This window comes from Hermetia illucens, chromosome 1 (assembly GCF_905115235.1).
Source record: "Hermetia illucens chromosome 1, iHerIll2.2.curated.20191125, whole genome shotgun sequence".
NCBI lineage: Eukaryota > Metazoa > Arthropoda > Insecta > Diptera > Stratiomyidae > Hermetia > Hermetia illucens.
The window spans coordinates 95,417,325-95,477,205 of NC_051849.1; the positions used below are offsets into that span (position 1 = coordinate 95,417,325).

The following is a 59,881-nucleotide window of genomic DNA, read 5'->3' on the forward strand; positions in this document are numbered from 1 at the left end:
GTTGTTAAAAATGTCTGATTTACCATGGCATGAATATTAATGTTAAGCAAAGTAAATTGTTATTAACTTTATATACAAATATTAACGTTTACTTCACCTATTGCAAGATTTTGTATATTATCTATATATGAATTTGGAGTCCATTCCAAACAACTGAAAATGTTCACTAACTATTATATATTGCAAGAGGAATAAGAATTCTGAATCTCCTTGGGAAATCCAAATAGAGTGAAAGTTGCTTTTGTTTCACAAAATAGTCCACGGGTGAAATCTTTGCAGGAATCAGCAACACTTTAAGTCCAACTTCAGAATCTAGATATTTAAACAGTGGTGCGCCTTCTAGGTACTTAGTTCTTTCTGAATTTCCAATAAACTCCCAAAGCACATGTTCAGAGCCGTTATTTTGTATCTAGTAACACTGATAAGATATTCTCCTTTGAAGACCTTCGCTGAATGCGAGTGCTGAATAGGTGCACAATATGTCAACTGACGTTTAAAGCGACAATCAGCTGTTCGAAGCCGTGTCAAAAGCGGAAGACATCGAATCGGCGGATTTGCTGTGGCATTTACGGGATACGCGTTTACAGCGAAAAGTTAATCGGAATCTAATTTAAGATGATTGCTAATAGAGCTGCAGCGGGACTCCGCGTCCTGGTAAGATTTCTCTGAATATTTCGCTGGATTAACGCATTGTATCAATGTTGTTTATTACATAACCATGAAGGATTGCGCAGCGAGTTCTGCAATTTAGTGAAAATTTGCTATTAAAGGGTACTTTCGTCTACGAAAAACCATGAATATTGGGTGCATATGTCTAGAGCCATGAATTAGATTCTCAATTGAAAGGGGATAAAACTTAATACATGAAATCCTGTACAATATTACTGCAGAGCTGAACAGCTCCGGTCCGCAGCGAATGTGTACCATAAATTTTGTAAGTTGAGGCGGTTTTAAAAGCTTCAGGAATCAAGGCTATACGGGCCTTTTCCACAGTTTTATGTTCAATCTCCAATTTAGCTTCGGATCCGGGATTACACCCAGAAACTTTACATTGGAGGAAACAACCAATCTTTGTGCATTCATCTTCGAAAAATGTAACTCGGGTACCCTTGTCTTGGTGGTGAATAACATTAATTTCGTTTTTCGTTGATGTTATGCGCAGTCCGCGTCTTGCAGCCCACAGTCACACCTTTCCCAAAACTCTCTCAATGATATCACTTATAACGGAGAAAAAACCATGCATGTCTCCATGTGTATGGTATCCATCCCACACCCTTCTTGCTACCTTTGTAGCATAACTGGCATTATGCCATCTGGGCCAGGAGATTTACATACGGAGAAGCTGTTTGTAGCCCAGCCGATTTGAACCTCGGTAATTATCGATTTAATAGTCTCACACCTTCAAACAAGAGTGAGTCACAATCCTTCCCTGATGAGGAAGTGCGTCTGAACCAGTAGCTCCAAGGTTTCATCAGAAGGTTCCGTCTACGAGGCTTCCAAATTTTTAAGAAAAGATGGGTTCCTATGTTTATTGGACAGAATTTTACTGAGTCTCGTAAATACCTTGGTGCTTTCAATGTTCTGAAAATAGCTCAACCAGGAGCTCCTCTTGGCCGTCGTGATATCAGACTTGTATTTCTTGGGGCAGTTATTGCATGACTGCCAATAATTGTGCCTGTAGCAGATATTGAAGACTTACATGGTCAATTTCTTGGGGCTGAACAGATCGTCATTTTATATTTAGGGAAGAACGAGACTTCGAAGGCGGTTTTGAATGCTTTTTCCGTCTTCTGTTGTGCCATTCTTTCCAGTTTGCACATTGGAGAGTTTGTTCTTTATACCTTGACCAAATTTGCTCCCGTCGATCCTACGGGGTCTCCGAAAGGATTAGAGACCTCTATAGCAAGGTAGGCTCCAAATGTGATGTCAAAAGGATCTCTGGTCAGACACTCTCCATTCCCCCATCCTAAGATCCCATTGTCGGTTGGTGGGGCGATATCAAAGACCTCCTCCCAAACGTTACAGTTCTTCGAACTGGAAATTGTAAGGTTAGTATACTACCGCAATTACACACTGATAGATTTGTGTCAATAATATGATCAAAGAATGACTCACCTTTTTCGTTGTTTTCCGAACCGCCCCCAAGCCCCAAAGGTTGGTCTTTGTTATGATGGTGAACGTTAAATGTTGCAGTTCTTCTGACGGATCTGATCAGTCGTGAGCTATGTAAGCCGAGGAAATATACACGTTTTCCACCCCCGTCCACTCCAGTTTGACCACTGGGACTCAAGTCCGGCAAAAAGCATGTATGTTGGCGAGGATACATGCTCTAAGTCTGTCTCCATCAGTGTCACTTATGGAATAAATTATAATTTATAAACCAGATGCCAGCAATCTCCTGGGGATCTTGTCCTATGGGATGATTCTTTATGTCCTCCCGCACGAACCGCATTATCGTTTTTTTTTTTATTTTTTGTTAAATTGGAATTCATGCGTCGTGGACCGGCCCACACAAGCGCGAATCGCGGTGGCCATGAGATCGAAAAACAATTTTTTACAGCGAAAATTGTGTGATACCCCACATGGCCTTATTCTGTGAAAAAAAAATTCAACACAAAATGGCGTCACTATATGTGAAGGGATTTACAGACAATACGTTCTCACTAAATTTCGTGACAATCGGCTTATCTATTTCCGGATACATCGGGTATGACAGATAGACAGATACCGAATCGATTCTAATAAACCTTAAAAAAAGGAGGATGTAATATCTTGGCCAAACTATTCAACTGAAAGCACATACATAAAAAATTCATTTAAAGTTTTCACAATCGATTTTTTTTTGTTGGAAACTACGATTTGTTTATTGCAGTCAAAGTGTGTCTCTCTAAAAAAGGTGGGTTGGTGCTGGGAAGCACATCTCAAGTTGTAGTAATCTGAAACCAAAACTCGAAATGTTTTCTTATTCTGAATACTTACCTCTATCGTCCAAACAACCACCATTATAATAACATTAAGATGACAGAGTTGTAAGGCAAAATCTCCAAAAATCGGATCTACAGTTCATTGAAAATCCAGATTAAAAATAAGAAATTATTGGAGAAAATACATCAACATCATTCGAACCAGAAGTACTCATCTGTATAATAATTTCAGCTCCATCGGATCAACAGAATTTTAGTTGTGCTTCTCCCAGCAGTTGAAAAAATGTGGTTTCGAGAACAACTCATTTAAAATTTTCGTTGCTGCAGTTCGGGGAATATTTTGAATTTATATCTAAAATGTTTGTAGTATACTCCCATCATATTCTATTTCCAAAATATATATTAAAGAAAAAATCAATTTCTGGAAACCGTCACATAGGAACCCCCCCGTATGCGATTTTTTGCATCAGCATATGTCACTCTGTTCACAGGTAGTTTATCTGGAATGCCGCCCCGGACACATTTGCTATTTTTTTCCATCGATTCTTCTCGAAATCAATAAAGAGCAGATGGATGGAGGAGCTATGTTTCATGTATTGCTCCGTAATAATCCGAAGGGCCCTTGCAGCAGAAGTAGCCCATATCCGTATGTTACTGTGGTTTGCCATATCATCCACGAAAGGTGGAGCTTTACCAACCGTTATATGATTAAGAGTTATGATGAAGTGCTCCTTCGTCTTTTAAAATCACCGTGAATAAGTGGCCTATCGTTGACGTTGTTCATCAGACTATCAGCCAGATCTTTTCGAACGTAGCAGGCGACTTTACTTGCACCTCTGACAACATTCTTCGGCGAACTATTCAGGATTCGTATCGTCGTAACAAAAATAGTTTTAGACATGTTCATCTTATATCTACTACTGATCGTGGTGTTGTCTATCTAATTATATTGTCAATGCTGGCCAGTCTAAAACTAACAGATTCTCAATATTATTATGAGGGGCAAGTTCTTAATCCCTTTGGAAGAATTTAGGTCAAATTTAGTATCTCCAAGAATTATTTTTCGGATTCTGTTTCTTATTTAAAAATGATTAGACTGATTATTTACTTTTGTAGAAGGATGGAATCAGATGTATTAGCACATCTGGCGTAAAAAGGAGCGATAATCTATTCGTACATCGGGACACACCTGAAGACAATCCGGATATCCCTTTCGAATTCACCCCTGAGAATAAGAAGGTAATTTGGGAGTTCAGATAATAGGATACTCATATGCTAACCAATCGTTTGTATTTCGCAGCGCGTTGAAGCAATTCTGAGCATCTACCCCGAAGGACATAAACGTGGTGCCATGATTCCCCTCCTTGATTTGGCCCAAAGGCAATATGGATGGTTGCCGATTTCTGCTATGCATAAAGTAGCTGAAATATTAGATCTTCCAAATATGCGCGTATATGAAGTTGCAACTTTCTATACAATGTTTATGCGTAAGCCAACAGGAACTTATCATATTCAAGTTTGCACGACTACCCCATGTTGGCTTCGCGGCTCAGATGAAGTTTTAAATACATGCAAGGTACGATATGAAAGCAATTGATACCGATTTCAGAGAAAGAACTCATTCGTATTGTTCTACAGAAACAACTTGGCATTGGTGTTGGCGAGACGACGAAGGATCGAAAATTTACCATCTCCGAAGTTGAATGTTTAGGTGCATGCGTTAATGCACCTATGATGGCTATTAATGATGATTATTACGTAAGTAGAAATCACCTATTTGAAACTATGGCTACATGTATGCGCTTATATTTATATTATTAGGAAGATTTGACGGCGAAAGATACTGAGAACATTATCCAACAATTAAAAGATGGGAAAGTACCAAAACCGGGTCCATACAATGGACGCTTTACATCTGAACCTAAAGGCAATCCTACATCATTGACTGAGGAGCCAAAAGGTCCTGGGTTCGGAATTCAACCCGGTTTGTAAAATTTATAAATGAAATGCTTTAGCGTCTAAACAAATAAACCTTACTTTGAAATTAAAAATTGTCTTTTCTTAATTATTTTAAACGTACTTGATGTCCAAATAAAATTTTCTCTCACGATTAGCCAGTACCAAGACGAGGAAGTATTTCTATTCCTTCAATATTTAACTATTCCTCACCCTGGTTTCGGAGGCATCAGAAAAAACTGCAAAAGGTTACATGAGCATTAGAAGAAATTAAAAGTATCTGGAACTCACTTTCAGTCAGTTTCCTATAAAATTTAGTGGAATCCATACCCAAACGATTACTGGCTTTAGTTGATGCAAAAGGGAGTCAATACGTCGTACTAATTGTTTAATTAGTAGATTAATTAGTTTATTTTTTGACTAACAAAATCTACATGTTTTTGATTTTGTTTGTCCTTTACAAGAATTTGTACCAACATATTTTTATTGAAATAATGATGGACAATATTGAAATAATTTTGTTACCAAGTAAAATCGCTAGAGCCCGTAGTCAAGGAAGGTATTTTTATTGTTATTCAAAAATCGGTGCCAGTATTCATCACAATAACATGACAAGAAGCTATTTTCAAAAATATAACGGTGATGAGAACAAATCAGTTTGGTAAATAACATTTGTGGGAAAATTCTCTGAACGTTGCATATATGAAAGGATTTGTTGATTCTTTATGTAAGAATATTTCGCTACACGATGATTCCACTTACATATTGCCCATAGTGCATTTACGTTGAATTCAAATCGACGTGGTACTGACATTTTATCTCTTAGTAGTTATTTGACGTGAAAGGAGCAAGTTTGACCTACTACAACTTTGCCTATAATAATAGGATTTCCTCTAAACTTTCCAATATCATGCTTTCAATTAAAACCTATTTTCCTACAAAAGGTTACTAATCTAGGATGCACTTACGGTGGTTTGCAGTAAATTTTCAAAATATAAAAATATATTATTATTTGAGGAAATATCGTAACGAAGAATATTTTGAGACCTAGATACTATGTGCACGGACCACCATAATTTTTCAACAAAAGCTTAAAAAAGAAGAAAGAAGGCAAATAGAAGATTCTCCTAGAAAGTAGCAAGGAATGGAAAATATCCGATATATATGGAGACGCTAAACTTGAACTGTAAATGAAGTCAACGCGAATAAGCGTCAGCCATTGGCTGGCAGATCAGTATTTACTTCGATTAATTAAGACCAGTTTTATCAGATCAGAAACCCAATAACTGCATAATACATCATACATTTTAAAGTTCAATGTAGGAGATCACAGTTTTAGACGTATTACTGGCGATTTCAATGCGCAGGCCATGGGGTAGTGCAAATTCTATTCGGAACTTTCAGGTGTCTAGATATGGTATTGATCAACACTATACGCGAGTTTAACTTACAAGGTAGAAAGGTAGTCTCGATTTCGTCAGCGCGGAAAAAACCATGTTTTGAAACAAAACGCGAGTAAAGTTGTTGTTCCTTGTAAAGTAAAGATAAAAGCCATTTATAGTTACCCAACCTTCATCTGCGATGCCAGGATCAAAAAGCAAGCCTTCTACTTCGAAAAAATTATTCATTACGGTTGCATTCTTCCTCCAAAAGTAAAATGGAGCAGAATACTCCAAGAAGTAAAGTACAAAACTTATTTGGGTATGAAATTAAAAGGTATAGTCCGTAAAGATCGCGCGCTTGCTTAACCGTCTTTGGTACTTTGAAAGTTCTGGAATTTATCCCCCTTTAGTATTTTCATCAATATTTAGTCAAGAAGAAATTTCGTATCAAGAAAATACAGATTATTTATGAGTTAATTCATAAATAACCATTAATGCTTTACTGTTTGGTGCTGCTCCGCGAAGCACAGGATAATTAACGCTGTAATGTATCGTTTAGATGTCACATATCCTAATAATATAGTCGTTATAGAAGTAGGAATTCTATGGGTTCTGTGTTTTTTATGTTCACGTCTCTATTAAATATCTTTTAGCAGTTTTTAATAACTTTTCCATCTATTTGGGAAGTAGCGAAAATCGTTGCGATCCGTAAAAAAAGCATCCCCAATTTCGAATACTTTCACAGCCATTTCCCTACTTTCTAACCTGGGAAAACTTTCTGTGAGAGCCTGGACAACTGAATTTGGACAACATAAAAAATTCTTGCCTAGCGACGGAAACGGTGTTTATGTTGCATTCAAAAACATCATTCTCAATCATTGGTGGCTAGAGCGCTATGTTGTCAAAATGGAACATCGCGGTTCAAATCTCACTGTTGGAGGAGGGATTTGTATCCTGACTGGATTCCGGATACCAATCGATTCAGCTGTGAATAAGTATCTGATCCAATCAGGCTAATAATCACGAGCGAGGGCTATGCTAACCACATTGCCTAGTAAATATACTGTAGTTTACCATTACTGTGTTGAATAATAATAATAATAATCGTTGGCACAACAATCCAATTGGATCAGGGCCTTGAACTGTGTTCATTCAAGACCGTAACGGTAAACTACAGAATTATAGTACCCTATAGGAGGCAATGTGGTCAGCATTGGGCTCGCCCGAGATTATTATCCTGATTTGACTCAGGTACTCATTCACAGATGAATCAACTGGTATCCGACGTAAAATCACAATATTAAACCCACTGCCACCAGTGAGATTTCAACCGCGACCTTCCGTACGATAGCCTTGTGCTCTAACCACTCAGCTATCAGATGTCTTGAATGAAGTGCTCTAACGCGCGTCAAGGTCCCAATCCAATTGGATTACTACACCAACGATTATTGTTATAGTCATCAGTTCAGGTTCCGTGTTTATAACGGAATTTACCATTATTAATATACTGTCAAGGGAAATCGCACTGCGTTCTAACAGATTTATTGTGACCCTTTACTCTATCCATTAATTATAGTTACGTTCCCTACTTTCAAGTGTTTCAACCCAGCATCTGGTATTAAGTATTCTCCAAGGTGCCACAACCTACAAGTGCCAGAAATTGTCCCAGAATATATGTGGGGGTTACTACCGGCATATGGTCTGCAGACGGGGTCTGTAGATATCCCTAACTTCACCTGGTGATAATTCAGCCTGCAGTTACCAGTGAGTATTATCTATTATGACCCGGCTCTTCTTCATGAGGTTTGAACAACCTTTCGAGCGTTTGAATTCATGACAGTTTGGACTGTTCCATTCCAAGTAGGTTCGCTTAGTACGGCTCCTGCAGTCGTTTTTCTTCGTTTTCCAGCGTCGTAGCCACATGAACCCATTTTCGATTCCACAGAATGGCTCTGGTCTGTGTAGCGGCGTCATTGCTTCCCCTTCCTGGCCAGCTCTTTGTCTTCTAGCCCACACCTTATTGAGCGAGCCTGATATATTCAGTCTGTTGAAGCATTCCCATACAAGTTCAGAATTCACTTGGTTGGATTTAAATGCCTTAATAGCCGCTTGATTGCCGGTTAGAATAGCAATGATCTGCCCCCTACAATTCCTTCGGAGATTGAAGGAGGCGCATCTATCTATGGCGTATACTTCCATTTCGAATATACTACTGTGTTTGCCCATTGGCCATTGGCAAGTACGTCTTCCTATGACCAGTGACTCCAGCACGCACTTTCTCTTATGATCGCCTTCTTTGCCTACATTTGTACGGCCAGATCGAGAGGAGTCAATCCCAGAAGTACCTCTAGGGATGCCGTTGGGCATGTCCTTATTGCCCCACTGATACACACCCAAGGCAGTGTTTGAAGTTTGTGTAACTCCCTGGCTGTTGTGCTGAGTTCAGTTTTGTCTTCCCGGATTACCGCCCCAAAAGTAATCATAGGCCTTACTATTGCAGTGTAGACTTTGTGGCTTTGCGAAATATGTAGGTTTCCAACATGTTTCTTCCAGACTAGTTCCTGGTCTAGTGTGATTCCCAAATATTTGAGCTCTGTTACACGTTTCAACTCAATATCATGTTATCTCTACTTTCAGGTGATAGTGATTGCGCCTTCTAGTGAATTGTACTATAACGAGTTAATGCTCAGCCCCCGCCTCTCTTCAACAGATACATGTGATTCCTAATTCAGTTTGGATTCTATCACATAGGTATTCTCATATTTGCCCCTACAAATTAAATTAATTACGCCCAGTTGAACAGCTTTCGGACATCGGTTCTCACTCTGGCTAGGTTCCTGTTATATCAGGGTACATGCCTTGAAGCCAACTTGCATTGCATTCTTTCCCTCTTTGACACTCCTGACCTCATAGGAGTACATAGAGGATAAGCGCAAGTTACTGTAGGCCGCAATTGCAAATATCTTAAGTTAAAATTAAGCCTGTAAATAGTAGTTTTTAAGTCTTTACAATAAGTAAAATAAAATCCTTCAGGTGCTTTTAGTGCTAACACTTTTTTGTAATAAAATTAGTGTTTAGTAACTAAAAAATGTCAACCCTAAGGGAAATCTGAAATTATGTAGCTATTCTTTTCTATTCGAAAGCAATCTTACCAAGAGCTAGCTGTATATCATTCGGAAGTAATGGAAGTACATGGATCTCTGCGAAACTTACTTATGATTAAGTACATGTACTCGTATATATTTGTTTGTATCTGCAAACAGAAATATAAAATAAAGAATCGGCAGTGAATGGAGAAACCAGCTTACCATAAGCCATTTCTCCTATTTATCGACCAATGGAATACAACAAGTTTTTCCCTAGCGTATCTTTATTAGTTAAGTTTGAGGTTTGAGTTTTCGATATATTTCCGAATTATTACAAGAAGTTATTATTAATTTGAGATCGGAATGAGCGACCCCACGACCGTCTGGTTGTAGATAAAATCCGGCAGACCCTGCCTGAGATGGAGCAATGGCTTAGGTCAGGTTGCTAGAAAGCTAGAAATTGGTGGACTTCGGCGCAAAACCGGGTTGTCTGGAGTTCCTTACTAAAGCAGGCCTAGACCGGATACCGGTGTTTGTGCCGGAACCACAGGTTTTTGAGGCCTTCATATTCGGTATATTTTCTGAAAACCATGAAAATACAGGTTTAGAATATAATTAAGCATCCCCATTCCCCCATTTTTAATCCAAAGTACTAGTGGCGACTATTACTTTAATATTTCTGGAGAAAATTACAAGAACAAGAAGGAATAATTTTATTTATTGTAAAGCTAATTCTCCACGAAATAGTGAAACACTATGTCGGTCCAACCGCTTCTGTTTTAGTCCCATAGATAAACTTATCAGCAGATGAGTGGCCGCCTAGTACACAGTGGATCGATTTTCATGAGATTCAATTTGCTGGGAGGTAATGAGATGCAAACATTTCAATAACTTTGTTTTGATGCTCATAATCATGTGTTATTTGGACTTTCCCCGAACCCGGGTTTACCAACAGACAATAAAAAGATGAGTAAAATATATTCTCCTAGCTCCAAAAAACTACCGTCACTTCCAGACCCTGAAAGTGTGAAACTAATAAAACAAAAGCCCAACTACCGCTGCGAAATCTTTTCTCTCAATGATTCGCCTCATTAATAAGTTTCTGCAGGTATTCGTCACTTAGTGACTAACTTTTCACATGTCTTCACGTTACCTTGCACCCTACCGCCGGTGTAGGCTCTCAAGCTTGAACTTGCGAGCGATGTGGGTCAAATGAAAACGAAAATGACGAACGCCCATAGCTACAACAAAAAGAAATTAGTTATAATGACAAAATCATCAAGTAATGATTTCTCTATTAACGTGGCACGAATTCGGTGGGACACGTCACAGTGAGATCCACTTTTTATAATGCTATGCATCGGATTTCGACTTTCATTGAAAACAAAACATTAGCAATGGAAACAATATTTGTATCTGAATCTATGTGAACTTATATGATGGTCATTTACCCATATCAAATAGCTCTGCGATTGCACATATATGTATCTACTTAGAAGATCTAGATTAGACTCGGTACGACCATTCAGTGGAAGACGATTATATCCAACTTTATATGCAGAAATCGAGAACTTCAAGTTCTTTCCGATTCAAATATGTTCGACAAAGTTTGGTATCTAGCATCATCTAGCAAAGATATGAAAAATAGGTGTCTGGTGACTGTCTTCGTCTCTTTCGTAACATGCAAATTTTGTAAGCGGTGGCTCTTATTAATGACCATATTCGATGATTCAGCATAGATTGTGTGATTCTTTCGACATTTATTCATATGCAAATTGCTTATGTTTTGATGATGTGACTTGTGTTTAGACAATAGACCAAGAATGGTTGATACGCGGTCTGATACCGCTGTTGATGCTGCTTAGTGGGTTCTAGACATGTTGTGGACAACTCATCATCATTTTCGAGTCAGCCTGTATTGTTCTGCCAGCTGTTTTGGGATCGCAGAAAGTTGATCCACTGTCAATTTCCGATTGTAGCAAATCAAATTCTCGATTTTTTCCACAATTAGCAATGAAAATGTTCCGATCCTCTGATCCTTATGCATGGGAATACGGCCATTTTTAAACTCGCCACAACTCTTGTATACATCTGTACGAATCGCAACGCTATCATCATAAACAACTTTTATTTCAATGGGCATCTTAACTAAACAAAAATATCAGGCGATGACGGCTTTACGGTTTCTTACCAGGGCAGAGGCAAATCGTCAGACGCTGCCTCACCTCCGCCCTGGGAGCAGGGTGACCGAAGCTGTTCGCAGATGTTGAATGCTCCTTTATACAATTCGTAAAACACCACATGATTACGAATTATAATATATTGAGCGCAAATCCGCCTTATTGACTAGAGCTTGGCCAGAGCTGAAAATATTTTTTGAGAATTGTGGGGTCCTAAGTCCGCATCGATGCGATTCGATTCCAGCACATCTAAGGAAGCCTAGAGGGATTTGAATACAACACCTATAACTGACAATATTCATCATCATTAACGTCGTAACAACCGGTATTCGGGCTAGGCCTGCCTTAATAAGGAACACCAGACATCTCGGTTTTGTGCCGAGGTCCATCAATTCGATATCCCTAAAAGCTGTCTGATGTCATGTCCTACACTATCGTCCCATCTCAGGCAGGATCTGCCTCGTCTTCTTTTTCTACCATAGATATTGCCCTTATAGACTTTCCGGGCTGGAACATCCTCATCCATACGGATTATCCACAACTTGACGGTGGTGTTATCGCTCACAGATTTCGTCATTATATAGGCTACGGAATAGTCCATCCTCATGTAGGGTGCCAACAATTCTTCGGAGGATTCGTCTCTCGAACGCGGCCAAGAGGTTGCAATTTGCTTTGCTAATAAGCGAAGTCTGCGAGGAATACATACGGACTCGTAAGATCATTGTCTTGTACAGTAAGACCTTTGACCGTTGGTGAGACGTTTCGAGCGGAACAGTTTTTGTAAGCTGAAATAGGCTCTGTTAGCTGCCAACAACCGTGCGCAGATTTCATCGTCGTAGCTGTTATCGGTTGTGATTTTCGACCCTAGATAGATGAAATTATTAACGGTCTCAAAGTTGTAGTCTCCTATCTTTATTCTTCCCGTTTGGCCAGTGCGATTCGATGTTGCTGGTTAATTACTTTTTGGTGCTGAAGTTACCACCATATCTTTTGCTTGTCTTCATTAATATGCAGCCCAAAATCTTGCGCGGCCTACTCGATCTGGATGAAGGCAGTTTGTACGTCTCGGGTCGTTCTTCTGATGATGTCGATATCGTTAGCATAGGCCAGTATTTGGGTGGACTTAAAAAGGATCGTGCCTCTCGCATTTACCTCAGCATTACGGATCACTTTTTTCAGTGCCAGTTTAAAGAAGACGCATGATATGGCATCACCTTGTTTATGTTGAATGGTCTCGAGAGTGATCCTGCTGACTTTGGCCGGTCTCGCACATTGGCCAGGGTCAGCTTATTCAATCTTATTAATTTCGTCGGGATACCGAATTCTCTCATGGCCGTGTACAGTTTCACCATGGCTATGCTATCATAGACGGTTTTAAAATCGATGAATAGATGGTGCAACTGGTGTCCATATTCCAACAGTTTTTCCATCGCTTGAAGCATAGAGAAAATCTGATCTGTTGCTGATTTGCCTCGAGTGAAGTCCAATGATGTTTTGGACGTAGGGGGCTATCCGGCCTAGCAAGATAGCGGAGAATATCTTATAGATGGTACTCAGTAGCGTAATACCTCTATAGTTGCTGAACTGTGTGATATCTCCCTTTTTATGTATGAGACAGATAATGCCTGGTTGCCAGTCATCAGACATTGATTCGTTGTCCCATACCTTGAGCACAAGTTGATGAACCACTTGGTGTGTTTAACTAATTCGACAGTAATTCCATCGGCTCCTGGCGACTTATGATTTTTAAGCCGATGAATTGCACGGACTGTTTCTTCTAAACTTGATGCTGGCAGTATTTGTCCGTCGTCTTCAGTTGGCGGGACTTCCGACTCGCCGATGTTCTGGTTATTTAGTAGCTCATGTTTATATTGAATGGTCTCGAGAGTGATCCTGCTAATTTTATCTCGCCTTGCACATTGGTCAGGGTCAGCTTATTCAGTCTTATCAATTTCGTCGGGATACGGAATTCTCTCATGGCCGTGTACAGTTTTACCCTGACTATGCTATCATAGGCGGCTTTAAAATCGATGAAAAAATGGTGCAATTGATGTCTATCTGATCTGTTGCTGATTTGCCTATGAATACATTCTGGGTGTATGGGGCTATCCGACCAAGCCAGATAGCGGAGAATATCTTACAGATGGTACTCAGCAGCGTAATACATTTATAGTTGCTACACTCTGTGATATCCCCTTTTTATGTATGGGACAGATAATGCCTCGTTACCAATCATCAGGCGTGGATTCGCTTTTCCACACCTTGAGCATAAGTTGATGAACCGCTTGGTATAATTCTCCGACTCCATATTTAACCAATTCGGCTGTAATTTAATCGGCGCTATACTTGATGGTGGTAGTATTTGTCCGTCGATTTCAGTTGGCGATACCTCCAACTCACCGATATTCTGGTTTTTGAGCAGTTCATCAAAATACTCACCCCATCGCTCCAATATGCCCATTTTGTCGGAAATCAGATTTCCCTCTTTGCCTCAGGATTTGCATCGGAGTGTGTAAGGCTTCATCCTGCTTATTTGTTAGTAAAACTTCTGCACCTGATGCGGTTGCTCCCTGTAATTTTCGAGTTCACAGACTTGTTGGTTCTCCCAGGCATCCTTTTTCCGTCTCTGAAGCCGCTTCTCCGCTTGAATGATTTCGTGATCAGTCTCTACACGTGCCCGCGTCCTTTTAGAACCCGCCACAGGAGTGGAGAGCCAGCGGTGAAAAAGTACCGTTGGTTGAAGGCACAGGGACCGCATGGGAAACAAGCAGTCTCTTTTGCTCCAGCCTTCACCGCAGGCAGCCGCGTGGGTTTCTCGTTTCTTATCACACAATTAGACCGAAGTGTAGTTCTTTATATACGATTTAAAATTTTCTTCGTTTCTTTAAACGCAAATGCAAGTTTTGGTGAACAATATATAAGCTTCGAAATAAATTAGTGTATTTTAAATCGTATAAAACAGCGCTGTACTTTCGACGACACCTGACGAAAATATACAATCCAGAATAGGCAGACACACATACATTCTGTATCGTTCGCGGTTCCTATATAAGTGCTTGGAATAAAACGGTTCAGACTCTTTTTGTGGATGGGGCCAAGCATGTTTCATCTCCAGCATCTCTGTTAACTACGGTTATTGTAGCATCCATTTCCCCCTTATAGGTGTTACAGAGGGCTGTGCTTTGGATGGTTTCAGTATTAACTATCACCTGATTGTCAGATGGGATTGTAGGTTGTGTTGTTATTTGAACCCGGAGCACCATGCCAGCGAGATAGTGATAAGAGTCTATATTGGCCTCTCCTATATATTCTGACATTCATCAAGGCTGAGAGGTGGCGGCGTACGATCAACACCTAGTCAATTTGGTTGAAAGTGGTCCCATCTGAAGTCTTGGTTTGTTTGTGGACCCAAACCAGGCACTTCCAATAACCGTTTCGAGTGACACGGCTCCGTCCCTACTTGGTTGTTAAAATCCCCAAGTATATTTTGATATCATACTTGCGACAAGCATCGAGGATTTTTTCTACTGCCTCGTAGAGGGTATCTGTTTCCGACTCTGTAGTCTCCCCTGTAGAGGCGTGAACATTAATGAGGATTATATTTATTTTATTTTGTATATTATCGTTTCGGTTATGATTTCCAAGCCGATATCAACAGGTTTCATTTTTTGACTAACCTACTCCAAGCACACGGTTTACTGAAAGGCCACTATAATACTATATATGGTGTAGTGGCTTTTCTCTAGGAAATCGGTCCCTACTCAACGCATCTCCTGCAACGCTGTTACTTCAGTCCTATATTGGGACAGGGTATTGGCTAGCTGCTTGAGTTATTTATTATTCCATATTCGTATTTCAGTAGTACCTTGTTACCTTCATCAGTGAGTTATGAGGGTAAAGGCCAGTACGTTGTTACGAATTCATTTGAAGAGCGGGGAATGCGGTTTTCCTAGATCAGTATTTAGGCGGGCTTCCTGCGTTTCTCTATCTATGAAGAAACTTTTGTAAGGGTTAAAGTTTGCTTGCTTGACTTCTTTCAGTATTTCGACCTCGTCCATTAAATGCCTTTCTTCTATTATGTGTTTCGCCACGGATGATCTTATGTGCTGCCTATTCTGCGTTTAGCTAATTTTCCCTCCTTTAGGTGCTCTTTGACTCGGGCATGAACCAGTCTTTTTGTCTGGCCAATGTACGTTTTGGGACAGGTATTGTACTTCATCTAGCATATCCCACTATTTTTTTTGTGTTGTTTTTGGTCGTTCTCTTTAGTCAACCGGCACTTAAACATATATTCGTTACTGGAGCCAACTACCTTGATGTCATTTTTAGATGGAATTAAAAAATTCCTTGGAGTAGGTGATACCTATTCTATATAATAATAACAATTATTATATAATAATAACATCCCTGACATTGGAGGTCGGGGCGTGGTTGACTTGGCGGCACAACATCATCGCCAAGTCGACTCGTTGCGCGAGCAGACAAGTCCCTCACACGCGGCAGACTGTGGGCTGAATCCACTTAACTTTAAGGATCGATCTTTCAATCCTCTGAGTGGGGTGAAGTCGGACCAAGTACGGATCAATGAATGGTAGTCGAAGGCAGTGCATGGTGAACACATGAATTCTCTTTGACAGCCATTTGTCGATTTCCATTCATCGAACAGATGGCTGTATGCTGGGGAGCTCTTTGCTGAGACGGAGGGGTTCATGTGTGCCATTCAGGATGGCGTGGTCGCCACCCGAGCTTATAAAAAGCTCATCATGAAAGAACGGGTGGAGAACGACCAGTGCAGAATTTGTGGTTCGGCTTTAGAGACATTGAACCATCTCATTTCTGGCTGTACTGTTATGGCACCAGTGCAATACATCACCAGGTATAATGCTGTATGTAAGGCTATCCATCAAAACCTTGCATACAAGCATGGGCTGATCACGGGAACATGTCCGGTTTACCGATATGAGCCGCAAGCAGTACTTGATAGTTCTGCTTACAGCATGTATTGGGACCGGCAAGTTCTACTCTACATAACAAGCCTGACGTACTGTTAGTCGACAAGACGAGTCGCTCCGCGTATATAATTGATATTGCTATCCCCCATAACAGCAACATAGAACGGAAATACGTGGAGAAGAAGGTGAACTATGAGCCACTGGCTCGGAAAATCAAAGAAATTTGGCATTTCGAGGGGATGGTTGTAGTGCCCATAATATCGTCAGCTACAGGTATTGTACCTAAATCCCTCACGGCTTCTCTTGATGTCCCGGAAGAGTCTGGTTCAAACCACGCAGAAGTACACCATTCTGCATACGTGCTCTTTATGATTTGTAGAACTATCTCCTTTCCGTTTAAAGTTCCGTTCCGTTTCTTTAACTATAGCAAGTATATCATCCATATACCGTATACATACCCTAGGCGCAGGCCTGACGAGAGAGAGTGAAAAGGGGTGATTCCCTCGGGCCCGGAGTTTTCTCGGGGTCCCCAATAGAAATTTCAATTTAAAAAATTCATAGTAGTTGGATCTCCATAATTTTTACCCCAAGCCCGTTTGATTTCTATCGCGGGCTGGGTTTCCACATAATTTTCATCCCGGGCCTGGATTTTCTCTCTACGGTCCTGCCTAAGAATTATGTTGTTGGCTCCCAATTTCTTCTGTAAATTCGCCATAGATATCTCATTTATCAGAGGTAATAGCGGGTTACCCATGGCTGTTCCTTTGGTTGTTTTGTAGAAGCGGCCCCTGAAGGTTAAGTAGTTTTGTGTCATGCATATAGCTGCCAGTTTTTTCAGTAGTTTTGCCTTTTATAAGCCTTCGTGGGTTATGCTCTGTGAGCCTAACTGGTTAATAGCACCGTTACGTTGTTCGAAACTATTACTTCATCGTTCTGTAATTCTATATTCTTAGGTTTATTGACCATTTCGTTGTTTTTTTACTGATGTTTCGCTATAGATTTGATTTTGATATGATTTTTTTGAATGTGCTTAGCTCTCAAAGTGCAGTATTGCAAGTCATTTGGTTAGTCTTTATAATTTTTTCCACTTGGCCGCGTATGTTGTTCTTTGTCATGGTTTCAAAGTGCTTGATTTTAGCTTCTAGCCTTTATTCAGTAGTTTTAATTCATTTATTGCGCACTTACTAATTACATATATTGGTATAGTCGCGATAGGATTGGTATAAGGGTGAACAGACATCGATCTTTGATTGGGGAGAGAGGTTAGTTTCTTATGGTGGATACTTCACTTACGGGCTTTCTCACATTCTTGGCTCTAGCTATTTTAGCAAAGTTATTGATCCCCGTTTTGCTGTCAATTTCTTAGCTAATTCTAAATGTGTGGCATATGCTTGTAGAGTTATTCTGTTAAGTTTAGTGTATAATTTCTTCATATTTTCTTTTATTAAATCGCATTCCCAGTTTTCTGCTTTGGAGTGTATATCAAGGTTTTTATTAAAGGTCTTTATCATATTGCTTTTGGGGGTAATTTTATGATGTAGGCAAAGTTTTAGGAATCCATGGCTCTTACACATGAATCATTCAAGGACAGTCTTGCAACTTTGTCAGCCTCGCTGCCAGCAGAAAATATTAATCATTGGCGCAACAATTCATATTGGATCAAGGCCTTGAAGTGTGTTAGAGCACTTCATTCAAGACCGTAACGGTTTACTACAGGATAACAGTACCCTGTAGGAGGTAATATGGTCAGCATTGCGCTCGCCCGAGGTCATTACCCTGATTTGACCCAGCAAGCCATTCACAGCTGAGTCGACTGGTATCCGACATCAAATCACGGTACAAATCCCTCCTCCAACAGTGAGATTTGAACCGCGCCTTGTGCTCTAACTACTCAGCCAGCCAGCCAGTAGATAGGAGGAAAGAATTCTATGAAAATTTCCATCAGGTTTAAACTTTTAGTCACTTTTATTATCTTTTCTCAGAGCCTTAACGATGGCGAAAGGGCCTTTCACAAATCTCACAATGAATTTTTGATTACTTATAAATCTAATAGCAGCGTATAATCTTTGCCCTGAAGCGTAGAAACTTTCCCGCGTCGAAAAGTGTGCGTCAGAGTGGAACTGCAGAAGGAGTCGCCACACTTTGTGCTGTGACTATTGGCTTTTAAAAGATTGAGACGTTTTCTTGTCGGTAACTTCCGTAGGAATAAAGCTCCACATATCCTTTCTGTAGCCCTCCTTACATCTCTGTTGCATAACTCCTTTCCGACGTCTGCCTACAAGTGTCAAGAACTAATATGGCATCAGATGGCAAGCCCTATATGGCACCGGTAGCTGGTATGTAGTGCCTGATATGTAAGCTAGGTACAAATGGAATAAGTGTTCACTCAAATATTCTTATATAAGAAACCTTCATATGAAGCGTTCAGCTTTTGGTTTCCCGACTTGTTTACTATTTCTTTCGAAAAGTAGTGGTTTCTTTTATTGGACTGTAGACCCTATATACCCATCTGTGGAGAAAATTGTGAATGGTTTGAGAACTACTACTACTACTACTATACCCTTGTTCTCCAAATTCATTTCAATAGATATTACAGTTTTCTTGAAGTTTATTTGTTTATTTAATTCAAATGTACAATTCCAAATTCCAAGAAGATATTATACGTGTACATACTAAAAAAGGAAATTACATTATGGAAGCTACGTTTTTCTTAAAGGTATCAAATAATAAAGGACCAATTTGCAAACGGTTATATTCACGTATGTAGCATGCTTGGCACAGCATAAGAGCTCCGCGAAAGGCACCTTGAAGACGTTGGTAGCGGTGATGTCATACGAAGAAGATGAGAAGAAGGAGCGAATTAGGAAATATATGAAGAAATTTTTAGCTACTTACAAATAGATACTTTATATACCCAAAGTAAGAAAACACAAAATCCTGAATACTATAGTTTTTCATTATTATTATCATCAATTATATACTTACAAAATTACCCTTCATGGTAGATAGTTAACTATCGTAAAGCGCAAAGTAAACGTTAAATAATATCCGACTTAGACAGGCAACCTAACAAAGGAAAAATCTTATTTTTTTTCAAATATGTGTCGTAAGCAGTTTTGATCAAGCTTCCCCCAAATTTTGAATTTCAGTACCCAAATGGTTTAAATTTTTATTTCATTGTTCTCTAGTTATTCTTCGGGAGATTATTTTAATACTTTCAAAGTGCTTGGTGATAACAATCACAGCCAAGGAATTCTCAGAATCCTTTGACGAATTCACAGAATCCTCTGTCAGCAACAAAAGCAGTCTCTACCTTCTGCGCCGGCAAGAGAAACTATTTCTAACATGCACACCTTCAAATTTCCAACAAATGACTCCAATCTGATAGTAAACTGGAGGTTCTAGGAGCGATATCCAAGCTTAATTGTCCCAATGCTATTGCACATGTGAACTAATTACTAGAGATTAGTGAAAACAAGGGAAAGAATTCTATTAATGTCTCCCAAAGAAGACGTGGTCAAGTTATAGTACTTGTGATGCTTGGGGCCATGAGTTTGATTCTGCGGAAAGCTGTTTTGAATATTCGCATTGCGCCTGCTACAGTCTGCGTCGGAGCTCCACGTACATATATTGACTTCCTCTCGCTGATTTCCTTTGGCAAATAAATCATAGATCAATGATTATAATGATAACACGCTGTACTGGATTTACTTAGAAGGCAAACTAAGCAACTGCCTATCGCGAATTCCAAGGGATTTAGGGGCGTTTAGACGATGCAATCTTAAATCTGTTTCTGACGCACATCTCTGGCAGAGCAAAATGTAAATCATGGATCCGAAAATTTTTTTAAACGAATCTCCATAAATTGTTTTTCACGCATTTACTTTGTCATTCTTTTGCGAATTACTTCAATGTTTCGCCTCACAAAAGTAATTCCCTTCACGTATCAACATAAATATCGAATATTTCTTCTTTGTTGGGTCCAGTCCATCTCATAATTTCATTCAAAACAAGCTTAATCCTCTTATTACTGTTCTGTACGAAACGAATATGTACCACTTCCGGTATAATGGAGCTTGCAATGAAGATTTGGTCATTGCACTCAATTGTGTTTATCTGTTCCACAAAAAATGAACCATCGACGTAACCATCCGACTTTTACCTTTACCTTTTCGATGGCAGACACAAGACTCAATACTATACCGTAGCTTTTACCGTAAAGAAGCAAAGGTATCCATCTATGTGCTGCAATGGCTGGATCGATGGTAAGCTTCCTCTTGTGGTCTGCCTTCTTCTCGCGCAACACTTCCATTTACCTTGAGATATATTCGGCTGGCATACCACCAGGTGCTACCTCGCCGGATGGCTAGCTGGTTGGGGTCTTGTTCAAGCAGTCTCAGTCTCAGTTTCATTTGCATCAGTACTAGTTAAGCTGGACGAGTGGTCAGTTCTGGGTGTGAAGTTGTTATCGTACTGAAAGTGCTAGAAAGTGAGTCTTTTGTACTTTGTTGTGGGTGTTCTGGATTAAATATATTCGTAATGCCCTTTATTTTTAATTCTTCTCAATGTCCAAATACGAATATTACGAAACTTCTGAGGAATGCTTTAAGTTGCACATGTAAATTCATTGATGGTACCAAGTACCAAAATATCTGCATGGTGCATTCTATAAAAAAATTATAGTTGTTTTCGATATTATTAACCTCGATTGAAACTCTTTGGGTTGTCCGTTATACAACTGTTTGTCGTGGATCACCTGGAATGAAAGAAAAGCCAAAAGCACGCTTCAGAATAAGACCGCAAGTTTCATTAATAATTTAGTTTATACCATATTTTGGCTTAGCAGTGATTGAATTTTTATGGTGATCTGAGTGGTTGAGTTCCCAAAACCCATTTTCTTCCCGTGGATTTTCGATTCGACGCATATTAAATGGAGATAGTGTGTAGCCTGAAGTGATTTTGAAGAAGATGTGCTAGATTCCCTCCGATGTTGTGAATTATCGCCGTTCAGATCCGAAGTAATTGCAATTAATCAAATTGAAAAAAGTTCGGCTAGTGGCGCATGTTGTTTTATACATTGGAATTAGATATCAGCAACATAATACTTCCGCTCAGATTATTATTGATTGTATTTTCCATTGAAGAAAGTGGACGTTCGAGATTTTATCGAGTCTCTAAATTAAACCGTGAATTTTTTTTCAAAAATAGCTAGTCATGTAGACCGGAACAAATATTTTGTAAGAACAGAGAACAGAGAAACTCCACAATTAATTTACTATTCACAAATCTGCATCTTTGCTTTATTTAAGCATAACCGTGGTCCCATATTAGGCAACTCCATTTCACTTTAAAACGCCACTCCATTCCATAAGAAAAACCCTCACCTCATTTGTATGCTAATATTGTTTGCAATTTCACATTCTGTATTAAGTTGAATATGCAGGTCGGAATTCTTCTTTCAAAAAATGTCTCAGTAGATTAAAAGATACTTCAAACTAACTGACGCAAATCCATATTCATCACTATTATTGAATCGGACGAACATAAACGGAACAGAGTATTAAATGGTGCTGAGCCGAGTGTATATCGCTAGTAGCGTTATCAGCAGAAAATGTCGACTTACTGTATGAAAAAGATGCATAAAGTCACAGGGACATAAAGCATTGCTTAGATGTCTAGATAAAATCTAACTCGTCGTATAAAATGCTGACTCTTTGAATATGAAATGCCAGAATCTAGTGACCGAAACCAAGAGAAGTCGTTAAATGCCGCAAGCAAATGTAATAGGCGATGTATGTCAAAGAATAATTTAAGGCTGTGGCTGCACCATAAATACCTGTATATAAAAGAGACGCTAAATTTTGCTCCCAAGATCACTGCACAAAAGATATACAAGTACGTTAATATACAATCTGTGTTTCAACCATTTATTGTAGATTTTTGAGTTGAAACCATTACCAAGATACTGGTAGCTACCAAGCAGTTTGTAATAGATCAAAGAGTACGACTTACTTGACTTTTCATCATCATCATCCAAATAGTCCCAAAGGATACTGATTGGTATGGGCCTTTAAAACTCGCTAAACGTTTTCATTTTTCCTGAATATCAAATAGAAAGGCGTTGACTCCTTATTTTCTTTGGTGACCATCATTGCCGATTTCTACCAATATGTTTCAGCTCCCTTCAGAACTTCCTTAGAAGTCTACACTTCTCCTCTACTTTTCTGCATCATAACATATTTAGTATATTCCAGCTAGTAATGAAGTTTCCACTAGTTTCTGGTTCATTCGTCTATATATTGCTTCGTTGGCGAATGCTCAAAAATTTCAAGGGATGGGAGTGTTTGTGTGGAATAGCCTCAATTGGTGTTGAGGTATCTAAATAGCCCAATTGATCTACCCCTTCAATATTCCGCCCATCAGTGCAGATTGGAAAAGTGCGACAAGAGGTCAACCTTAACATCTTCATTGGTGTTAAAATTTAATCTAATCCCAATTTCACCAGCTTAGTTCCTATAGAGGAATTTTGAAGAATCATTCGTCTCGTGAATCCGTTAAGATTCATTACTATTAATCTGAAATGAATCTTTATGGAAGCTCTGCCTTTGGTTTCCGTTGGGATGTGGGAAGCCATAAATAGCTGTGCAATGTCTATTGTTATGACAGTGCTCGCAGAAACTCGTAGCCATGTTCTCGCAACCAGGTAGGCGCACACCAATGCATTGCATCATATAACCGGCACAAACACCAGCCCTTATACGAGGAACTCCCATCGCGGTGAAAAATGTGAAATGATTCTCCGTCACCATAAAATTTCAAAGAATGCGCTGGATGTTGAATCTCCTGTATATAGCCTTCTTGCGCCGATCACAAAAACAGATTCAATACGTGACATTTTGGGCTGTCGTAGGTCCCTTAGATAACAATCAGAATGTCACCAAGTAGAGCTTTGTAGATGCAATTCCTATTAACATAGCCAAATTTAAATATGTATACTGCTACTTTCTCTATGATTGGCAAGTTGAGTTCGGAAGAACCCAAATGAAAAAAAGCTGCTCCTTATCGATTAACCTCCTAAGATGTAATTTAATCCTTACCTTCTTCCATTCAATACAAAAAATTTCAAGTCGCCGGCATTTTAAAATGTGTAAAAGTAGTAGTTATGCAGAAACTGCAGCGGCTGCAAGAAATAGTTATAATCGGAAACCGCCCAGACGTACCTACTTGAGTACATTGAGGGAGCAGATAATTTTAGTTTTGTTAGCAATACATCCATGAGAAGTAGAGCTTCAGCAAATATGCAATATAATGTGAATGATTGAGAATCTGTACTCCCACACCTCATGACTTCCTTATTGCCATCGATTTCTGTCGTATGGTCATTTGCTAGTAATTTCATGATAGGGTTTTAGGCACCTTTTTTATTTGCAAAAACTATTCTCTGGCAGCGTAATGGTAAATTTCATTCTGTCGCACACAATGTTGCATTCTAGAAGGATATTACTAAAATGCTTGCTTATATTAGGGGAGGCGAGTATGTATATAATAGCCAAAAGCTGTTGCGGGAAATCTCATCGAAGGCATTCATAACGTTTCTTTAACAAATTAGTCCTAAGTGCCTTTGCGTAAATATTATTAACTGGTACCGGCAGTCTGTCCACTTACTTTCTGAGACACCTCGTCAGGCATCTGTTCTCAGCAAAGTTAGGTTTTTATTGCTTACCCGGGCAGCTAGCGTCATACGATCACTCTGTTGAAGTCGTTCATTATTTATTGATATTTGTTCCTGAAATTGGCTTTAAAACATGGTTTCTACCTCCATATTCAATGCGCAAACTTTCATATCAATACCTTAAAATTCGTCCAAAATCGACAATCGACAAGAGTTTCTATAGTTTCTTCTCATCCATCTCAAATCAACTTCTTATAACCATGTCAGTCCGCATTGTATTCACGTGCTTGCATAACAGTCCTAAATGATTTGGAGAAGTGTGCAGGCTTGACATTGTTGTCCCTCTACATTATTAAAAAAAAGCATGTGTCCAACATGTTACATATGAAATTACCAACAGGATAGGTCTCAAAATCTGAAAATATTGAAAACTGTGACCATGTTCTCAATAGGACTGCAAAGAAAGGAAAGAAAAGAAAATGCATATAAAAGACAAATAACAATATCTAATACGAAATAATGACACCAACGTACAATAAACACACATAGTACACTCAGTTCAATAAAGCAAATACTGCGAATTCCGCAGATTTCTATGTTTAATAATATTGGTCAAGAGTGAAAAAAAAGTTTACCTTAATGCTACCATTATAATTAAAAAAAAAACTATAGTTAGGGACGAGAATTTCTAATGTTCTGCCTCAGTTGCTATAAAAAAGACATCAGCAGGTATAAGTTAAACTGTCCTTAACTCTTACCTCCGTCTTCTATTTCGACGCAATTTCTAAAGAGGCTGATGGGGTTTTTGTGGGTGATTTGATTACACAGTACACACCTCAACATTAATCCCGCTTTGGGAAACTACTCTACCAACCTCTCCCAGCCAGAGTTAACTTACATAAATAGTTAAAAAGCAAGCGCAATAGTACACAGAGTGGCTGAAACAAAGTTAAACCGGATTTTTGTCAATGTTGGCCAAAGCTTACTTCACTGGTATTTTGAATCTATATTACTTTGTATTTTGAATATTACTTAAGGGAAGTTATGGGGTCAATGATGTTGTGCAAATAAATTAGCAAGCTATACTGGCACAGGAAGTCTACACCTATAACGGGAGGGCGGATATCCATGATAAAAAAGCGGTTAATGATTTGGTCTTTCAGTCTCTTGTAGCAGAAATCCACCAGCACGTGGTATATAAATTATATTGTCTCCTCATCTTGCCTAGTAAGTGCATCATTTAATGAGGTGGCGTTCATTGCGATACGGTCTAGAGTAGGCAGGCAGAACCATGCTCTCGGGTTGCTACACTAAAACGGTGGCACCCGTATTGCCTCCATATAGGGAAAGAATTTTTCCCTAGTTTTGCGGAAGAAGCTCCATTGAAAAAGGGAATTGTTGGCCAAAAAAATACCGCATATGCACAATAAAGCAAATTTTAGCCAATAACGGAAAATTCTATTTTTTTTTTGCAGCCATTGATCATTGGCTAACAAAACACTCCTCACTTCAAATATGACCATAGAATTGACTAACAAAGTTATATTTCATTGGACTGTGCAGTAGGTGAATGTAAATATTTATCGGTCCTTTTCTGAGACAGTTTTTCAAGTAGAGCGCCAGTTGTAAGTTAGTTAGTTCCTACTTCCTAAATTGAACCTTAAATTTAACAGGCTAGTTGTTGTAACATTTCAGAATTTTAATCTCAACGCTAAGATTAGAAGATTCAAAATGGTCAATCAATTAATATTGTTAAAACACACAAAACAACTCCCAAATACTTTCAATCGCCTTATAACCAAGACTCGAAAGACTTAAGCGGGAAACTCTGAATTCCATTCAATGAAATTGAATGTTTGCTGAGTTATGGAGATTTACGATTCGATTATTTCAAATCGAATTTCAATCTTATCCCGCTTATTACCTATGTACATTAGGTACTTCTAAGTATTTTGAAAACGACTCGCTTGGGCAAAGCTTTTAATTAAGCTGACTACATTGAATTTGAAGTTGCAAACGAAAAAAATATGAATGAACTTCATTCTTGCGATAGTAAGTACCGTCTACTTCACTTTATAATATGAGAACTTTCATAAAATAAAAACGAATTTAATATTATCCGGATTTCATTTTGCTCACCTCATGGACACATTCATCAAAGTAAGTGGGTTTTTATTTGTTCTCTTCATGAAACTTGTGCTGAAAGTGATGTGGATACTTCATCCGCATTATATTTAGCATCCAACCGCGCTCGTCGAATTCCACTGAAGATGAAAACATACCGATATCGACAATTGTATCTATTTATTTAGCTTACTGGCCTGCTAAAATAGAAAGTAATGAGGATTGCATGTGCTGACAATAAGTACAATATTTGAGATTTGTATTATACAAAACAGATGCCCATCGCACTTACAAATGCCACATTGTTAGCAGGAACTAACAAAGAATTTTTTCAAACGTACTTTTATTGTTTGTGGAAAGCGACGAATATTGCAAATACATGGAAAGTCAGTGAAATGTTTCTTTATTCATCAGATCTTAAGACAACTTATAGCATTCATGGAGCATATATTTATACTTCTTGGACATTTCATTTTGTATTGACGTTAAGTTGAAAATTAATTGGATAACTTAATCACATTAAGAAAGAATGAATTGGCAAAAGATGTACATGCAGAAGTGTAAAAACCTTAAATACATTCTATTATTTAATTATTATTTTTAATATAGTGGAATGAGAACAATGACCTTCATCAAATATCTATACCGTGCATTTTTCTTTGATTATCATAATATCGAAAAATAATTGAATTTATTATTTCATCATCAGTGGCCCAAATCTAACCTAGGATTCTACAATTTGAACAATCTTGTCGGCCTTTCGCTTACGTATTTAAGCAGCAACAGGCTATTGGCACTCGAAATGGAATTCGCCAAAATATTCAGGTCATCATAATGGACCTTTATTTCCGGATATTTAAATGCTCGGAGTAGCATTCCTATCCTGTGTTATTTTTTCAAAGGGATATCCAAACTAGTAAAGCATTACGGGTCGGAGACTTTGAGATCTACAAAGATCTATGTTGAATTCCCAGCACCTTCTTAGTATCAGCTTTATCATGAATATTTAACCTACTGTCAAATGTGTGACTTCAAAACGGCCTTAGGTTTCTCGAATTTTTGTTATGAAATAAAATAATGAAAATGTTTTTAATAATCCTTTCATTTGATACACAAATATAGCCCACGAAGCTATATTCGGTGTAAAAAGTTTTTGACCCCGGTTTTGCATGTATAGGAACCACTTATAAAACTCAACATAGAACGATATCATTCGTTGCATGTGTGTGAGTTCACAATTCTTCCCCACCGAATATAGTCTCAGTAGTGATCAACATTGAAAAGAAGGTGTATGACAGACAGACAGATGGGCAAAAAAACTAGAAAATCCGGCGTGATTGTGTGTATAAAGCTAAACTATTCTACTGAGGCTCGGAATGTCGTAACCAATGAAATTTATTCCTATTGCCTCTGCCGCTGATGAAAGGGGACAAAGCCTTAGAGAGCCCAGACTATATTCATATCTTACCGTCACCATCAAAAGTAATCAATAGTGATAGGCGAAAAATCACTGAAGGACATTTCTTAAAGCTCTCTAGATCAGAAAGTCTCTTACTTTTTTGGGAGTATATTCATATAAAGTAGTTACCAGTTTTATATTGAGCAATTTTCAAAAACCAGAAAAAAAACGAAAGATAATAGAAAGAGACCTTGGGAATAGTGTTTCCCGTTTTGTTGCCAATGATGAACTTAAAAGTTAATGGTTCATATCCTTACGAATATTTATCAGTTTAGGGGATATAGAAATCTAAATAACCAAACACGTTTCAGTGGCATATCAAAACCTGAAAATAGAAGTTGGCTCTGTTTCAAATAGTTAATTTTCCCCTCCCCCAGTAATTTACAGGTAAATCTTCGCACCGATCGTACACTCTTCTCCCTACATATTACATATCTTTTTGTATATGAAGCACAAGGATTTTGAATTTCAATTCACTACACACTAGAGGCTCTTTTCCCCAGCTACTCCACCTCTAAATTGGGGCAAAATTACATAAATTTTGTCTTAAACAAAGTTGATTTAGCACAAGTAAAGATCGACCAAGCTAATCTATACTCATTCATGCTTGCCCAATTCATTCATCAAATTGGTCGTAAATAGATTGTACATTTTTTTAGCCCCAATATTTTAAAAAGAAATTTTTTGCCTTTCTGATTCTGCGAAGTTCCTTAGTGTACTATATTCAATCGGTTGATGTATCACTGTTCTACCTTTCATTATTGTTTTGAGATGCATGAAACGGTATTCCACCATTGATGATTTTCTCTGCAGCCGCCTTGATTGCGTCTTTCACCTAATTCCATTTCACATTAGCCGATTAGGCTTCTCGATATCGGGTCAGTGTCTGCAAGATTTGTTCTTCCAACGTTCCGACATATTTCGAGACCTTAGTGGTCCATTGTACTTGACTCTCTTTTTTAACGGAATATTTCGGATTCATTCCCCTAGTAGATGTGATGTTACCCTCTGTATCTGAAACACATCAGCCCCAGTCGTCCATAGGTGGGGCACTCCCATAGAAAATATTCCGTGGATTCCGCTTTTTCATTACAAGATGGATGCTTACACATCCGAGATTTAATTTCCTTCTAAACGACAGTAACGAGATACCCAGAGGAGTTTCCCCCCACATTGAATCTAGAAATAGAGTTCAATAGATTTCTATAATCTTCCACGATTTTTGTGGTGATTAAAGAACAACTCAACGCACTCAGTCCAGCGTGACTATCGCGCCAGATTGCATTGCGCTTGCTCTTTAACCACTTGTCAATTACCCAAGCTGCTGCGCTTAAGATCGCATGCAATCCAGCATATTACCCCATGGAAAAGCCCACTTCCCGTTCCTAATCGAAGGATAGACTCCTGCTACCGAACCCTGTTGTGTTCTTGAACCACAGGTATAGAAGACATCAGTATATCCAACCCCACATTCTTTTGGTTAATCCTTGTTTTCTCAAATTGTGAATATATCTCCTACCAAACCTATAAGGGCATCCGAGAATCAGAAGGTATTGCAAAAACTAGATTCAGTCCTCCTAATAACTCATCCTATGTTCTGTGCTCCCCATGTCTGTTGTTTCCCCATAGATCTGAACGTGTTACCCTATGAGCAGTTCTCAATGCAGCGCTCTAAATTTATAAATCCAAGGGCTTTATCTTAAGTAATGGATTTAGCGCTTCGCGGGATATTGTGCTCATGGTGCCAGTAGTAGTTTACAATTAAAACTCTTTTGTCTCACCTTAGCTAACTACAATACGGATACATAAGCGAACATCGAACCAATGATAACACCCTAACAAACAGGTATATCCACATTATTACATGAGGTCTAAGTCCCCATGTCGAGGTAAGGGTTCCTCTGCACAGCCCATAAACTGTAGGAACTTGTTTCAACTTTACCTTTTAATTAATACGCCGCATGCCACTGCATTGTCCGAGTATGAAAAAGATATCATTGACAAGCTTTAAACAGATGGGAAATCTAAACGCTACCTTGCGAATAAACTCGGCCGAGATCACAATGTGGTCAACCCCTATGTGAAGAACCTCACCCAAAATAAGAACAGAACGAAAAACAAGTTCTCCCCCGCTGACAGTCAAATCTATCGTTTGGTGATAATGGTTAAACATAATAAAATAAAATAAAATACGAAATTGTGACTGCACTTCTGTAAAATCCAGTTAGATTCGATATCCCTAAAAGCCATCGCTCCATCTCAGGCAGGGTCTGTCTCATCTTCTTTTTCTACCATAGATATTGTCCTTATAGACTTTCCGGGCTGGATCATCCTCATCCATACGGATTAAGTGACTCGACAACCGCAATCTGTCGAGCCGGATTTCCAGACGGTTGTGGTATCGCTCATATATTTATTTCGTCGTTATGTATGCTACGAAATCGTCCATCCTCATGTAGGGAGCCGAAAATTCTTCTCAAAGTTGTTATCTCCTATCTTTATTCTTCCCGTTTGACCAGTGCTGCTCGATGTTGTCCGTTCTTTGGTTTTCGGCGCTGACGTTGCCACCATGTACTCCATCTTGCCTTCATTAATGTGCAGTCGAAGATCTCACGTCGCCTGCTCGATCTGAATGAAGGTAGACTGTACATCTCGGGTTGTTCTTCTCATAATGTCAATATTGTCAGCGTAAGCCAGTAGTTGGCTGGACTTGAAGAGGATGGTGTCTCTTACATTCATATCTGCATCGCGAGTCACTTTCTGCAAAGCCAGATTGAAGGGGACGCATGATGTTTTAGACCGTTGTTGACGTTGAAAGGTCTCGAGAGTAATTCTGCTGCTTCTTATCTGTCTAGTCAGTCTTATCAATTTCGTCTGGATACTGAATTCTCTCATGGCCGTGTACTGTTTTACCTGGATATCCTGTCATAGCCGGCTCTAAAGTCGATGAAAAGATGGTGCAACTGATGTCCATATTCTAACAGTTTTTCCATCGCTTGTCGCACAGAGAAAATCTGATCTGTTGCTGATTTGCCTGGAGTGAAGCCTCTTTGGAATAGGCCAATGATGTTCTGGGCATACAGGACTATCTGGCCTAGCAAGATAGAGGAGAATATCTTATAGATGGTACTCATCAACGTGATACCTCTATAACTTCAGCACTGCGGGATATCACCCCTGTCATACATAGAGACAGATAATGCCTCGCTGCCTACAACTCGTCGATATTTTGGATGTTGAGTAGTTCATCAAAATACTCAACCCATTGCTCCAGTATGCTCATTCTGTCGGAAATCAGATTTCCCTCTTTGTCTCGGTAGTATAAGCATCGAGATATGTAAAGCTTCATCCTACTGGCCTGTTAATCAAATTTCCGCGCCTGGTGCGGTTGCTTCCTGTACTTTTCGAGTGCACAGACCTGTTGGTTTTCCCAGGATTCCTTTTTCCGTCTGTGAAGTCGCTTTTCCACTCGCCGGAGTTCGTGCCCGCATTTTTTGGGAATGTAGAATTACCCGGTATACAGGATTCTTCCATTCCACTGTTGGCTTACATTCATCGTCGGACAAGCCGTTCCGACTTTTCTTGCGGCTGGGGCCAAGTATGTTTGTCTTCAGGTGGTTGTGAAGATCATGTGTTGATGCTTCATCTCCAGGATCTCTGTTAGCTGCGGCTATTGCGGCATCCATGTCCCCTTATAGGTGTTACGGAGGGCTGTGTTGTGAATGATTTCAGTATTCACTCTCACCTGCTTGTCAGAACGGATTGTAGGTGCTGTTATAATTCGAGCCCGGAACACTATGCCAACGTGATAGTGATCCGAGTCTATATTGGCCCCCATATATGTTCTGACATTCATCATGGTTGAGAAGAGGCGACGTTCAATCAGCATCGTCAATTTGGTTGAAAGTGGTCCCGTCTGGAGAGGCCCACGTATGCTTGTGGACCGCTTTCCGCGCAAACCAGATACCTCCAACACACATTTTGTTCGATATTGCTAACAGAATAATCCGCAGTTCGTTATCATTGGTATCCCTATGTAAGCTATGGGAGCCGACGTACCGCCTGAATATGGGCTCCTTCCCCACTTGACTGTTGAAATCTTCAACTGCCTCGTAGAAGGTATTCTTCTCCGACTCTGCAGTCACCTCTGTAGGGGCGTGAACGTTTATGAGGCTTATATTTCTAAATTTGCCTCGCAAACGCAGAGTACATAGTCTTTCGCTTATATTTTCAAAGCCGATAAAAGTAGGTTTCATTCAATCCATCCAAATTCCACATAAATAAAACCAAAATAACAGTAAGTTGCCCACATAAGTTTCTAAGATGGTCATTAATATGTTTGATAAGTACTGGGGATGTTGCATTTAGCGGCTCAATGAGATATTTTTTACTTGAGCAGATGTCCCCAACTGTATCGAGCAGGCGAAGATCGCAGATAATCAGAACTCCTTCCCTATTGTTATTGCGCTCACCAAGACTGCCTTTCTCCGTCACATTTCGAAGTACTAACATTTTCTATTATTATCATGACATCACCTTGGTAGAGCCTCTCTTAGATTAAATAAAGCTACTGTGGCGCGGCAGGATTCGCAGCATTCCAAATTTATTTCGAATGTTGCGAATGCGAACGAATAGATGGCGCGGATCTATCCACTTTGCGGAGCTCGCCACGGGAGTGGAGGACCGGCGAGAAAAGTGTGCCATGAGTTGGGGGCAGAAATGAAACCCATGAAGCGAGACTCTCTTCTGCCTCTAACGAGCAAACAGTCACAGTCACACAAATTATTTAATAAAGTCTAATGATTGTAAAAACCCAGTCTATGTTCCGGTGTACCTAAAAGTGTGGTTTGCAAAGAAATTAATATTAAAGTTAAATTGGTGACCCCGAAGAGCACAAAGCCCTAGTACTATCAGTATCCAAAGTGAAGAAAGAGAGGCTGGACCCTCACCTGTAAACATAACTATTGAACAACCTGTGCAGCCGATACCTCAGATCACTCGTTCTGTTCCTCTGATCTCGAGCGCGTTTTATCAAGTTAACCAAACATCAGCACCGCAGCCCCAGACGCCAACACCGCAGCGCCAGACGTTAGCATCACTGCCGCAGCCACCATCGTTGCCGCCGCAGCCGCAGCCATCACCATCTCAAACGTAGCTGACACCAGCATTATTGCCGCATCAGAAATTCAACGAGCGCGACCACCTTTCAATATTGGCAGCAGCAACTTAGATTATAGATTATTTGGCAATCAATCTTCAAATTTAATTGTTAAAAGTATCTGATACGTTGCCTCTGCCCTGGATGAAACCGCCAGTTAACTTTTTTGAAAAACTTGTCTAACTGTGTCTAACTCAAAAAAGTTGGATCCTCAGTTACAAACGTCTTTCTCCAGAAAGAAAAAAACCTGATTCGGGATAGAATCGGTTCATTGTCTGTCTGCTTGTTTATCACATACACTTTTCTCAGAAAAGGTTATACCAATCGACACCAAATTTGGTGAGAAAGTGTAACTGTAACATCGCTCTAAATTTTAAATGGGATCTACATTTTTCTCCATGTATACGCATAGAAGGTATCAAATGAAAAGTCTCGATTTCCTAGTAGTATAGAAAGAGAGTGCGGGGGCTGGAAAATGACCACCTATTTCACGGGATCGTTCTCAGAAACTACCCATTTCGAAAATATAAAAAAAAAATCACGAAGGACATCTAGGCCTTAAAATACCCTCCACAGCTACGTCTGTTCAAATGAAGTTAACAGTAGTATATCACTATACTTTTTTGAAATTGGGAAGGAATCCCCCCTTCCCCCCAACATTAATATAGGCTTGTCCCTTTTGATAAATTCTATCAAGGTTTTAAGTTAAAATTTCGAGCCCGAAATACTCTTTTTTCAAAACGAGTCAAATTTGTGGTTTTCAATTAAATTTTCACTGAATTGAACCACCGAAGACGAAGGTGGTAGTTTTGAAAAATTTCGGTGACGGTTCCGGTCAGTATAAAAATCGTTTCAAAATATTAACTGAAAGCAAAAACTACCAATATATAATATATTAATAAATGAAAGGTAACTGACGCAAAAGGTGAAACCGCTCTTCATAAAGTTCATCTCATATAAATAAACTCATTGACAATGTACTTTAAAATTATATACTTAATTTATATGCATACAAATTTCTTGCGATGATTACTACTAAATATTCTCATGTATTTTCTTCCTTCCAGATTCAATGTAAAATGGATAGAAAGGCAATGAAATACAAATTGCTGCTAGGAGCCATAGTCATCTTCCTCGTTCCGTTCAGTGCAGCAAAAGTCATACGAACAAACACAAAGCTGCCATTACAGGTCAAAAACACAGTCGCATCGACGAATCAAACCAACTTAGAATTGTTAAATTCAAGCAATTTGTTGACAAAACTGAGTAGCAATGAGATTGATCCAAATGTTCATCCAATTGAGAACTCTAGTCCGCCACTTGCCGAAGAGCCAGAGACCCCAATTACAAATGAAATCATACCAGAAACGCCTGCCGTGGACGGGAATCTAGAAGTTAGTCCAGATGTGAATCCAGAGAATTCAGATACAAATCCTGTTAATGTCGATGACCCTAATCCAATAAATAAGTTCTGTAAATGTAGTGAGTATTCATGCGATTGCTGCCGCATGTTTGGTTTGCCACTTTTGCCAGTACGTGCCCCAACTTGTGCCAAACTTAAATATCTAGGCAATGATAAGATGTCGGTCCAATTGAAATACGGTGATGTGGTGCTGGTTACAAGGACCATTTCAGGTAACATGGAAATAAATTATACGAGTATATATGTATACTGAGTGTGGTAAATTATTGTTCCTGCAGGAAAAAAGTCGACTCCCATTTGCATTCCCATGCCTGGAGGATACAATCAATTCTGTGCTCGTGTTTACGGACTCGCCAAAGGAGTAAACGATTTTAAGGCATGCTTAGGATTCGAACTCCGTGCTGACGATGAAGTTGAAGCACAGCTTCGAGTTTCTTGCTTCCGGTTTGGAGCTCAAGGTTTTTCAGTTGCCGATTCTGAACCATTACCAGCTGAAGATGAGAAGGATGAAGAAGAAGATGATGATGACTTCTTTGGATTAGGTGGTAAGTAAATAACATAACGAAAGATTGTAAACCACATAAAGTTTGAATAACTAATTAGCGGAGGATTCAGCGATTCGAACACGTCCTTTTCTTCGGCAATTTTCATTTGATTCAAACGATAATTTACTTTTTTTGCGTCTTCCTTCATCATGACGATCTCCATTTAGCCACGCTCATAGAGTTGTATGTCTCCCCAGAGCTTGTTGCTTTGTGACAATTTCCTTTTTCTAATGCATACTTTATTCATTCTGTGTTAAAAATCTAACAGTTCTAATTATTCTAAAATACATATAACATGCAGAATTAAACTGGAAGCACACCGCTTCAACTATGGAACATTTTGTATGTTTCTTGTTTAAGAAAACATAAGTGAACGACGGGATCGCAGAAAGTTTACAAATATATATATTAATGTAATATCTTATTTTTATATAATTATTATTTTATTATCGCCATGAGAAATACTTTAATGCCATCTGTACATGCGACATCATTTTTGAGTATGAGTTATTAATTTAAGATAATACTTACCAGCCCCTCCTCCTCTTCTTTTCTTTATAACTGATGTCAAAACCAACAGTTGAATCAGAAACTGACAATGATGATGATACATGATGCTCTCTTTCCCAATTATTATTTCCGAGTTATCAAAATCTCCGCAGTTGCCGGATTTTACCTAATACTGGAACTGTGCAGAGTATTTAGGCTCGGACGATCGTACCTACTTAAAAACTAAAGGGGCGCTGGTGGTTGTGGTCGGTGGTAGGTCAATGGGAGAATCCGTCGAGAAATCCCCGCAACATTGAGCAAGTATGCAGAATGGCGTACTTCTGCATGGTTTGAACCAGACTGTGCGAAAGTTTCAGGACATCAAGGGAAGCAGTGAGGGATTTAGGTACAATACCTGTATTATGGGAGCTACAACCACCTGCTCGAGACACCAAATTTCTTTGACTTCCCGAGCCGATGGCTCATAGTTCACCTTCTTCTCTACGTATTTCCGTTCAATGTTGCTATTATGGGGGATAGCAACATCAATAATATACACGGATAATTATTATTATTATATCATCATTAACGCCACCACAAATTGATTGAGTGGAGTCACGTGAAAACATACCTAGCGCAGTTCCTTAGGGCTCTGTGCCCTGCAGAAAGCACATGCGTCGCTTGGGATTGTATGAATTTTTTCTTTAGACTAACCAGAATGCATGCAATTCGAAGCTAATGTAAAGTTGTTGAATGATCTAGGGAGACGTTCAAGTTAAAAGCTTCTAATTACCGGATGAAAGACCAGTTGCACCAGTTTGAAGCCGGACATCGCGCCCCTATAGATAGGTGTGTCTTTCTAAAGTTGTAACACCTCTACGATACAGGGTTAATCTAAACCATATTTTTTTACTAATACCTTAATTTCTTATCCACATGACAAATATAATTTAAACAATCATCGAAAATATACGAGCTGAAAGCAGAGCAAATGAAAAGTCTTGTCACTGGCTAATAAACCGTTTTTCAGCTGCGGAATCCATGTATCAAAACGAGGCTTACTCAAAGTACCTACTCCACCACAAAGGTTCGCCTGCTATGCCGAGGAGATTTTACCACCCCGGGAAAAAGTTGCCTAATTTGGCTCTCCCTTTCATTTAGCTATCGACGAATAAATCACCGCTTCCTCGAAGAGAGTACCTGTATTCCAGGCCTGCTTCACTTGCAACAGTTCGCCGCAAGCAAATGTCCTCCAATTGCAATTTACAATAAACAAATCGATTTCTATTCCTCGGCCCCTTAGAAATAATGGTGACAGTAACCTCATGTAAAAAGGGGGAGAGGAAGAAAAACTCAATTATGATTACTCACTCTCACTCTAGATTCTAAAAATGTTCATTTTGTTTCCGGGAACCCGTTCTTATTTCCTGTTTACAAACACCACGGAATAATTCAATGTGTACCCGAATGGCACCCATCTTCTTGTCTTAAACTCTCTTAGAGATTATTCGTCTTCCGCCGGCAACAAATTCTCTTCTGCACATCTGAAAGCAGCTTGAAGGGCCCTAAGGAATTGATATAGCTAGCTAAGCGGCTCTCCTGAAATTATTAGATACATACATGTATCTGACACAAACCTCAAGAGAGAGAGTTTCCGTCCGACGCAATCTTGATACAGAATAAGGCGTTTTATTGTAAAGGTGAGTCGCCTCGGTCCCACACCACATCAGCAACAACCGCAAATAATTCCCTCGAGTCACCTGATCCATCCATGCTTACTTTATTGAACGAAATCTTTGTCACTGCTCCTGAACAGATATTCCCACGAAATCCACAAACCTCTTCAAGCCGTCCTCCATAGAAAGAATATACTTTTTACCTCGGGAAGTCTCAATCAATATACTTGCATCTTTTCAAACTGCTTATCCGACATCGCAGCGGCCACCAAACCTCATGGAAGTCTATAAGCATTAGCCTTACTTCCTTCGGACTCGTATCACTTGCCATTATATAGCATTTTATAGTCATACCCAGATAAATATTGCTTTCCTTTAACGGTTTATGCTCCTTAAATACTTCAAATAGCAACAACAATATTTTTTATCCCTCACACCTATGCCAAAAATTCTGGATTACCATTCAACTCGCGTACCCTAGTTTCTATCCTTCCTGCTCCAGCACAGCCACCCCTTATTGGGGAATAGTCCGGCAACCACGGCTAAGGGCCATTGTTCATGGTTCGGTGATATATACTCCAATTCTCCCATTCGTTTGCGATTCTCCTCCACTGTTCTGCGCCATGTGTTACTGGGGCTTATAGCTTAGTCAATAATGGAGCTGCTCGTGTGTGACCTACCTATTGGTATTTCAGTCTATTGATCAACATGTCCACGGGTAAATGTAACCGTATAGCAACACATAAATAGCATTAGCACAAAACAAACTCAACTTGACATCAAGTTCGGTGATACCATTCGTAGAAATCCCGCTTCCAAGATATACAAATTAATCAACGCCTTCGATGACCGGTTAATATAGATAGGAAGAGTACGATGACACGTCAGATTGAAAACCTTGATCTTGCTGGTGTTTATTTTTAGTCCGCCTCTACTTCCAAATCCAGAGTCATTTGGCTAGCAGGCTCCGCGTTGAATCTTGGATTTTTTGGAGATTTGATCTCGGTTCCAAAAATGATGAACAGGGTTCTGATGTGATCAGTGCAAGTAAAAATTCAAAAATTCGAGATGTTCCTTAACGCGTTCCTCGATCATTCGAGTTGTTATCTTTGTGACGGCAGGAAGCATGGAGACACCCCTCCAATTATCGCACTCAAAGCGTGTGCCTTTTTTGAAATCTTAACGATCATCTCCTCCTTCCACTCTCTGAAAAAGGCCTCGGATCCCCAGAATTTCAGAATAAGTGGAGGAAGCTGTTCTTCAGATACTTCGAGATCAGCAGTGAATAACTCAACCGTGAGATCATCAAACCCAATGACTTTACTTAATTTGAGTGTATTGATAGCCGCAACAATTTCCCTTCTTTTAGAAGTAGCAGTCCATGTCAGTTTTTATTCTTATGTCATATACTGAGAACCGTTGTGAATTGAAAAATGGAAGCTTCAGCTGCTCGTCATTGGGAGTGAGTTCAGAAATCATTGCTATCTGCGGCAGCTTCTGCTTCCCTGGCCAAACAAACAAATTCGCTTTTGCCAAGGCGCACACTATATTGAGGTGGCAGCGATCAATAAAGGCTAAAACCCTGACTTGTACCCTGATACGAAAACCAAAGGCCGTTGCCGGTACGTCCTTATCTGGAGAATGTATAACGTTTCCATTGCAATTAGGAATTCATAATCTGCTGGTTGCTAGCCTACAGATTCCCATCTCTTTTAGCTGCCTCTTACGACAAGCAGGAAATACTATTAGTGAATTCTTTGTCCCCAACTTACAGAATAGAAGTCGTAGAACGCAAGATCTGTAAGAATACTCATCTTCTTATAGTAGACGTGTCAATTTAAACTTTTCTAAATGGGCAGGTAAGATATAACCACAGTCTCACGAATAGTCTAGAAATGTGTCTAAACCAAAGCCCATTACACACTATAGAACAAGTGGACCCTAAAACCGCTAGTGACCAACATTGTTAAAATTTGTTCATTCCAAACTAAGGTACGATTAATTGGCAGAATCGTGAACCATTGCTTAATAATCTAGTTTCTTTTTGGATAGAACAATTTTGACATATTAAGGACGGTTCCACGAATCAATAATGGGGGTACGGGGTCTGGTTCATTTAGACAAGGTCATATTCTTCATCTTCGTTTTCTAACACTTTGGTAATACCTTGATATATGCTACAAAACGTCGCATTGAGAAGCGTTTCGAATCCAATATTTACACTTTAATGTTAGGCCCCTAGTTTGTAGTTCTATAAACTTTTCGAGTAAAATCAACAATCTATGTTCAATATGTATCCATCTTCCAAATTAGGCGATGACGACGATGATGACGATGATGATGATGATGGTGATGATCCCGGAGATGATGACGATGGTGTTGGCCTTTTCGATGATGACGATGAAGACGATGACGCTGATTATCCTACAGGACAAGAATCGCCTGACTATGGTGGTTTCAGTTTATTAGACGAAATCTTCTCCACGGGCGAAAGCAGAAAACGCAAAAACAACTCAAGTCAAAGCAAAAGTTCAAAAGTACCATCAAAATCCAACAGCAACACAACACTAACACAAGATGAAAAAACTGAACAGCAGGAAATTAAATCACCGTTAACAAAAGAGGTCAAAATCGATGAAAGCAAATCCAATGAGGTCAACAGCGACAAAGAAAAGAAAAAAAAGGGCAGTGAAAGTAGCAATGCGGATGATGATGAAGACGATGATGATGACGACGATGATGATGATGACGACGATGATGATGATGATGACGATGATGATGAGTCCACAGAATCTGACAAAACCGAGGCTAATAAGAAAATTAAAAAAGAGAAACTATCCACAATGGATTACTTTATAGATTTCGTTTCAAAATTAATGAAACTGTTTTAGGGGTTAATTATCAGGGATTTATTTTATTAGGGAGGAATTTGGCAGAACAAAACAAGTTAAATTAAATTTTAACAATTAAATTATTTATTTACTTATATTTTCTTAAGATAAGAATAAATACATTATTTATTTATTTATTTATTTATTATGCATGTACATAGATAGCAAATAAATGGAAAAGAAAAAGCTGTAAAAAACATGTACTGTAACATTATTTTCCAAACTTAACAAATTATCACTTTCAGAAATTATCCTAGTAGCCTGAAACAAAATTTCTTTCTAATTGAGCTTCGATGTGCCCATGTTCACGTCCATGGTCGCCAATGAAGTTTCGACAGCATACTCCTTTCTTCCGTTTGTGGTGAGGCATTCTCCTTATCCGTATCCATGGAATCGCAACGAAAGGTTTCACTTGCTTTGCAGGATTGTTTATTATTAACACTACACTGTCGATTTGGATCGACTCGTTTCAGGGGACCACTATAGGAACTCGAAACTGTATCTAGTTCGGCCGTCGTAGAGGTTACTTCTGACATCGGTATCCTAGCTCCATGTATCGCTTTTAAATGCCTAACCGTCATTTCTAGAATATCTGCTTTTTCTAATTTCGTGGGCACCTTTCCGTTCTCCAATGTGTATGTGTTCCTTAAAACAATGGTTTTCAAAATTTCCAAGGAGTCATTAATCCGTGCTCGCCTTTTCTTTTCCATCAAAGGTTTTCGTATCTTCCGAATATCCGACATGCCCACTGATTTACTGAAGATAGAATTCAACGATATCAATTCAACGAGAGATTGCACAATAATGAATAGATTGAAAAGGATCTTGTCCTTTATATATGGGAAAGAACTTGTTCTAAAATCATCATACCTGTATGTGCGTAACGATTTTTCATTCAGTCTGAGAATTACTATTTGTGTCCCATGAAAATTCAATTGCAATCTTCCTGTGACACTCGAGGGTTCAATGAAAGTTTAGAATATGTAAATTTTCAAGCGCGCATCAATACCCGCCCATTACTTTGTCGAATAAATCTTTGTCTGAAATTGAGGATGCCTTGAATAAAAAAAGTATCGGGTTCGGTATCGAATAAGTTTTGAAAAGGAAAGTTTCATTGGGAGAATGCTAAATATCGAGGCCGTAGAGAGAAAATTCGTTCCCGGGCTGAAATTAATGTATCTGAGCCTAGAAACTATTTAATTGTTGTGTTTACATCTTTCTCTTTCTTCCGAATTTTAACAAACGTCTATAACAAACATAGGTTTACTGAATTCTTGTTTCCTGATTTTCCATCCTCTACGAAAGGAAGGCTGGTTTCAATGAACCGCTGTCCAAGGGGCCTAACGAAAAAAAGCATTAATCAGGGTGGCAGTGCTAATCTATAGGTCCACTAACGTTCATAACAGTTGATGCAAGGCTTATCTAAACGTTCTTTCCATAAATGTATAAATGTTTTAAGCAGGCATTGTAGAGAGAACATCCTCAAAACTACTTTTCTATACTATTCTATTTTTTAATTTTCTACAACGATATACATATGTAAGTCCTAATGTCCTAATGTATGCGTTATGCAGAACTTAACATTCTCCATCGTCTTTTTTACCCCAATCTTCTCAAGAATTACCTTGAATAACGCGCCTTGTTATATTACCTAACTTTCACAGAAAGAGCTTTTAATGAAGGACACAGAATATGGTACTCGATACTGAGCCAAAAAGAGAGAAGAGAAGGGGGTTATTCTCCCGTGTCGGGAATTTCTCAGGTTGCCCAAAGCAGAGTGTTTAATGAGATAAGGACATAATATTCACTCCAAGCCTGAATCTTTGCTACTTCTCTTTATGAGAGGACTCATAATTATATTAGGTAACTTTCGCGCCATATATGTAAAAAGCAAAAAATCTATGACATTGAAACAAAGTGGACAATTAAACGACAAATTTTCTTTTTCTCGATAAACACTCTCCCTTTATCACCTAAATATTTCTTATAAGGAGCTAAATGGAATATTGACCCCTGCATGACTTCTAACCAGAGCAGTTTGAAGGATATAACCCACATGTCGAAAAAAATTATGTGGCTTACAGAATGCAAACTTGGCGGACTCCTCAACTATGTAGAGTAGTGTAAATCATTTCCTCTTGGCATCGTCGGAAGGCATCTCGAAATCGATAAAGAACAAATGAGAGGGGATCTAAACTGTGCATAATAATCCACAATGATCTAAAAGGGTGTTCATATGATTAGTACAACCTTTCGTTTTTTGATTCATTCTGGAATTATTTAAGCAATAAACTTTTCGACAGCAGGGAACGCGAAAACACCGGACATTCATCGCACTCAAAACGCCTTTCTTTAGGATGTTAATGATCGGCCCCTGTCTTCACTAGGAAAGACTTCAGATATCCGATATTTTTGCAAATACTGAAGGGATTCCATGGAATAACTTTCCGGTGAGAGTTGCAATTTTACTAGATGTGATATGGCCGCGAAAAAGTGCTCATTTTAACTCTTAAGCTGCTCATTGTCGTGAATGGAAAACATATCGTTAACGTCCTTCACTGAACCATCAAAGGACTTGCGACCATCTAGCGGCATTCTATTTGCAGCTTCAGTCTCCTTCACTGCTGTAGTGAATTTCTTTCTGTCACGAAATGCGTTACACTGCACTTCGCGTATTTTGTCGCAGGATATTTTGATCAAAACACTAAATCTTAAGAAACGGCAAAGTTGGCACTAACAAAAACAAGGGAACAGATTAAGAATATACAGAAAATGAAAGAAAAGACCTATACTTTTTAGTTCCTGAATGCTCGAGCAACATTTGCATCACCCCACTCCACCCCACCATTCTGCATATAACCATAAATCACTCATCCATTTTATAAATATATCCCTTCTAATTTGCCCCTAGGTTTCCCAGGCAACACCGAAATATTCCATTTGGCATCCTACAAATATCAAAAAGTCATAAATTCGACATAAACCTAACCATGATGGTCTATTCAGGGTTCAGTTGTCCAGGTTCAATCCCACAAATCTCACTTCTACCAAAGAGATAACTTTCTTATAATACTATTTCTCAGAAATTTACTTCACAATCGCAACAAAGCAATTAAGGTAATAAAAAGCATCCTCCAAATCTTAAAAAATTATGTATGTATCAGACCATATCAACCATTAGCATTTTCAATCCTCAGAAAATGATCTTCTCTAGAGTTTAACCGAACCGAACCGAAAGAACGCCTGTCCTTACCTGCTCACTTCAAGCCTTCCACACTCATTCAATTGGGAACCGGTTTTTAAAAAAAAACCCATACGCCCAAAAGACCTAAAATAGGGGTGTAATTTTTTTTCACCAAATGTATGAGGTATCAAATGAAAGGTTTTGACTAGTACTTTCGGAGTCAATAGTTTAGATATTGGTTACAAAGGTGAGGAGTACGATGACGATTTTAATACGAGGCAGCATACTAGAAAGTTCAGTGGAAATCATATTATTATTATTAACAAAGATATCTACTTTAACTTATTTCGTGGCAAATTACTACTCCTTAAGAGATGGCTCAGGGGTGACGGTGAGGAGGACGGGGCAGCAACTCTGTCGGATAAACCAATACCAAGTGGCAGAGGAGTACCTCCATAGTTGTGGCACCGGGAGACGCTGTATCATTTTGGTTTGGCCGTGATCCAGTAGACGAATGCTTCAAAGTCCTAATTAGGGCGATCAGACCAAGTCTGCACAGGGACTCATCTGAAGTGGCATTAGGCCACGAAACCTTACCAAGAGTATACTGGTACCATCGAAAAAGGGATAGTCCCAGAATTCATATATTTATGGAGAACTCCAGTTTCGTGTGCTTTCAGATCGGTTGTTGCGATTGGCCCCCTAGTGGAAGCTTCACGGGGGTTGTGGTTACATTCAAACGAACAGAGACCTTCAGGACTCAATCGTGGTGTTGCGTTTCAATTCGAGTTCGGTACTCCATAGTACGGTAGAGATTTAGGTAGGTTTTGCATCCATCAGTATGAATGCTGAGCCATGCAATATAGACTGGTATCGTTGTGCTTGTCTTATCGGGGCTCATATAAATGCACAGAGAGTTATCTTAAGAGATAAAATGTCGGTACCGCATCGAATTGAATATCGGGTATTTTTAACGTGTGTATATACACTACGGGCTATATCTAAATGAAACCATCGTATACCCAAATATATTACATAAATAAACAAAACCTTTCGCACCTGGAGCACGGAAATGAGTTCCATTTTCCGACTTGTTACTTTTTGTAGGCTTATTTTAAAGAGAGGAAGGGAGATAACTTCCTCAAAAGAAGTGTGAAGGTACAGGCTAATCAGCTCGTCCGGGTTCCGCACGGGAAAAATGCAATTCACCAGATCGGGAAGTAAAAAGTCAGTGAGAAGTCATGTAGAATATAAACAAAAACTCAGTCAAGTTTTTCTTCTCTGTACTTACTAACTCATCCGTAGTTTATATATTAATTAGATAGTTATATAATCAAAATGTCATTGTTTTATAATTATGTTTTATGACTAGTAAATGATTTCAATTACTGGACAAAAGTAGCCAAAAATTATTTGTGAACGCTACAAAAGCATGTCTCTAAGCGGAATCAACCCGTAAAGAATTAGATCCAATATATTTCAGTAAATGGTCGTTAAGAACTGAGATAATTTCACATAGTGTTTAGTTGGAATTTAGTATCCCTAGAATCTCTAGATTTCTGATCCGTGTAGCTCATCTTACGGTTATCTGTTAAAACCATGCGTTTTACTTTTACCTTCAATCGGGGTAACGTGGTGCTGATCTCCATATTATCCAGTTAAACAAACTGCATATCCCTCAAAAGTTAAAAAAATCATGTGTAATAAGCAGAATGAATTGATGTTATTTTGAGATTAGTTTAAAATGAAGGCAAACAAAGAGAAAGTTCTGTTTATCCTTATTTATCGCTCTTTCCCAATTTTAGGCGCTTTTAACAATAAGCAGAAAGATAAAATTCTCTAAACTATTGCTTATCGTCTAACAACTATGAAGAGTATCTCCAACGAGAAATTGCTAAGAAACAAGTCGGAGTACAGGAAGCTCGCGCTTCGGGTATAAAGGTTTTGTGTTCATCTTATGTAAGAAACTTTAACGCACATTTTTCCATCCGTATATAGCTACGAATCCAACATATTCCTTCATATTTTTCCAAACTACAAGACGTTCGTACATATTACAGCCATAGATATTAAGCTCAACCCTAAACAAACAAACTGCCTATTTCCGAATACTGAACATATATACATATGCAAAAGCATTCATATGTACATATATAGTACGTATATTAAATACTGCTGGTTTAATGTACAAATATCTCTATCTGAATTAGATACTACCCGCAAACTATTAGCACGCATATACTATATACCTACATACACACATCTCTGCTTGGAATAATTGATATTCATATGCAAGAGACTAAAAAACTAACACAAAATAATTCTTTGCGACCCCATTCATAAGAACTCATTTCGATGTGATATTGATGAATTGATATGTGATGATCACGTCATATAGGTTGCAGAGTGCACGAAATTCACAAAAAATGGCAGAGTTTCACACCCTATAACTTTGTTAGTGATAGTTTGATTTGCTTCAAACTTGACCAACTTGCGCATTATGTTCTTCATTACAGCCATGCCAAATTTTATAATTCTGGAATGGACATAAGGAGGGTTGCCGCGTAAATTTCTAAAATGTGGAAATATTATTAACTTTATTTGTGCAGATATCGGAACCGGATGTATTTTGAGGCCTAGATTTCATAGAGATGCACCACTGTGATTTTTTTCAGATTTTTCGGTTAGATAGGTTCTGAGAACGAGATCTGTTACACTTTTTGGGGTTCATATTTTGAACCCTCACTCCCCCATGTTTCACCCAATATCAAATATGGAACCAGTTTCGAAAAGTACTAATTGAACCTGTTAATTTGATAACCCACATGGCCACATTTTATGAAAAAAAATTTGCAAATTTGCTCCCCCTTAAACTTAGCACAAAATGGCGCCACTCGCTGCATGTAAAGGGAACAACAGATCACACACTCTTACCAATTTTCGTGACGACCGGTTCAGCCGTTTCCGAATAAATCGGCTGTGACAAACAGACAGACAGACAGACGGACAGACAGACATCGACTCGATTCTAATAAGGTTTTGTTTCACACAAAACACAACAAAAACACAAAAGTATACGTAAGATGTAAACCCGGAATGAAACTGTTAGTATCAAGACCTATATAACCATCAATCCGTGTTAGAGACGTAAAGCAACCATTTAGACTTTAATTGAAGCTCTTACGAGTCCAACCCTAGCAGCCTTATCATATGGTATGATGCCGACCATTCGCTAGAGGTAAATTTGCCTACATACTCGATTTCTGCAAATTTTCCTATCAAGTCAAGGCAATTTGAGATTCGGCAGCAGCAGAAATCATCAATTACTCCTCAAACACAAGAAAACTATGTTATCAGAGATGGGATATCCAGGAATGCTGCTTTTGTTGTTCGTAATTTGGTCCGCTGCTTCAGAACCTTCTCCCAACAACTCTCCGATTTATATCTCTAAGTTGCGGGATTCTCGCTCATTAAAACCACCCCCACTCCACTTCCCCTACTTTAAGTATTCCTTTGCAGCAGGGCTTTAGTCTACTCGACGACATTCATTTCCTAAGCGATACAAATACTTCTAATAACCACCCTGTCCCGTAAGGAACTGCATCAGGTAGTAATTGATTTCTCAGTGTGTCTCTTCGACACCTTTCCAAACGCACGAGATCAGTGTATGTGTCCTGCGGCCGTTTTCGCAATTATTCCACCTGCTGGTATGTTGCGTTTAGTGCAGCCCTGAGGGTTTTTGAGGGGTCGACGGTCACTTCGGACAGATTCGATCGAGATCATTCCCCTCACTCTATCCTGACCTATATGCGCTGTATCCTTTCAACGTAGTTGGTTGATATGCTGAACTCACCCACCTCCGGATACAGTGGATGTACTTCACCAACCCTCCGGTAAGTAACCTGCGATTATATTTTTGCCCCTCCCCACGTAGAACGGGCTAAACGAAAAACGTACTGACCAGCCACTAGTTCGATGAAAGGGAGAAGCTTTCAACATCTCTTCATAGTATCTATAAAGCGAATAGAACGATATGAAAAGAATCTCCAGTGGAATCCTTGATAATTATGGTACTCTATTCTTTTAGGGCAACACAAATACCTCCCCTCAAAGCAACTTCATCCAGGCCCTTGCATTCGATTGTTATCTCCTTCCTTTGAGATTTAATTTGCTCTTGCTTTCTTAACACCTTTCCCACCTTGCCCCAAAAAAATATCCACCCATATAGCCTCCTATTGGTAGCAACAAAGTGTGTTTTGTGACTGGGATGAAAGTCATTATAGTACGACTTTAAGCAAGTAAATTAGGTCACTTTTAATAAACATGAATGACTCTATGTAATTATTGTGATTGTTGACACCCCTACTGTGTAATATTGTGTTGTTTCTATTCCAAGCATCCAAAAAATGGTTATCAATGTTAAGTCGCTCGGAAGCTAATTATCACTCAAACAGAAGTTTAATCTAGCAGCATGAGAATCGAAATAGGCCACTAAAAATAGAGTTTTTCATAAGGCCGCTGCGGAGGTTTTTGAGATCGGGCTTTCATTGTACCTCCCTTCATCCTGATGCGAATGCTTAAAGACGACCTTAATGTGTAAGATCAATGATGGACGCCTCCCCTTTCCTATATATACAGTTCTTTTACGGGCAGTGGGAGGTATGTATATATTAAATAGGCATGCATACTTTTATGTAAAAGCTGGATTTGGCTACAATAACTAACTAGTATTTTTAAGCCCATGATCTATCGGATGTATTTTGCAAGTTCGAAGAAGAGAGCAATTATAGTCTGGAAACTGTAGGAAAAATAAATTCAGTAACGGATTTACTGTGGACTCATTCAGGCTTAAGGAGTGTACACTCAAGAAAAGAAACCTACTTCATTTCAATTTCACCAATAGAAAAACTGTTGATAAAAAAATGGATCCCACTGTCACCTGAGAGAACGAACGATAGTTTGCATAGTCAATCGATAACTAATGCAAAAGTAAAGGATCACTCAAAGCTGAAATTAGAGAGTCTATAGCAAGATCGCAACAGATTATATGCATATATACAACTTTCTTTTCGTCTTTCATAATCAAAAAAACTGTACATATCCTTTAAAATCACAAAAATGCAGCTACTTAGCTCTAGGACGCGGTTTTCAAACAAAACTTTCGAGTCAAAATCGTGTTGGTTACTTTGTGTTAATGAAATAGAGAGCCATTATGGGTTTAGAATGTTAAGTATAATCACATTTTCCAAAATAAAACGCTAACTACCTACATTTACCTCTCTATCAGACGGAATCGAATAGAATTGTCAAACGATACCTATTCCGGTAAATCCCACCAACCGTCCATTCTATAAAATATTTTTTCAATTGGTTCGAGGGCCTTTGCACAGGCTCTCGCTATCATTGTGGAACCCTTTTCATGGTGCTCTATTTGAGAGGAAAAGGGATGACCTAATTTTCTTGAGCCTATTATTGAGGTGTTTTCACTTCTTGAGCAGCACTTTTTGTGTTGTTTTGCATTTCCTGTCAGTTAAAAGATATTTGAGAATTTTTTTTAGTAAAATAATTTAAGGACATGTAGATTTGTAACCGACGATATTATGTATTGCGCATAATGTCTGGTTAACGATGAATAATTTGTGAAACACCCACGTGTTCATGAAAGACTCGTGATATGTGAAAATCAATAATAATATCAAAAGGATGTGGAGTCATTTCCTAAAGCATTCAATTCATTATAATGAAGGCAGGATATGCCGGATTGAGAAATTTTCATAGCTTTTTTTTGAACATTGTCTTTATCTAATCATTATGTGATATATTTAGTTTAAATTAATTCCTTATCAAATCAGAAGTTTGAATATTCTTTTCATTTATTTTCACTTAAATTTGACGCTAATTTGGAAAGGAAGGGTAAGAAAGTCTGGATGGCAAAGAAACGACCAAACAGCAAGTAGATTCGGTAATTATTCATAACCGGTGTAAGCTAAAATTTACGAACTTACTAGTCTTTTTGCAAAAAATAGGATGAAAACAATTAAAGTTGCAAATTAAAATCTCACACATTTTAAGATTTTTATTACTACGAGAAACAGAATTACACCAGAAATGTGGACACATCTTCAGTTATTGGCTTCTATTTTAAAAACGAATTAGTAATTGAAATGAAATCCTTCTAAGAAGTAACATACAGTATATCATGCGAACGGTTCAGCAAAACATTCTGGGTTCTCTTTGCGGAATTAGCCATCGTACTAACCAACCTCGTATGTGAACCGATTTTCCGTGGTAGAGGGTGAGGATTGATGGCCGACCTGAAATATATACATGAGTAACTAAAGTAATGCACTCTATGTAGATACAAAACAGGTCGGGATACCGGAAACTGGGCGTTTCGGGCACGAAGGTTTTGTGTTCATCTTATGTGAGAAACTCTCTATGTATGATATTCCATTCGTACATAGCTAAGAATACAAAATATTCCTATATTCCTTCATATTTTCCAAAATTCCAAGCTACACATATGTACATACATATCAAAGACATGAATATTGTCTTCATCCTAAATAAACAAACATTGCTTATTACCATTTGACGATGCATACATATATATGAGCGCATCTACATTGATCTAACGTGCCTTTATGCATATCCACTTTATCGGCTGCTAACAACTTAATAGAAACATTTTGTAGTGCTTCCAGTGACAGTGAGAAAGGTAGCGCTTCATGTTCCTGTCTAAACGTTGATAAAAAGAAGTGAGCAAACGCAATTCGCAAACACTATAATTTCATAGCTTCTGCGCAATTTCATAAAATTTAATGTTTTTCTAGTCAAAATAGCGATTCATATAACATTCAGTGTTGATCAAAAGATGAAACAAGTTGTTACGTGAAAAAAATTTAGGGCGATGACGGCTTTACGGTTTCTTACCAAGGCAGAGGCAAATCGCCTCACCTCTGCCCTGGGAGCAACGTGACCGAAGCGGCTCGCAGATGATAAGTTCTCCTTTATATAATTCGCAGAACACAACATGACTGCGACCAAAGCTTGGCCAGAGCTAAACATATTTTTTTGAGAATTGTTGGGTCCTAAGTCCGCATCAACTTGATGCCAGACCCGACCAAATGGCGAGCAACTTACTCCGTCTCTTTTTTCGTCCGCGGACCCCTCGTTTAGGGTTTAGCACCCAAACTTTAAAAAAATGTAATGCGATGACGGCTTTACGGTCAAAGGGTAGTATAGGTCGCAAGGCGAAACGTAGATTGGTACCCACGATGGAGCATAAAACCTGGGAAACGCCTGCTGAACCAACACCAACAACTCTACTACCAAACCCTATCTCCATCTCCACGTGGTGACCGCCGGGGGCTCTTTCATAACGAAAAGCTACAGACGGAGAAGGATGAAGGCTAGTCTCCCGCGCCTAAAAACCGGACAAATTATACCAACTGGTCCTCCAGGTTGGGGTTGGGTAGGGTTGACAATCCTCCATGGAAAACAACTTGTTAAGAAGCGACAGCAGGAGCCTCGAACTGGACGAATAACACAACGACGAACCTGGAAACGACAAAGGAATAACGATTTGCGCATTTTCTCATGGAACGTGCACAATATAGGGCTGATGTAACAGCGTTACAGGAGATGCGTTGGACAGGGACCGGTTTCCTGGAGAAGAGTCGCTACACCATATATTATAGTGGTCATCCAGTAAACCATGTGCTCGGAGTAGGTTTCTTAGTCAGCCAAAAAATGAAACCTGCTGTTATCGGCTTTGAAATCAACTATGAACTCAGCACTTGTGAGGCAAATTTAGAAATATAAGCCTCATAAACGTTCGCGCCCCTACAGAGGAGACTGCAGAGTCGGAGAAGGATACCTTCTACGAGGTAGTAGAACGAACCGTCTAAGCTTATCCCAGATATGATATCAAAATCATACTTGGCGATTTTAACAGCCCCCATAGCTTACACCAAAATACAAATGATAACGGACTGCGGATCATTCAATTAGCAGTGTCACACGAAATGGTTGTTGGAAGTACTTGATTTGCGTGGAAAGCGGTCCACAAACATACGTGAGTCTCCCCAGACGGGACCACTTTCAACCAAATTGACCACGTGTTGATCGAACGCCGCCACCTCTCAGCCTTGATGAATGTCAGAACATATAGGGGGACCAATATAGACTCGGATCACTATCTCGTTGGCATGGTGCTCCGAGCTCGAATAACAATACCACCTAGAATCCCCTCTGACAATCAGGTGAGAGTGAACACAGAAGCCATCCACAACACAACCCTCCGCGACACCTATAAGAGGGAAATGGATGCCGCAATAACTGTAGTCAACAGAGGATCTGGAGGTGAAGCATCAACAAATGATCTTCACAACCACCTGAAGAACGTTATCATTGATACAGCCACAAACATACTCGGCCCCCGCAAAAAGAGTCGGAACGACTGGTTTGACGATGAATTTAGGCTAGGAACGGAACGGAAGAATGCCGCATACCGAGTAATGTTGCTTTCTCAAAGAACGCGGGCATGGGCAGAGACTTATCACGAACTCGGAGAAGCGACTTCACAGACGAAAAAAAGAAGCCTGTACGAACCAACAGGTCTGTGAACTAGAAAAGTACAGGGAGCAGCCGCGTCAGGCACGCAAGTTTTACCAACAAGTTAGCAGAATGAAGCCTTACACACCTCGATGATCATCCTGCCGAGACAAAGAGGGAAATCTGATTTCCGACAGAATGGGCAACTACTGAACAACCAGAACATCGGCGAGTTGGAGGTCCCGCCAACTGAAGACGACGGGCAAATACTGTCACCACCAAGTTTAGGAGAAACAGTCCATGCAATTCATCGGCTAGAAAATCATAAGTCGCCAGGAGCCGATAGAATTACAGCCGAATTTGTTAAATATGGGGCGACAGTTACACCAAGTGGTTCATCAACTTGTGTTCAAGGTATGGGACAGCGAATCAATGCCCGACGATTGGCAGCGAGGCATTATCTGTCTCATTCATAAAAAAGCAGATATCACACAGTGCAGCAATTATAGAGGTATCACGTTGCTGAATACCATCTATAAGATATTCTCCGCCATCTTGCTAGGTCGGATAGCCCCATACGCCCAGAACATCATTGGCCCATACCAAAGAGACTTCACTCCAGGCAAATCAGCAACAGATCAGATTTTCTCTCCGCAGCAAGCGATAGAAAAACTGTTGGAATATGGACATCTGTTGCACCACCTATTCATCGACTTTAAAGCCGCCTATGATAGCATAGCCAGGGTAAAACTGTACACGGCCATGAGAGAATTCGGTATTCCAACGAAGTTAATAAGACTGACTAGGCTGACCCTGACCAATGTGCGAGGCCAGATAAAAGCAGGAGGATCACTCTCAAGACCATTCGACATCAACAACGGTCTACGACAAGGGGATCCCTTTCATGCGTCCTCTTTAACCTGGCCCTCGAGAAAGTGATCCGTGATGCTGAGGTAAATGCAAGAGGTGCGATCCTTTTTAAGTCCACCCAACTACTGACGATATCGACATCATGGGAGAACCACCCGAGACGTACAAACTGCCTTCATCCAGATCGAGCAGGCGGAGATTGGCGCGAGATCTTGGGCTGCACATCAATGACAGCAAGACAAAATATATGGTGGCAACGTCAGCACCAAAAACTAACCAAACAACAACATCAAACCGCACTGATCAAACGGGAAGAATAAAGATAGGAGACTACAACTGTAAGACCGTTGATAATTTCTCTTATGTATTTTTCTTACTGTACGAGACTATGATCTTGCCAGTTCTTATGGATTCCTCGGAGACTTGGGTTCTTAGCAAAAAGAATTGCGAACTATTGGCCGCGTTCAAGAGAAGAACCTTCCGAAGAATTTTTGGCCCTCTACATGAGGATGGACGATTTCGTAGCCTACATAACGACGAAATCTATGAGCGATACCATGACCGTTAAGTTGTGGATAAAATCCCGCTCAATAGGTTACGGTGGGTGGATCACTTCATCCGTATGGATGAGGATGATCCAGCCCGGAAAGTCTATAGGGGCAATATCTATGGTAGAAAAAGAAGACGAGTCAGACCCTGCCTGAGATGGAGCGATGGCGTAGGTCAGCACGCCGGACAGTTTTTAGGGATATCCAATTGCTGGACCTCGGCGCAAAACCGGGAGTTTCTTATTAAGGCAGGCCAAGACCGGATACCGGTTGTTGCGCCGTTGATGATGATGATGTTTTCGAGAGTAAATCGGGTGTGACAGACAGAAAGACAGGCGGACAAACAGAAAGACAGACAAACATTGGATCGATTTTAATAAGATCTTGTTTCATACAAGCCTGAAAGACCTGAACCTGAACCGCTTCCCGCAGATTGCTCTAAAGCATTGCTATGCTTTTTATGGTTCGCGGTTTTTCTTGTTTTCTTCTGAACTCTTACTGCCATAGCTATTCATTCATGTTTCCAAACCTCCATTGTACCCAGAATGTACTCCACGATAATTTCAGGTATTCAAGGTATTTTTGCGAGAGTGCCCAATCTTGTTCAGTGCGCAATAAAGCTTGAATAATAAAATACAATATATTATACTACAGATTCTCAGCTATCGCCATAACGTATCTTGACCAGTATAGTGGTATAGCTAGACTCTCTGGTTTCAAACGTCGTCTTCATTCGCCAAGATGTCTATGGGAGCATCCTTGCTAATATTCATACTGCTTCCCTTAATATTGTCCAGGAAATGCTGCATGCCCGAAGTACGCCTAGTCGATATACGATTAGTTTTCTACAGCTTTATTTTCTAGTACAGTTGCGCAAGCAGAAGCTACATGAAGTAAAATGGACTTAACTTCCCTTGTAAGAGAAGACATTGACATTGTCTTGGAAGGTTCTTTCATTATTATATTCCCAATTTACTTCTTGAAGTTAAGCTTTCCGTTGATCATTGACTTCCAAGGATTTAAGCGATTATGATTAAATTATTTGTTCGCCAACTTTAACTGTCACTGTTGTCTTTCTTCTCTGACTGATTAGTACCATTTCTGTTCAGCGAAGGGCAGCAGGAATTTTTCAACTGGGAATTGATCAATCATTTCGCCTTCGTTTAATAAATCTTGGTCTCGTGGAGGCATTTGCAGTGGTTGCTATCCGAATATCACCTGCGAAGCAAACGATTGTAACACTGTCAGCGAGGTGTAGCGTCAATATTCCATCGTTCATTATTTTCCACAGTAAAGGGCCTACGAAAGAACCTTAGGCCACATCCCGATTTCTCAGAATGCTTTCAGAGTTTGCATCATAACAGGAAGCCAAACTACTGATGAAAGCAAGAAATTTCGATGATATTTAGGCGCAGAGAGTTTGCCAAAAGGAAGCAGGAAGCCGGAGCAACAGAAGCTAGGGAAGAATACCGGTAACGGATTCAGACCGATAAATCGAAAAACACAATTCAGGGTGTTATGCGAATGGTTCCCATTGGACAGTTTGCAGTTGGGGGTAACTAACTGTATTCGAACGAGCCTCACTGATACTTAGTTGCCACTTTGGAACGCCAAAATTCCTAACCTCGATACTCCTGAATACAATAAAAGAAATAAGAAAATCAGACAACAAACAAGCGGGACCCTGAACTGCGTACAAACTGGCTCAGCAGGCAGAGGTACATCTCCGCAGCACCGAGAGTCAGATGACCACACCCAAGAAGGAGAAGTTAAATGATTAAGCAGCCAAGGTCAACATTGGCCAATGCAAAAACGGCAATTAACACAGCTCCCCTTTCAAAAAGCAGAGGTGAGCAAGTGTATCTTTGAGGTTACCATATCAGATGTCAGGGAGCAGACACGCCTCCGTGACGCAAGTGCTAAGTGATATCTACGCTATCCGAAGGAAAGACTGAAACCAGAGAAGTCCCCTAAGAAGGCTCAGGGCAGACCTAAGCATTCAGCATCCCCAAGAACGCGGGAATTAGCGGAAATCGGTCTGTAAGAGTGTACCGTTACGGTCTTGAATGAAGTGCTCTAGCACACTTCAAGGTCCTGATCCAATTGGATTGCTGCGCCAACAATTACTATTATTTCCAAGGAAAATACTCACTCATGAGGAGCAGGAAATAGTTAAGGATCTCATCGTCAGATGTGTGAGGGATGGAATAAGGAGCTCGTGTTCACCGGCATACGATACGATATGACCAGGTTTTATACTGGTAGGCACACATGGTTGTTGGCGGTCTATCTTCCCAAGGTTGCAGCGGTTGAGACGGGGAAGCTTCTACGCCTCGTCATCACTCAAAACATAGATCTCCATACACGGTTATGGGGAGTTTTTAGCAGCGAGCACATGGATATAATAATAATAATCGTTGGCGCAACAATCCATGTTGGATCAGGGCCTTGAAGTGTGTTAGAGCACTTCATTCAAGACCGTAACGGTACACTAGGAGGCAATGTGGTCAACATTGCGCTCGCCCGAGATTATTACCCTGATTTGACTCAGGTACTCATTCACAGCTGAGTCGACTGGTATCCGACGTCAAATCACGATACAAATTCCACTGCCACCAGTGAGATTTGAACCGCGACCTTCCGTGACAGCCTTGCGCTCTAACCACTCAGCTATCCGGACACATGGATATGGTGAGTTTTAAGAAGGGGCAGGAGGACAAAGGCAAACTCCTCACAATTGGGAGACAATGGATCACTGGGGGTAATTAAACGTCGTAACTGCCACGGAGGAAGCATGCAGGTAATTTGGGACTCCTCTTATGAGAAACCAAGGGCTTGCAGCGAACAGAGTTATAATATATATATGTCTTCCAAAGTTTCTTCCGGGGACCTCGTGGCTGTCCAAATCTGACTGGCATGGAGACGGGCAAGAGTGGTTTTTATTCCGAGGGATGATCAACCGAGATGTGATAAGGAAAGGAAAAAACACTGTATGGGTTTTTGGACACCGAAGGAAAGTTCGATCACATATGGCACAAAGAGATATGAAATGCCCTAATCCGCAATCTTAAACCAAAGGAAAAGTGATATGACATCCCGAATTACTGATACCAAGAGATAAGATGACAACAAGGTTTCACTTCGATAAGAAGTTTGAATTACGTTGAACAACAGGGCAGGGAGAATGTGACATTGACATCCCGCTTAAACCAGCAACTGATTACCTATTCCTTGTGGCAGAGGGAGCATTCGCGGGGATCATTGGTCCAATGAGAACTCACTTTGGATCAATGAGGAAGCACCCCAGCACATTTCAGGCGGAAATATACGCCATAGACAGATGTGCCTTTAACCTCGAAAGGAACTATAGGGGCCAAAAGATTGACATTCAAACCGACAGCCAAGCGACCGTTAAGGCATTTGGGTTCAACCAAGCAAACTCCAAACTGGTATGGGAATGCCTTGAAACACTGAACACACTTGGCTCGCACAATAAAGTCAGAATACTGTGGGTTCCAGGCCATGTTAGGTTAGAACGCAATGAAGCGGCGGACGAACTGGTCAGGGAGGGAGCAGGGACACCTCTATAGTTATGGCATTGAGAAATGAAAAGAAACGGCTGAGGGAGGTATGCTGAACAAACCTACCAGGAATGAAGTAGTCCAGATTGCTCATGGGGGATATGAACTCAAAGGCTCAAAGGACTGTTTAAACCTCGCCAAGAAAAACCTCGAGATTATAGTGGAAATATTCATTGGCCACTGCCGACTAAAATATCAACTGGGGAACCTAGGGATATATACGTCTCCATACGTGCTCTGGGACAGTGTCCTATACTTGTGCAAAGTAGGTTGAAGCACCTGGGAGAATACTTAATACCAGATGCCAGTGTTAGAAATGGTATTAGGACAGCGTATCCCGATGATGCATTGAGACAAATGTTGACGAAAGCTTTTAGCAACGCCATATAGCAACACACAAAGAATATTAGCACAAAACAGTCTCAACTTGATTTTGGTATTGAGATAACTGCATTTCCAGATTTTAGACAAGGATATGATCAGTACAAGTGAATCCAGAGGAGAAACTAACCTGCTCTCCATCTATCCAGTTTCGAATTTTCCTTCATGTGATTCTGGATTATTTTAGCTATTATCTTTATGACGGCAGGGAGATGGCAGTAACCTTCTCAATTATCACACTCTAGCCGGGTGTTCTTCCTTGGCACCCTAACGATAATCCTCCTCTTCCACTCCCTGGGAAGTCCTCGTAAAATTAATAGACAGGGATAGTTTCCTCCAAACTAGAATGCTCGCGAAATATATATTTACATTTAAAACCAAACATTGTAGTTGTACAATTGTGATGCTCCTTAACCTGAAAAGGAATCTTGCAGTCAGAACCCTGTAGGAAACCACTTCTTAAATCAAGAGAGCGTGCTTTGTGGTGGCCTTCAATAACAATTCGACACCGGATTCTTATCTGCTACCATTTGGCTTTCCAAAGTAGAAAAGGGCAGTGCCGCAAGGGAGAGTGTCACACAATTTTACATCGCTTAGGTCGAAAATGTCCAGCTTATATGTTTGAAAATTTCGCTCGATTTGGAGAAGGCGAAGGCGATACTGTTCTCGATGAGCATGCACAGATTCCAGAAAACAATCATATGCTGTTTTCGATAGCCAAAGATTGTAAAAGTGAGATCATCCGAGGCGTTGTTGATGTTTCGATGCAGTAAATTTTTCTAAACTTGTTTGTTTTTGTTTTTACAGTTTGCCCACAAATTTATATCGTGTTCAGTCGTTTTCGGTTTTTCCGACTTGACCAGAGTTCTGGTTCTTAGCTAGGACTAAGTAAGGTTGGATGGTGGGACAATGAACGGTGCTCCTCCTATTATACTCTGGGATCTTATGCTGTAATAATACGTGTGCTCATTGCTTTGTTCCGTACCAACGGAGACTTCCGGAAAGAGAAGAATGATAAATCTAAATGACAAGGTGGACTCTGATAATTGAATTGTCTTCCAGAAGTTCGTAAGAAGAAACGCACTAACATCGGGCTCGAAATGAATCATTATCTGCTGGTCGCTTGGGCAACCCTCCTTACCTCGCCCAAGTTCAAAGATGATTTTAGAAAGGGGCTGGAATTTAGATCTGGGCTTCATCTGTTCTCCCTCGATATAAAGATTTCGATATTCGATAGCGCGAAAAAGGTGGTGTTGCTGGAGTGCTCTACACAAAAGGAGTATTCCAGGAAAACTAATAGCTATTGTCAGACGACATTTAATGCCATGTGTTGCTTCGATTCAAAATTTCTAAAGAATTTGAAATCCAAAGTGGAAACCGATAAATTTAATTTCTGTTGCCGATACTATTTCTTTTCGTCATTGGTGTCGTCAACGGGCTATGATATTCTTCTTTAAACAACAACTACTATGCTGGTGACATGTTTGCTCCCTCCTTCACCAAATGATTGTGGATGTTGAATCTGACTGGTCCTCGCACTCTTCCTATTTGCATTAATGAGCAGAACATCGAAGGCACCGATTAATTGTGTTGCAGGAAGCATTGTTTCTGCCGAACTTTATGTACACCGAGTGGTGTATTAACAACCCTAAAAGTTCCTTCGCTGTTTTGACCGAAATCTGGAAATATAACTATCTCAATGCCAATATATAGAAGTAACACATGAAAAGTGACCGCCATTGTTACTCGGAAACTTCAACTGTATATCAACACTTGTGTGCGTTGTGCCGTCGGCGTACTCTGGGCTGATACAATTTCGACGCCAAACGGGCAAGATACCTGCTGGCTTGTTGATCAGAAGACGGAAGTGTCAGTGGGAAGAAGATGGGTTCCCGAAATCACATTATGGCAGGATTGCAAAATTATCCAGAAATCCTAGAGAAAGCTTAAACACATTTCACTAAAACGCTATCGATGGGGCGATGACAAATGCCCGCTGACGTTCGGCGGAAGTGGCAGTGAATAGAAAGTGGGTTCTTCCATGGCACAATACAGAGAAAAGGAGTGCAAACTTCTCCGAATGTCTTGGAGGGAGCTGAGGTTTATTTCAACAAAACCCCTCGATTACGCCAACGTGAAGCGAATTCATATTATACATATATCGCTCTGGATTGCGAATTCCTGAGATGTTGTATTTTTGCAATATATGCCATGCACCTTCATATACCGCTCTGATAATCTTAATATCCTAATTCCTCCTAAATGCCCCTTCTGCATGTTGGTCGAACTTTCGGGGTGTGATGCGTTCCAAGATGATTTTAGCTAACATCTTCACGACAGCAGAAAGCACACAAATATTCGCTGCACTCAAGACTGGCAACCTTCTTCGGAATCTTAACGTTTCTTCCACTGCAGGCTTCCAGGATACGAACTAGTGGAAATAGCAGCTCTGTAGAGACTGCACGGAAAAAATCCACAGAAAGATCACTTACGCCGGTGGCTTTACTCCGTTTGGGTGCGTGGATGACAAAGATTTTTGCTTGAAGAAGCAGTATGTATCCGCATGGAACGGTTGCTTTCCTTATCATCCGCAAGAGGTAGAACCTCACTAGATATTATACGGGCCAGAATTGTTGTGAAGAGCTCTCTCATGCTCATCATTGTGGGTGAGACACCTACGGTTAATGCACCTTACAGGGTCATTAAAAGGCTAACGACCACTTACAAGCTCTATTGTGATGCTGGATACGGTGATGAAATTGTTGCTGATTGCGGCAGCTTCCCCTTGCCTCACCACAATGGTGGAATTCCTCTTGTCGCGGTGTTCTTTACGCTAAACTTCTC

The 59,881-nt window shown here is 39.8% G+C and overlaps 3 protein-coding genes across 3 annotated transcripts; 2 read left to right on the forward strand and 1 right to left on the reverse strand.

The window, feature by feature from the left end:
- Positions 1-495: 495 nt before the first annotated feature.
- LOC119646893 (NADH dehydrogenase [ubiquinone] flavoprotein 2, mitochondrial) lies at positions 496-4,975 on the forward strand. The gene is made up of 5 exons (XM_038047532.1): positions 496-654; positions 4,041-4,163; positions 4,225-4,500; positions 4,563-4,682; positions 4,746-4,975. The coding sequence occupies exons 1-5, from the start codon at positions 616-618 to the stop codon at positions 4,914-4,916; spliced, it is 729 nt and encodes a 242-aa protein (XP_037903460.1). The 5' UTR covers positions 496-615; the 3' UTR covers positions 4,917-4,975.
- A 15,841-nt stretch (positions 4,976-20,816) lies between these two features.
- On the forward strand, positions 20,817-40,065 carry LOC119647032. Its single transcript, XM_038047773.1, has 4 exons — positions 20,817-20,969; positions 33,961-34,528; positions 34,595-34,861; positions 39,340-40,065. The coding sequence occupies exons 2-4, from the start codon at positions 33,973-33,975 to the stop codon at positions 39,915-39,917; spliced, it is 1,401 nt and encodes a 466-aa protein (XP_037903701.1). The 5' UTR covers positions 20,817-20,969; positions 33,961-33,972; the 3' UTR covers positions 39,918-40,065.
- A 146-nt stretch (positions 40,066-40,211) lies between these two features.
- LOC119647033 (transcription factor HES-2-like) lies at positions 40,212-40,699 on the reverse strand. The gene has a single exon (XM_038047774.1). The coding sequence runs from the start codon at positions 40,658-40,660 to the stop codon at positions 40,223-40,225; it is 438 nt and encodes a 145-aa protein (XP_037903702.1). The 5' UTR covers positions 40,661-40,699; the 3' UTR covers positions 40,212-40,222.
- Positions 40,700-59,881: the final 19,182 nt, after the last annotated feature.

What these genes read in the sequence shown, in the direction of transcription:
- LOC119647032 (XM_038047773.1), top strand. Translation starts at nt 33,973, where the DNA reads ATGGATAGAAAGGCAATGAAATACAAATTGCTGCTAGGAGCCATAGTC. An exon ending in GGTTACAAGGACCATTTCAG is followed by an intron (nt 34,529 to 34,594) that starts GTAACATGGAAA and finishes TTGTTCCTGCAG; the next exon opens with GAAAAAAGTCGACTCCCATT. An exon ending in TGACTTCTTTGGATTAGGTG is followed by an intron (nt 34,862 to 39,339) that starts GTAAGTAAATAA and finishes CTTCCAAATTAG; the next exon opens with GCGATGACGACGATGATGAC.
- LOC119647033 (XM_038047774.1), bottom strand. Translation starts at nt 40,660, where the DNA reads ATGTCGGATATTCGGAAGATACGAAAACCTTTGATGGAAAAGAAAAGG.
- LOC119646893 (XM_038047532.1), top strand. Translation starts at nt 616, where the DNA reads ATGATTGCTAATAGAGCTGCAGCGGGACTCCGCGTCCTG. An exon ending in TCACCCCTGAGAATAAGAAG is followed by an intron (nt 4,164 to 4,224) that starts GTAATTTGGGAG and finishes TGTATTTCGCAG; the next exon opens with CGCGTTGAAGCAATTCTGAG. An exon ending in AAGTTTTAAATACATGCAAG is followed by an intron (nt 4,501 to 4,562) that starts GTACGATATGAA and finishes ATTGTTCTACAG; the next exon opens with AAACAACTTGGCATTGGTGT.